Source organism: Martes martes, assembly GCF_963455335.1.
Source record: "Martes martes genome assembly, chromosome: 9".
Lineage (NCBI taxonomy): Eukaryota > Metazoa > Chordata > Mammalia > Carnivora > Mustelidae > Martes > Martes martes.
Window position 1 is genome coordinate 21,713,176 of NC_137896.1, and position 69,662 is coordinate 21,782,837.

At 46.6% G+C, this 69,662-nt stretch overlaps 4 protein-coding genes across 10 annotated transcripts in view; 2 read left to right on the forward strand and 2 right to left on the reverse strand.

Annotated features, from left to right (window-relative positions):
- NDRG3 (NDRG family member 3) overlaps positions 1-11,812 on the forward strand; it is a 75,225-nt gene extending 63,413 nt beyond the window's left edge. For 2 of the 5 annotated variants that reach the window (XM_080813065.1, XM_080813067.1), the window contains 4 exons: positions 3,678-3,725; positions 7,516-7,551; positions 7,661-7,712; positions 10,225-11,806. In XM_080813065.1, coding sequence (XP_080669191.1) covers positions 3,678-3,725; positions 7,516-7,551; positions 7,661-7,712; positions 10,225-10,406 — 318 coding nt within the window. In that variant the 3' untranslated portion in view covers positions 10,407-11,806. Of the gene's footprint in view, positions 1-3,677; positions 3,726-7,515; positions 7,552-7,660; positions 7,713-9,076; positions 9,116-10,224 lie in introns of all 5 variants that reach the window. The other 3 variants (XM_080813068.1, XM_080813064.1, XM_080813066.1) reach the window with 3 other exon arrangements.
- Positions 11,813-14,770: 2,958 nt separating this feature from the next.
- Positions 14,771-39,088, forward strand: SLA2 (Src like adaptor 2). Of its 2 annotated transcripts, XM_080813069.1 has the most exons (8): positions 14,771-15,162; positions 18,006-18,139; positions 22,090-22,189; positions 22,559-22,645; positions 24,852-24,955; positions 36,198-36,347; positions 37,234-37,366; positions 37,780-39,088. In XM_080813069.1, exons 2-8 carry the CDS (start codon positions 18,049-18,051, stop codon positions 37,943-37,945), a joined length of 831 nt encoding a protein of 276 aa, XP_080669195.1. In that variant the 5' UTR covers positions 14,771-15,162; positions 18,006-18,048; the 3' UTR covers positions 37,946-39,088. The 2 variants fall into 2 exon arrangements, with proteins under 2 accessions (XP_080669195.1, XP_080669196.1); XM_080813070.1 differs by lacking the exon at positions 22,090-22,189 and having other exon boundaries at positions 14,808-15,162.
- Positions 38,273-48,336, reverse strand: LOC308348756 (GEL complex subunit OPTI). 2 transcript variants are annotated; one of them, XM_080813073.1, is made up of 4 exons: positions 47,914-48,336; positions 46,242-46,345; positions 40,628-40,757; positions 38,638-39,397 (listed from the first exon to the last, which is right to left on the reverse strand). In XM_080813073.1, exons 1-4 carry the CDS (start codon positions 48,025-48,027, stop codon positions 39,356-39,358), a joined length of 390 nt encoding a protein of 129 aa, XP_080669199.1. In that variant the 5' UTR covers positions 48,028-48,336; the 3' UTR covers positions 38,638-39,355. The 2 variants fall into 2 exon arrangements, with proteins under 2 accessions (XP_080669200.1, XP_080669199.1); XM_080813074.1 differs by lacking the exon at positions 40,628-40,757 and having other exon boundaries at positions 38,273-39,397; positions 47,914-48,258.
- Positions 48,337-61,350: 13,014 nt separating this feature from the next.
- Positions 61,351-69,662, reverse strand: part of TGIF2 (TGFB induced factor homeobox 2) — a 12,724-nt gene continuing 4,412 nt past the window's right edge. Inside the window, exon 3 of the mRNA XM_080813072.1 lies at positions 61,351-63,224. Within this exon, the coding sequence (XP_080669198.1) occupies positions 62,703-63,224 (522 nt within the window). The 3' untranslated portion in view covers positions 61,351-62,702. The remainder of the gene's footprint in view (positions 63,225-69,662) is intronic.

A 69,662-nucleotide genomic window follows, 5' to 3' on the forward strand; every position in this document is an offset into this window, starting at 1 on the left:
TAACATACCCCAGGTGATATTAAACATGAAAGATTTGGGGATCTGATTTTTTTTTTTTAAGATTTTATTTATTTATTTGACACACAGAGATCACAGCAGGCAGAGAGGCAGTCAGAGAGAGAGAGGAGGAATCAGGCTCCCTGCTGAGCAGAGAGCCCGATGTGGGGCTCGATCCCAGGACCCTGAGATCATGACCTGAGCTGAAGGCAGAGGCTTTAACCCACTGAGCCACCCAGGTGCCCTGGGGGATCTGATTATTGATAGCATTTTTGATAACCTTTTTCCGTATTATAAAGTCAGTACCTCTGTATAATATTTTTTAAAAGATTTTATTTATTTATTTGACAGACAGAGATCACAAGTAGGCAGAGAGAGAGAGGAGGAAGCAGGCTCCCCGATGAGCAGAGAGCCCGATGAGAGGCTCAATCCCAGGACCCTGGGATCATGACCTGAGCCGAAGGCAGAGGCTTTAACCCACTGAGCCACCCAGGCACCCCACCTCTGTATAATATTTAGTCTTGTAAACGTACCTTTGTTTAACCTCATTTTCCAGTTGATGATATCAGATTTTGCACCATTAATAATGTTGCTATTGAACATCGATATCGAATTCTTGATCATCTCCCTGGGATAGATTTCTAGAAGTGGAATTAATGTGTCAAAAATCATAAACCTTTGCAAAATTTTTTTATAACATTTGCCATATTCCTTTCCAGAAAGGACATACCAGTGTGTTGGCACCAGCATTGTATGAGAGCGTCTGTTTCACAACATCTTGTTCAACATTGGATTTTTAAATTTTATTAATAATTTAATAGGTTAAAAATGGTGTCCCACTGTTTTAATGTGTATTTTATTACAAATGAAGTTGACAGTTTTTCATACATCTATTAGAGTTTACTTGTTTTCCCCACAGTGTATGTAATATAAATAGGTATCTGTGTGAGATTACCTGGTTTTCTTTGGCAGCCTTCACTTCTGCCCTGTTTAGAGAAAAACATTAGGGAATAAGGCTTTTGGGAAAGGAAGTCTAGTAGCTATTCATGGAGGTAAACATAGGAGAGAAGGTTTATGAGGCAGGGTAAGCGTAGGGTGAAGTAGATGGGATGATATATTCATACCTCCCTGAATCATCCTGTAAAACATTCTGTGTCTGGTATAAAATACATGACATGGCTTTAACACAGAGGGACATGACCCTCGAGTCCAAAAAAAAACAAAACCAAAAAACAAAACAAGCAAAAAAAAACTCCCCAAAGATGATAAAGTTATAGTGATGATCCCAATTCATCATGAAGGAGTTTTACAAAGGTCAGTCTTTTCTGGCTAAAAAGGTGGAGATACATGCTAAAAAAAAAATATCTATCAAAAACATTTCTTCAGGGGCGCCTGGGTGGCTCAGTAGGTTGAGCCTCTGCCTTCTGCTCAGGTCATGATCCCAGGGTCTTGGGATGGAGCCCCACATCAGGCTCTCTGTTCAGCGGGGTCCTTCCTCCTCTCTCTCTGCCTACTTGTGATCTGTCTGTTAAATAAATAAATAAAATCTTTAAAACAAAAACAAAAAAGAAAAAACATTTCTTCAGGGGCACCTGACTGGCTCAGTCGGTAGAGCATATGACCCTTAATCTCAGGGTTGTGAGTTTGAGCCCCACATTGACTGTGGATATTACTTAAATTTTTTTTCTTCATAAACATGTAACATAAAACAAGAAAACAGTGTTGTTTTTAGAAAATACCCTTCCTCAGAATTTTCTAATAATGCTGGGTTATTTTTTTAAACTTGCATGGACTTAAAGTCTTTCAAGACTAGTTAGATTGGCCAGTACAGATAAAGTCTTGTTTTCTGACTTCCTCATCTTCAGCATTTGTAGGTAAGAACCCCAGGAGCCCTGTCTGTATCACAAAGTAGATGCTCTTACAGAGAGATTCTAGCTTGTGAGAGGAGAGCTAGCATTTTATCCCACAAATTGGTACGGATTAGAGGACTCTCCATGCATCGAAGAGCAAGAAGGAGCTTCTCAAATTTTGGTCATTTTTGCTAACTATTTTTGCTTACTTATTCAGCCTCATTTTTTGAGCTGCTTATTTGCTCGATGCTGTGGGGGAATACAAAAATGAATAAGATGATGTATCTGCATTTGGGTAGCTAGAGAGAGAATAGACATGTCAAAAAAACAGTCACTGAGTTTGGTTTACGAGATATGGAGACTTCGTAGAGAGCTAAAGCAATTACAAAGTGGTAAACCAAGGAAAGCATGACTTATTATATTAAATCCAGATGGAGGATTTCATTCTTCGAGAAAATATTTATTATGTATCTACTATGTTCTAAGCGTTGTGCTTAGCAGTTAGGGATCCAGTTTTTAAATTCTACAGTTTAGAGTTAATGATATTCTGTAGTACACTGGTACATTTGCTTACCACTGCCTACGTTGTCATTTGTATAGAGCAAAAACTGGTTTGGTGATCCTGGTTTTTAGATCATCCCCTGATAATAGAAGAGTTTTGTATACCTGCCCATCAGCAATCCCCAGAGTTCAGCTGGATTACTGGTTCTTGCCTAGGTAATTTTAATAACTCCCTAACTGGCTCATTGCCTCTGTAGTCTGTCATATAGCCACTGCTGGTTACTTTACTAAAACAAATCCGTTTACCTCAGAAACTTTCCATGGCTCCTTGGCCTTCCATGGCCAGCTCCAGTCTACCTCCCAGATGTGCCTTGCAGTACACCTTCACACCACACCTCTGTAACCGCACACACGCCCTGTACATCCACTTCACGTCGCCTAGTTCTTTGCTTATGCTTTCCCCCAACTCTGGGAGCCTTCAAACACCCACCCCTTCTGTTTATTGTGTCTCTTGAAATCCTGCTCATCCTTCTCTACTCAGCTCAGTTGTGAAATTTTGAAGTGATCTCATTCAGCTTTGAATTGTGTGTTTTCACCCTAGTGGATACCAGACTCCTAGCAGTGTTTTGTATGTGTATGCTTGACAAGCATGTGTAAAAGGAGAGATTTCGTTGATTAAATTAGCCACAAAACATTGCTGAACCTAAAGATTATCTCCCTAAAAGCTTTTATTTGAAGTCCCTGCCTTCATGGGTATACCACGAAGTATAGGATACCAAACATGTAAACACACAGGTTGTAACTGTTAATTAGGATAATTGCTATGAGAGAAAAAACATAGAGTAATCAATGTTTAGGTGGAATAGTGAAAGACCTTGAGTCAGAAAAGAGGGTGTGCAGAAAGGCAAACCCGGGGTACAGGGAAAGGGTAAGGGGGAGTGGGGATTGGGGATTGGGCTTGGTCAGGACCATTTGTATTGGGAATCCATCAGAATCCCGGCAGGTAAGTGCCATGGTCCAGTTCACATTTTAAAATAGGTACCTAGCCCCCAAGTTACATAGCCAGTAGGAGAAATTAGAGTCAACATAAGGTTCTTTAAATACTCGCAACAGATTCAGGAAATGAAGTTAACCAGACTTTTAGATTTACTAAGAAATAATCAGATACCAAGTACATGATATATCTCTTACTTTGTATTTTGGTAATTTCTTTGGCTGATTCAGCCATCTACAAACTGAGCTGTTGATCTTGGAAGATCATTCTCGTGCCAAGCTATTTCTTATTTTTCTAGTGATCATAATTGTTTTCTCTTTTTTTCTTTTCTTAAGGTTGAATGCAACTCTCGCCTAAACCCTATAAACACAACTTTGCTAAAGGTAAAGTGCTTTCTTTCCTTATTGCCAGTGGATTTGTTAGTAAATTATACATGGCTCAAAATACTCTTATTTCTGCAACAGTTGCCCAGAAAGAAGGAAAGGTTCTCTCTTTGATTCTCTCTCTTTTTTAAATTTTTCCTAACTATATTCTCACTCTAGAAACTTGGGAAATAGAAGGGCGCCTGGGAGGCTCAGTGGGTTAAGCCTCTGCCTTCAGCCCAGGTCATGATCTCAGGGTCCTGGGATCAAGCCCTGCATTGGGCTCTCTGCTCAGCAGGGAGCCTGCTTCCCCTCTCTTTCTGCCTACCTCTCTGCCTACTCGTGATCTCTCTCTCTGTCAAATAAATAAATAAAATCTTTTAAAAAAAGAAAAAGAAAAAGAAAATTGGGAAATAGAGAAAAGTAAAGGATAAAATCATTCAAAATTACTATAATCCTACCACCCAAAGTTCCCCTCTGGTAAAAATACTGATGTCTTGAGGTGCCTGGGTGGCTCAGTTAAGCATCCTACTCTTGATTTCAGTTCAGGTCATGATCTCAGGGTCATGAGATTGAACCCCACTTTGGGCTCTGCGCTGGACATGGAGCCTACTTAAAATTCTCTCTCTCTCCTTCTGCCCCTCTGCCCCTACTCCCAACCCCTGTGCTCACTCTCCAAAAGAAAGAAGAAAAAGTGGGGGTCTTTTTCCTGTATACTTTTTATATCGTTAAGGTCAGGATATTTACAGCCCTGTGTCTGTTTGTTTGTTTTTTTAAGATTTTATTTATTTGTCAGAACAAGCAGGGGGAGTAGCAAGCAGAGGGAGAAGCAGGCTCCTCACTGAGCACAGACCCCATGCAGAACTCGATTCCAGGACACTGGGATCAATGATCTGAGCCAAAGGCAGACATCTACTGAGCCACCCAGGTGTCCCTCCTCAACTTTTTGACATGAGCATCTAACCATGTTATTAAAAACTTCGTAAGCATTATTTAATTTTGTGAGAATTAGGATGAATGGGAATTATTTACAAGCTATGTCCCATTGTATTGGTTAGGAAGCTTCCAATAACAATTCTGATATGAGGGTGGGTGCATTTCCTTTCTCTTAGGGTAAATAGAGAGCAACTCTTATACTGGATTTCTAGTTAATGTCAGGTTTCTCTCCCTTTTCATTGTACCAGGTAAGAGTGTCAACCTTGTTTTTTCTACAGCCTGTCGTAAAGTGTACAGAGGCCTGACACTCTGATTTGAGTATGGATTACTGTATCTAAGTGCTGATCTTACGTTGCTTACTGCTACTTTCTCGGTCTGAAAGACCTCTGCTTTCTTCCCTTTCTCTTTGAAGTGGCTTGAAAGGGAAGTGCTGTCACCAAAAGCAGGCTGTAGTTCCTGGAAATCCGACATGAGGTTAATGCTCTGAGGTGACAGAATGCAGAATGTTCTGAGGTCCAGGTGGTTGACGAACTGGTCCAAAATAGGGATGTTATTTTAAAAGTATGTGGTTTCAAATAGTTTTTCAGTACAGGTTTGAATCGATATTTTGAAAGCACAAAACTGAACTCTGCAGTAGCTGTAGATGTAGTTTTTTCTGGGCAGAAATGCCCAATGCAACAGTATAGTTGAACTGACTCTCCAACTACTTGATAGGCAGCAAGCTTGGAAACAGTCTCTCCTAATATCCTCTCTGCATGTGTTAGTTGTTTTATGTAAGATTTTGACTCCTACACTTCATGAAAATACAGCCTCTGCCAGTTAGGTGTATATGTAATCAGGATAAATGTTTGTTTCTGATATTATTCATAGAATTTTAAGGGACTCTACCATTAACCTTCAATTCCTGTGCCTTCTGTGGCATTCCCATCTGCTAAATAACAGTCTCCACCTCAAAGGAAGTTTTCATGCTAGTGAATAGAAACGATGGTATAGGGGCGCCTGGGTGGCTCAGTGGGTTAAAGCCTCTGCCTCCGGCTCAGGTCATGATCCCGGGGTCCTGGGATCGAGCCCCACATCGGGCTCTCTGCTCAGCAGGGAGCCTGCTTCCCCTTCTCTCACTCTGCCTGCCTCTGCCTACTTGTGATCTCTATCTGTTAAATAAATAAATAAAATCTTTAAAAAAAAAAAAAAAGAAACGATGGTGTATTTTTTTGAGAGAAGGAGAGAGTGTGTGAGTAGGGGAGAAGGAGAGGGAGAATCTTTTTTTTTTTTTTAATGTTTTATTTCTTTTCAGCGTAACAGTATTCATTGATTTTTTCAGGGAGAGGGAGAATCTTGAGCAGACTCCACACCCAGGACAGGGCTCAATCTCCCAACCCTGAGATCATGACCTAAGCCGATACCAAAAGTTGCATATTCAATTGACTAGGCTGCCAGGTGCCCCCCCCTCTTTTTTTTTAAGTTCCAGTCAGCCTGAATAGGATGTTGTCTGAGTACAGAATGCATAACAGCTGGAAAAAAGAAGGTGGGCCTGTGTGGTTGGCCGTAATGCCTTAGAAACAGTGTTTTCTGCAGATTGGCAGATTGATTTCAGCTCAGGCTGTGATCTCAGGGTCATGAGATCGAGCCCTGCCCTGGATGTGGAGTCTGCTTAAGATTATCCCCCTCTGACCCTACCCCCTACACCCTCACCCCAACATACACATGCTCTCTCTTTAAAAAAAAAAAAAAAAAAGAAAGAAAAAAAATGCAAGGTCTCGAGCCCCACCCCAGACCTATTAAATCAGTATTTCTAGAGCAGAAACCCAAAAATCTGAGTTTTAATGAGTCTTCTGGGTAATTCCGGTGTGTGCTAACAAAACCCTACTTAGGTATCCTTGCATGGGGCACCTGGGTGGCTCAGTGGGTTAAGCCTCTGCCTTTGGCTCAGGTCATCGGCTCAGGTCATAATCTCAGGGTCCTGGGATCAAGCCCTGCATTGGGCTCTCTGCTCAGAAGGGAGCCTGCTTCCCCTCCCCCGCCTGCCTCTCTGCCTACTTGTGATCTCTGTCTGTCAAATAAATAAATAAAATCTTTATTAAAAAAAAAAATCCTTGCACATGTGAGGATAATCAGCAATGAATATTTATGAAGTGAGAGACAGCCTCACCAAATCCAGCTTTGAGAGGAAAGTGGCTGACCAAGTGAGTTGACCAGATTCAGTATCACCATCTCATTGGAGAAATCCCCTTAGTTGTAGAATGAAGATAATATCGGGTTGAGTGGGAACTTAGGAAGCATGATACCCTGAGAAGTTAGGGTCATGCTGTTTGAGGACTCTGAAAGTAACATTCTTCAGGTGGAGGCAGAACCATAGTTGAAGACGGTGGTTAACTTCATTGTCACTCCTAAAGATTTATTTATTTATTTATTTGACAGGCAGAGATCACAAGTAGGCAGAGAGACAGCCGGGGTGCGGGGGCGGGGGAAGCAGGCTCCCCGTGGAGCAGAGAGCCCGATGTGGGGCTCGATCCCAGGATCCTGGGATCATGACCTGAGCTGAAGGCAGAGGCTTTAACCCACTGAGCCACCCAGGTGCCCCTTCATTGTCACTCCTAACGGAAAGTTCCCAGCCTAGGCCTGAAGGCCAGGCTCTACATCTTACTGATTAATAAGTATTAAATAAATAATCTTTTCAGATTTATATCCAAGGTTATTGCTAGGATGTAAGTTTTTGTGTAAGAGTGCATTGAGGAAACATACACTTGGTTGCAGTTAAACATTAAGTTAAGGAACCTAAAATTCAATCCTGTCCTATTTGAAAGAACTTGTGGATTTTCAGAGCATGTCCCCTTAGTAGAAGTACCAGCTCACTTCTATATTTTTCCTCTTTTAGATGGCAGACTGTGGTGGACTGCCCCAAGTAGTACAGGTAAGGAGGGGCTTTTTTATTATTGTGTTGTTTTCTTTATTTAAAGCACTCATTTGATTCTGCCTCTCTGCCTATGCAAAGATTAATACCTTCTTATTTTGTCTCCTAGCCTGGAAAGCTCACCGAGGCCTTCAAGTACTTTTTGCAGGGAATGGGCTACAGTGAGTAATATAAAACTTTCTGTCCACCAAAAATTTAATGATAATGGGGTCATTTTGACATCTGGGGAGCCCACATTTCCCAGGGCGTATAACCTCTATGCTAGCCAGCCTGAAGTGAGGTAGAAACCAAAATGTTTATGGAGCATTCATCTGTGCATGTACGTAAGGTGAGCTAACACTTACTAAGCACTTACCTTGTGCTGGGCATTCAGTGTTTATAACCGTAAGAGGTAAGTTCTGTCATTAGTCCCATTTTATAGAAGAAGAAACCGAGGTTCAAAGAGACTAAGTACATTTCCCAGGGTAACAGTTCACCTGCAGAACGCTAGCAGTCTGGCTCCAGAGCCCATGTTTTTAACCATTGAGGCTTAGATTTTGAATCTAATCACTGAGGCTAAGCTTGTGAATCTGAAATGATGATTTGCATCTGAACTTAGCTGGTAATGACTCCTGGCCTAGGGAAACACAATGGAGACTCCAGAGCCCATGTTTTTAACCACTGAGGCTTAGATTTTGAATCTAATCACTGAGGCTAAGCTTGTGAATCTGAAATTATGATTTGCCTTTGAACTTAGCTGGTAATGACTCCTGGCCTAGGGAAACACAATGGAGACTTCAGAAGAAAAGGGTAGTGTCCTCAGTTACATCAGCCCCACCACAGGAAATGAACTTGCACAGTAGTTTAGAGCGAGTCCAAGGATGTTTCCATATCGTGTGCCACTGTCCTGGTCTCTTGTATTGTGAGACCCCTGAGCTTTCTCATTTGTCACAGACTATCCACACTTGCTCCTTTCTTGGAATTTTTAAGAAGAAAAACTCTTCAACCCAGGTACAGAGCTCTTTACCCAGTAGGGTGATTTTTTTTTTCCTGTCTTTAGTATAAGCGTGGAAAATGGTCATTGAACAGCTGCCTGGGCAGCAGCTGACCCCTGGGTATATACAGCCCTGTGCCTGGCAGGCAGACTGTGTATGTCTCGTCTAGAGTGGCTGTGTCATCCCCATCTGTGAGCCACTACCAACCGAGCCCACACCCACATCTGTCTGGCTCACTGGGAGGAGAAGTCCCTCTCCTAGCCAGTTCTCGTCCCTTTCGTAGGAAACAGCTGATCTTCCAGCCCATTTCTGATCCAAAACAGATGGCTGTTTATAGTGGAGAGGAAAACAGTTGCCCTTGACTAGATGAGAGAAGTAACGTCTGAGATGATAATAAAACATCTGTCGGCCTCAACTCCTTTCTGAGACCTTAACATAAAAATTCATCCCCAGCTTAGAGGATTCTGTCAGTGTTTACCGGGCAGCCGAGGTTGCCACTTGGCACTCTTGGGTCACTAACCTGCCTTTTCCTGTGTCCATCCTGCTTCCAGTCCCGTATGTGCAGCTCAGTCACCTGAGCACCGAGTCAGGTACCTTCCTCTGTGCTGGCCCTGCCCCTGCCTCCCAGCCACGCTCTCCTGGCTGCATTGGCTGCCTGCAGCATGTCCGCGGTTTTCCTGTGCAGTGAGAGCCCGATAGAACGTGGCTCGTTGTGCCCTAAGAGGGTTAGACTGCAGGTCCAGCCCTGGTTCCCCAGGAAGAAAGGAGTGGGTTGTAATAGCCAGGTTTCCTCTTATCATCCAAATCAGGGTCACGGTAGTAGCTGAAACTTTGTAGGCAGGACCCCTCTTCTGCCGCCACCTACTCATCCTTGCCTGAATCCCAGACACAGGAAGTGAAGGGCAGCCTTGATTCTAAATAGGGGTACCAGAGCCTCTGCCTGGAAAACTCATCAGGTGATGGCATCTTTTGACCCCAGCATTGAAATGACAGCTGGGCGAGTGGCTGGTGCCTCAGGAAGATAGGGAGGTTATGACAGGTAAGGCCACATCCCAGCCAAGCTGGAAGGACATTAGGATCAAAGCGGTGGAACTGTATTCTGAGTGAAACACCCACCCCCGGAGCCCTTTCCTTGCAGGCATCCTTTACCTTGCTGCCTGCATAGAGGGCATATAGGGCAGGTGCCAGGCCCACCTGCCCTCCCTTAGACCCACACCTTCATACATGTCTCCTCCCCAGGTAGCAAGGGAAGCCTGTGGACACGGATGGTAGTCTTGTTGTATCGGGCTTGCACTGTGTTTGTGAAACACCTTCATACTTGTGTGGTTTGTCTTTCTTTTGGTTTAGTCTTGCATGCACTGCAGGGTTTGGTTACCTGTTTGGGTTCCCAAAACCTCTTTCCTGATCACTGTATGAATGGCGTGGGCATAGCTAAGAGGCTATACTCTGGACTTAGGTTTCCCCATGTTCTTCTGTGGACTAGAATCAGCCAAGATTCCAACCAGATCCAAAGGAGTAAAGCAGCCTTGTGTATAGCCATTCACCTAAGCAAATAATACAAAAGGGAGATGGCTATGTGTTATCCTGGGTCTCACCTTAAATGGGTTGGGAAAGCTAAACAAAGCCTTTAGTGAAATTTCTGGATTAGTTAAGCTTAGCCAGGGTACTATCTTCTAGTCCCCTTGGTTCTTTCTTACAGTACCATCTGCCAGCATGACCCGGCTCGCCCGATCACGAACCCACTCAACCTCAAGTAGCATCGGCTCTGGAGAAAGTGCCTTCAGCCGATCTGTCACCAGCAATCAGTCAGATGGAACTCAAGAATCCTCTGAATCCCCTGATGTTGTGGACAGACACCAGACCATGGAGGTGTCCTGCTAAGCAGATACTCCTCCCCTGGACCATGCAAGTCCACCCTCCTTCAGACAACCACTCCATAATATAACATTTCATCCAGCAAACTGGCATCTATCTTTAACTCCTGCATGGCCAACTGACAGTCTCTGGTATCCTGGATTTATCATTCTCTCTGCCTGCCCGCCCTCCTTTTTGTATGTACCAAGAACCACTTTCTTGCCATCACTGTAACATTCCAGCATCTTTAGCTGATCGAATTTCCATATCTTCTCTTGCCAGCCTTTCCTTGTGCTTTCCCAACTACATATCTGACAAGATTCTTTGATTCTGATGTATGTGTGTGAGCACGCGTGTCTGTGTTTGTGTGTGCATAGTTCTGTGATTTTAGATATGCTTTCTTGTAGAGCTTCTGCAAAAAAAGGGGACCTTTTTTTTCATTTTCAATGGTGTTTTTAAGGGAAATATACAGAACAGGTTTCTAGGTTGGGCAGGCCACTGCATTCTCTTTTGGTTCCAAATTGGTCAACACGATTTGCAGTGACCTCAGGAGCTCTGAGAAATGTGGAAGATCGTGTTTACATTGACTGTGACCAATAGAAGGGAGCCTGTTAACATAGAGAGGCAGGCAGGGTGGCCAGCCATCACCTGTCCAAATTCATTCATATATGTTATTCTGTAAATAAAAGGGAGGGACATATTCTTTTAGAAGCCCATGAATGATGAAGTTCTGATGCAACATGGAGTTTTTCCTAAGAAGTGAATGTGGCATCATTACTGTACTCTCTTAGCACAGGAAGATGGAAAACAAAATACCAGGCCTCTGCTGTGCCAGAGCAGAGCTGCTGTCGCCACAGTGTCTGATACCACTTACGAGATAGCCCCAAGAAGTGCCTACTGGGTCTGTGATGAAGAGTGTTTCTCCACCCTTCAGTCCTCTGAAAAAGGAGAGGTATGGCCTGAAAATTATGCAGATGGTGAGAACCAGCTGGGCGAAGAGGCACAGACCTCAGCGGAATATCATGTGTCTCAGGCACACCCTTGACTTCAGCTGACGTAGTGGAAGTGAAGTGAAATTGGTACAGAACCCATTTCTCAGAAAGATTCTTGACAATTCTTAAAGAAGAGAGGGAAGGGGCCGGTGTGTAAGGGCAGCCTGTGCAGCTACAGTTGTGCTTAGTGGACTGCTGTGCGAGGGGCTGCAGCCAGCCAGAGTATTGCTGGGAGGAGGATGAAACCAGCTGCCACACAGCAAGGTCCCAGCTCTTGAGGGCATCAGATGTAAGCTCAGGGTTACGCAGTTCCGAATCTTAGGAAGGGGCTTTTCAGACATAATGTTCGCTTTCAGCTGAGATAGGGAATGCATCACTCTGCCAGAGTACAACTTTTTACAGATTATTAAATAAAGCTGTATATGTCTCATTGTTAACCCGATTGCTGGTGTTATTTCTCTCAAGCCATGCACTGGGGCTCGGGGTGGAACCAAGTCACTATATATGGGCTTTGTGCTGGGCATTTTCACGTCTTTGATCATTATCTCACCCAAGAAGAATTAAGATTCTGGATAAATAATTTGCCCAAGGTCATACCAGTAAACCCATCTAGGACCCCAAGCTCATCTGACACACCTCTATTGCCCTCAAATCAAAAATTGTGAGAAGCCCAATCATGGGGTTTATGGAGGAGGAAAGCTAAGGTCTCAGAAAGGCGTTCCACATTTCACCCTTGCCATCTGTGTGGGGTTGCTGGGTCCCACCCCAGTGTAGTAATCTGCAACCACTTGCTTGGGTTCCTCAAACAGGCCAGACTGTATTTCTCCAGAAACAGCTGTCTTTGTACTCACCAGTGATAGCAGGAGGCTACCACCTTGAGTTAGTTTTGAATGATCCAGGGGCTGCTGCTACCATGTAGTACATCAAGGTTGCTGTGTCTGTGGGGGATACTTGTAAAATGTCATAGGCCCTGCTCTTTCTGGGAGAGGAGTTGAAGCAAATGCACGAGGACAGATACAGGTCACCAAGCTGAATTCCTGACAATACAGGATATCAGTTCTTGAGCTGGAGGTGGTCTGGTGATCACAGTTGCTCTTAAAACCCCCATCACTCCAGCCTTCATGGATACACCTGACATGGATGGTCACTGGAGTCAGGCCCCAACTGACTACACTTCACTTGTCCATACTATACTTTTCCCTCTCTCCATTTTCATTTCCTTGCTCCCTGTTCAGTCCAGAAACATTTGGGTGCCTGCCTTGTGAGAGTCCAGGAAGTAGCCAGGTAGAGTATACAAGCTCCTCCATATAAATCATCTTACCCAGTTCTCACTGCACTCCTGCAAAGTGGTCAGTTCTTTTTTTTTTTCTTTTTTTTTTTTTTTTTAAAGATTTATTTATTTATTTATTTGACAGATCACAAGTAGGCAGAGAGGCAGGCAGAGAGAGTGGGGGAAGCAGGCTTCCTGCTGAGCAGAGATCCCGATGTGGGGCTGGATACCAGGACCCTGAGATCATGACCTGAGCTGAAGGCAGAGGCTTAACCCACTGAGCCACCCAGGCGCCCCTGGTCAGGTCTTTCTTACAGACAAGAAATGGCTAAGGAGAGTTGAATGTTTTGGTCAAGGTCACCTAGCCTGAAAAATTTCCCAAAAGTGCATTTTCATATTCAGCCTGTTATTGAGCATCTACTGTTGGCTGGGGCCTTTTGCACCTTCCTTTATGTTTCCTAATCGTGGTTCAGTGAGGTACATGCTAGTACCATTTTATGGATGAGAAACCAGCCTAGAGGTAACTACACATGATTACAAAACTAATAAGCAGCAAATCTAGGTGTTTAAACTAATTCTCAGATGGCTTCTTGGACCTCACCTTGAGGCCAGTCTGAAAGTCTTTCCTGTCAGATATGAAGGTAGATGTCAGAGTAGTATGCAGACCAGAGCAGGAGGGTGGGCCTCTGCTCAGGCCCCTTCCTGCCATGGGCCACATCCTAGAATGGCCTCACCCATTCTAACATCTTGATTAGAACTTCCTTACACAGGATGTGCCTCCACTCTGGCTTCTCCAGGTCTTCACACCAAGTGCCCATGGACTTAAGTCTCAAACCAGCCTTCCCTAGGAGAAAGGAGAAGAGGAGAACCTGAGCTGGAATGTGCCCTAGCTGGTAGAGCCCCAGTAAAGTCTTCATAGTCTGAGCTGGAGCCATTTTGTGTTCAAAAGCATGTCTCGGGGGGCCTCAGTCTGTTAAGTGTCTGCCTTGGGCTCAGGTCATGATCCCACAGTCCTGGGATGTAGCCCCGAGTCAGGCTCCTTGCTCAGCAGGGGAGTCTGCTTCTCCCTCTGCCCCTCCCTCTGCTTGTGCTCTCTCTCTCTCTCTCTCATTGACTCACTCTCAGATAAAATCTTTAAGGGCGCCTGGGTGGCTCAGCGGGTTAGAGCCTCTGCCTTCAGCTCTGGTCATGATCCCAGGGTCCTGGGTCCCCCCCCCCCCCACTACTTGTGATCTCTGTCTGGCAAATAAATAAATAAAATCCTTAAAAAATAAATAAATAAAATCTTTAAGGAAAAAAAAAATCATGTCTCCAGGAATACTAAGCCCCTAATGGAAAGGTAGCAGTATGTGTGGTTAGATTTTATCAGATGGGGATTTTATTTAAATTTTAATGACTGAAGGTAACACACAATCACAGGCAATTCTGTCAGAAATTTCTTTATCCTAGCTGAGTGACACTCAAATATACGCTATACATCAGAATACCTGGAGGGCTTGTGGAAAGCAATTGCTGGCCCCACCTATGGAGTTTCTGATCTACTAGATCTGAGATGGGTCTCAAGAATTCGTGTGTCTAACAAACTCTCACATGATGCTGAGGACTGGGACCACACTTGGAGAACCACTATCCGGGTCTTGTTACTCAAAGTGTGGTTCATGGACCAGCTATGTGGGTATTGCCTGGGGGTTGTTAGCAATGCAGAGCCTTCAGTCCCACCCCCTAGATCAACCGAACTAGAATCTGCTATTTAACAAGATCCCCAAGGGATACCTGTATATATTAAAGGTTAGGACACATCACTCCAAGGCAGTGCTTCCCCCAAAGCCAGTTGAGGGCATCTCCTGGAGTATATAAAATTCAGATTCCTAGGCTTTCCTCTGGTGGCTTGGATTCAGAAGATAGAGGAGGAGCCCAGGAATCTGATACCGACAAGAACTTCAGATGATTATAATGGTCAGGTAAGCATGGGAAACTCCTCATTTACATCAGTTCTGTGTTCCTCAGGCAGGACCAAGCCACAAAACCAGAGAAAAACCTCTCCCTCTGGGATCATGACAAGGCAGCTGCTTCTCCTTTAGAAACAGGAACTTGAGGAAGGTGGCTCCTTGATGGTCTGTGATGCCGTCAGAGGAAATGGGTGGTTATGAGAACCACAGAGCCTGCAGGTGTGAGCTGGGAGCCCCAAGGACGCTATGACAAAGCTGAAAGAGCCCTGGGCCTTCTTCCTGGCCTGGCTGTGCTTGGGAGAGCTGTCCAGTGTTGGGGGGTCCCTAAGGAGCACCAGTCTCCTGTCTCATCCCAGGTCTACAAACTGCTGACCACAGCAGATGCAGAGCTACCCAAAGGGTTACCAAGAGCATCTCCCTGAAGAGTCTCCCAGGCTGAGAGGATTCTGGGTGTCCTAGGACTAAGGACTTTGGCAGATGCGCGGAAGGGCCCTCCAAAGTCCTAACCTCTCCAACCAAAGCATGCATCTAAAGCTGAGCCCCCGCCCCAAGCTTTGATGACAGGAAATCAAGTAAGTACATTTGCTTTTGTTTTCTGATGGCCCTGGGACTGTGAGGAATGCGAGTTCCCTCAGAGGCTGGGAGTGGGCTTTACAGTGGGGGGAAAAGTTCCAGGAGAATAAGTTGTTCTGTTGACAATGTAAGGGAGGTAGTTTTGAGGGTACCTGAAGGAACCCAGGCTCCAGCATTCCTTCCGCCTTTGACTGCCCCCCCCACCCCAGCCCCGAGAATTACATTATGCCCTCCAGCTTGTCTTCATGCCCATTCTGGTTTCATCTCGGTCACCAATGTGCTTGTGTGATTTTGGGGCACCCTCTCGGCTACAGCCTCCCAACATCAGTGAATGAAAGAAGTCTGAATTCTAATCTCTGAAGACATTTTGGGATATAGAGTCTACAGTTCGTTGCCAAAGGGTGATGTTTCTCAGTTGAGAGAGAGACAGGTCTCCCTTTAGCTCAATCCAAATTCATCACTTACCCCCACGACTGAAAAATATCTTCAGAAGCACAAAAACACAAAAGATGTGGATTTGTAGACCCAGCTCTGCACTAAGCAGCTGTGTGAGAGTGAGCACGAGGGTGCCCTCTCTGAGCCCCGATCACTGTACGTGAATGGGTTTCAAAGCTGCCAGCCTCTCAAAGGATGAAGTGAAAAGATCAAAAAACAACAGCAGGCAGTGTGCTGGTCTCAGTGGCCTTTACTCTTTCCTTCTACCCACTGGCCCGGGCCCCCAAGAAAGTGCCTGGCACACAGTAAATTGTTCAAATGCTTGTGCAGTTAATAATTAGATTATTTCTAAAGTTTTGACCAATACCACCTCCTGGGCATGTGTACCCCATGGTCTTTATTTCACCTCCAGGAAGCTGCCTGGCCCTGACCAGGCCAGGTGAAGGGAGCTGGCAGAGCTCAGGGAAGGGGATGTTTCCAGCCTGAGTGTGGTTCTCCTACCTCTCTCGCGTCCATCCCCCAGCTCCATCTGCTGTAGGAAGAAGTCTCTGGGTTTAGTGCAGTTGGTGATTGTGGTGACTTTGTCTTGCTGAAGGAGGGGAAAGGAAACTAACCATTACTGAGCACCCACTCTATGTCAGCTCTCCAACTTTTCCCCACAACTCAGTGGAGTTGGTAATATCCCCGATTCAAAGACGAGACAGAGGCTACGTGCTTTGCATGAGGAGGTCACAGAACTGTAGCCTGGTTGGTTTGAATTAATCACTCATGCTACCCAGGAGAGCTCTCTCCCAGAGGTTTTCTGGACTCCCGTCTGCACAGTTAAGCATAGAGCTTGTATCTGGTGCCCAAGGGGAAAGGAAAGGCTGGGGAGCAGCAGGAATGTTGAAAACCTGATGTAAAGGGGAGCCCTAGCAGTGAAGGCATTAGAGACCTCCTCAGGAAGCAGCAGTACTGTCTCGTCCTACTGAGGCTTCAGGATCCCAAAGTCTGAGCAGGAAGTGGCTGCCAGGAGCCATTTCCTAAAGATGGGCCTGTTTTCTATTAAGGAACTTCATCCCCATGAGTACAGAACTCTCCATGATAATGACAGAAACCCATCCTTATCCAGGCATGGTGAGGGGTTCAAAGGCAAGGCCAGAGCCTGCTATGTCACTGCCATTCTGTGAGCTCCTCCAGGGAACCAAGCTGGTCCATGAAAAGGATGACGAGAATGAAAGGATGAAAACATGAAAACAGTTCCCTGAAACACTTTGATAAAATGTTTGAAAAAATTAGCATTACTCTGGAAATTAAAATTATTCTAAGGATAAGACACCTGTCCAAAGAGCTACTAATCACTGTCCATTTAGTTAGTGTGTTGAATGTCTTTTATGGGCCAGGTGCCTTATGAATTGTTGAGGAAATAGGCAAGCAAAAAGAGGTCTTTGTTCTCATTGAGCTGTGGAATAATGGCAAATTAAACAAGTAAACACTCTAATAAATGAATAATTAACACTTGGGAAGGGGGGTTCGTAGCTGGCTCAGTCAGTAGAGCATGTGACTCTGGACCTCAGGGTTATGAGTTTGAGCCCCATGTCGGGTGTAGACATTACTTAAAAATAAAATCTAAAAACAAAACCAAACTTGGGAAGGAATGCAACAGGGAGCTGAGAAAGAGAAAAATGGGGAAAGCTCCCAGGAGTGGCCTCTGGTGAATCGACATTCGGAGCGCAATAAGAGGCGTGCCCTGACCAAGCTTCTCGCATGCCTTATCTTTTGGACCCAAATATTGCGTATTGGTATCCCCGTTTTTTCAGACGAGGAAATGGAGGCAAAGAGCAGGGAAATGGCTTGACAGCCAATCCCTCCAAAGACTTGCAAGTTATCCCTGTGGCATACAGCTTCCCAATCATCTTACTTTGCCCTGTGACACCAATAACTGTGTGCTCAGTGTCACCTTAGCTTGTTGTGACATCAGTTCCCAAGCCACCTCAGATCCCCCCTGCCTACCTCTAACCTTAGTCATGGGTCCTCTCATTGTCCCCTGCCAATGTGATCCCAGGTCAGGAAATGGTTCTGAGTAGGTCATAGGAATGATGGCTGGGGGATTCAGAGAAATCTTCCCAGAGAAGGGTGGGATCCAGACAGGCCCCCAGGGGAAAGAGCAGTCCAGCCAGCGACTGGGGACCCACATAAGTAAAGGCCCAGAAACAGAGAACAGAGCATGGCTGGAGTATGGAAAAGTGGGCCCACGAGAGGAAACAGGGTCCAGCTGCAGAGAAGAGATTTTTCAGAGTCTGTGGAGGGGCTGGAGCCTGGTCCTGCCAGGAGGGGGATCATTTGCTCTTGTCAGCAGGACCGAGCTGGGGAGGGAGAGGGTGTCTGGGGACCAGGGCCTCTGTGTCCAATGCAGCATCTCTTTCAGATTTCTCTTGGCCATGTACTTCCGAGTGTTCTGCTGAGGAACGATGGGAGGTCAACCCAGCAGAGGGAAAACCCTGCCAAGCCCCAGCTCGAGCCCCTCTGTCCAAGAACCGGGCCCTGTGCCCATGCAAGCAGGTAGGCTTCCCAGACACAGTAAGGCTGCACAGCCCCAGACATTGCTGCCTCTGTGAGCCTTCCTGACCAGCCACTCCAGCACGGCTTCCGATGTCAGTGAGCACCTGCTGTATACCAAGACCCTTCCCTGTGAACCATACAGGCAGGGTTCCTACTCTGGGGGAACTTACATTTCAGCAGTCAGAATGCTGAACAACCAGATAAACTAGAAAATGTGGGAGAGTGATAGGTGCTAACCAGGAGGGTTTCCCTCCTCCTCAGTCAGTTTATTAAGAAATTGAGCTGGCCACTCCAAGACCAACCCCAGTTCGTAGCTCTCCAAAGGTACGCTGTTATAATAGCCTCTGGCTGTCTGTGGCCATTTAAATTCAAAATAAAATTCATTAAAATGAAATTAAGTTAAATATGTAGCTACTCAGTCACACCAGCTGCATTTCAAGTGCTCAGTAGCCATATGTGGCTAGTGGCTACCTATTGGACAGCACAGTTACAGAACATTTCCTTCATCACAGAAAGTTCTACAGGATACTGTGACTCCACAGTGTCTTTTTTTTTTTTTAATTTATTTGACAGAAATCACAAGTAGGCAGAGAGGCAGGCAGAGAGAGAGAGAGGGGGAAGCAGGCTCCCTGCTGAGCAGAGAGTCTGATGCAGAGCTGGATCCCAGGACCCTGAGATCATGACCTGAGCCGAAGGCAAAGGCTTAACCCACTGAGCCACCCAGGCGCCCCCACAGTTTCCCTTCTTATCCCATGAAATACTGGAAGCAAAATTAGAGCTATGGTAGTTAGAAAAAATCGGGATCTATAATGCCTAAGCTGAGCCTACGACTGTGGTTTTCAAGATAGTTCTAACTAAAAATGCCAGTTCTTAAGACAATTGGACAATCAAAATATCCTAGAAATTCTATAATTTTTTTAGATTTTATTTATTTATTTGACAGACAGAGATCACAAGTAGGCAGAGAGGCAGGCGGGGTGGGGGAGGGAAGCAGGCTCCCCGCTGAGCATAGAGCCCAATGCGGGGCTCAATCCGAGGACCCTGAGATCATGACCTGAGCTGAAGGCAGAGGCTTTAACCCACTGAGCCACCCAGGTGCCCCGAATTCTGTAATTTTGATATTGAAACTATAGGCCCAGTTTGTTTCTTGTTGCCCCAAATTACCCACAAATCCTTTCTCAAATCACATCCTGATTTGGGGTTTTGATGATGTATTCACGGTTCTCCGGCAAAAGAGAACCAGTAGGGTATGTGTACGTGGGTGTGTGTGTGTGGGTGTGTGTGTGTGTCTGTGTGTGTGTGTGTGTGTAGACATAAAATTTATTTTAAGAAATTGGTTCATGCAACTGTAGAAGCTAGCAAGGCTAAAATCTGCTGGGCAGTCTGGCAGGCCAGAGGCCCAAGGAAGTTAATGCTACAGAATTCCAGAGTCAAGTCTGGAATTCCCTCTTCCTTGGCAGACCTCACTCTTTTTCTCTTAAGATCTTCCACTGACTTGGGGAGCCTGGGTGGCTCAGTAGGTTAAGCCTCTGCCTTTGGCTCAGGCCATGATCTCAGGGTTCTGGGATCAAGCCCTGCATTGAGCCCCGCATTGAGCCCCGCATTGAGCTCTGCTCAGCAGGGAGCCTGCTTCCCCCTCTCTCTCTGTCTGCCTCTCTGCCTACTTGTGATCTCTGTCTGTCTTTATTTATTTATCAGATAAATAAATAAATAAATAAATAAAATAAAATAAAATAAAATCTTTACATTTTATCAGATAAATAAATTTATCAGATAAATAAATAAATAAAATCTTTACATTAAAAAAAAAAGATCTTCCACCTTCCACTGACTGGATGAGACCCATCCACATTATGGAGGGTAATTGCCTTATTCAAAGTCCACTGACTTACATTCTTATCTCATCTTAAAAAAAAACATCTTAGGGACGCCTGGGTGGCTCAGTTGGTTAAGCCGCTGCCTTCGGCTCAGGTCATGATCCTGGGGTCCCGGGATCGAGTCCCGCATCAGGCTCCTTGCTCGGCGGGGAGCCTGCTTCCTCCTCTCTCTCTGCCTGCCTCTCTGCCTGCTTGTGTGTACTGTCTCTCTCTCTGACAAATAAATAAAATCTTTAAAAAAAAAAAAAAATCTTAACAGCAACATCTAGACTTCTAGGCTGCTGTTTGACCTAGTATCTGGGTACTGTGGGCTAGCCACATTGACACACAAAATTAACCATCACAGATTACAAATCACTCTAAACCAAGCAGCACTTTTAGGAGGAAGGACATGGACACACACTTAAGGGGAACCAGGAGCCTGTAGAGCCAGATACCTGCATGTCTGTGTTTGGGCAGAAACTATCCCCAGTCTGGACACTTCCCTATAATGGCTGGGGCCTCCTCCCCCTCCTCAGCCCTGCCCTAAGATATTCCTCTCTCTAATGCCAGCCTCCCACAGACATTAACACCCTGGGTGCTATCCTTCTCCTGGTGGGGAGGCAGGTGCCTCCTTTTAGTCTCTCAGTCTGCAGGGAGCCTGGGGCCCACCAGGCCCTACAGGAAGAGACCTGGAAACCACACAGACCTCCCCCTCATTTCCTCTGAATCTAGCACAGGCCGTGGCCCCAAAGCTGCTCTGAGTCATGGCCAGGCTGCAGAGGGGGCTGACCCCCAGCAGGTGCTCTGGGGGCTTTCCCTGCCGGTGAGACCTGAGGGGAGCTGCGTTTCCTTCTCTGACAGGATTTCCAGCGGGGAAGGAAGGGCCTCTCTCTTGGCATGTCAACCCCTGAGCCCAGCAGGAACACAGATTTGGGACAGCCCCTCCCAGGAATCATTCATCCATCAACCTTGCATCCATCTAGAATCTACCAAGTCTCTACCCCATACCGGGCCTTGTGCCAGGACCAGGGGGTATAGCAATGGACAAGATAGGCACAGTCCCTGCCTTCAGGGACAGTCAAGCCCCAGAGACAGGCTCTAAACCCATAATCCATTACAATTGTGTTCAATTTTGGTAACAGTGCATTTTAAGGGACTCTGATTAAGAGTGTGTGCTGAGAGACTCATCAGGAAGGCTTCACCAAGGAAGGGACATTTTATCCAGGGTGTGAAAGATGAAGACGAGTCAGCCAGGCAGATGGGTCCATCAGGGACAGCATATGCAGCCCAGGGGCAACATGGGGCACAATGCCAGGGCTTCCAGGAGAGGAAGGGGTCAGGTCCTTCCAGGCCACTTGGCTTCACCATTGTTGAAGGAGGCTCTCCACAAGACTTGCTAGCATTGGCCAGGACACTTGACTGGGCTGCACATACCTCTTGGGTATCTACTCTGGGCCAGGCCTGGCAAAGTAGGCCCCTGGCACCCCACCTCTTCTTGGGGCAGCACGGACCTTCACTGGTCATTCTGGACAAAGGCCATGGGAGAGACATGCTACCCACATGCATGGCACTCTAGAGTTACACAAAGCCTGTCCACATCTGTGATTTCACTGGCCCCTCCAGCAGCCCTCTTCCTCCCATGCTTACCCTGGACCTCAGCCCTAAATGTTAGTCCATTCAGTGCTCACATCATTAGAACTTCCAGAAACCACCTTCTAGAAACTGAGCTCCAAGACCTGTGCTGAGACCTGCTTAGAGCTATAGTTTTTAAGTTTGCTGAGCAGCAGAATCCTTCTATCAAGGCCTTCTTGAACATCTCCATATAAAAAGCAATTGTAGCCAGGAGCCCCACTCCTCTTGCCACACCAACCCTTTCCCTGAGTGACCCCAAAAGATGTCTGGGCATCTGGGCTCTTCAGAGGCCACTGAAAAATCTTCAAATACCAGGGTAGTCCTCCTGGGATCCCAGCAGACGTGTTCCCCAGGGTGTTCATGGTGGGGTTGGTTGATGGTAGAAAGCCCAGACTCCAGTAGACTTCACATGGAGAGGGGACTGGTCAAGAGAATGACCACCTCTGTCCCTCCATCCAGAGAGAAGCAGGGCCACAGCTGTGGCCCTGGGCACCTTCCCAGTAGGCGAGCACACGGAGCTGTCACTGAGCCTGGGGGATCCATTGACCATCATCTCTGAGTAAGTCCTGTCTCAGTGGGGGAAGGGAGGGGTGCTCTGCTTCCTTCCCCTGGCACCTGAAGATGCCCTCATGGGAGATGGGACTCCTCCCTCCAGGAGAAAAGAGCATGGCCTTTGGCACTGAGCTCACACTTGGCCCTAATGGCGGGATCTAGGAAGCCTGACACATCTGTAGTGGGGAGCCGTGGGTGGTGGGCAGGGCCTTGCAGGGGGCCCGGAATCATGCTGTTTCCTGCCCAGGAGGTAGCAGCACTGGCCCGTGCAAGAAGACCTGGGAAACAGGTGGGACAGACAGCCAGCTGCAGGAGCCAGCCTGGCAGGTCCTCAGGAATCCTAAATGAGCGGTTCCCCTCTCTTTTCTCTCTCCAGAGATGGAGACTGGTGGACGGTGGTATCAGAAGCTTCAGGCACAGAATACAGCATTCCCAATAGTCATGTGGCCAAAATCTCCCACGGGTGAGTTCACATCCCATGCCCTGCCTTAGCGGAACTTCCTACTTTCTCTTCCCACAAGTGTGATTCTTTTTTTTTTTTAAGATTTTATTTATTTATTTGACAGACAGAGATCACAAGTAGGCAGAGAGGCAGGCAGAGAGAGAGAGAGAGGAGGAAGCAGGCTCCCTGCTCGGCAGGGAGCCTGCTGTGGGGCTCGCTCCTAGGACCCTGGGATCATGACCTGAGCAAAGCAGAGGCTTTAACCCACTGAGCCACCCAGGTGCCTCACAAGTGTGATTCTTTATGGCCAGTCCTGCGCTGAACAAAACTGGGGATGGAAGAATCAGGCCCGGGCCCTGCCCTCAAGAAGAGCGAACTCAAGAAAAGCCTGCAAGGGGCGCCTGGGTGGCTCAGTGGGTTAAAGCCTCTGCCTTCGGCTCAGGTCATGATTCCAGGGTTCAGGGTCCTGGGCCCCACATCAGGCTCTCTGCTCAGCGGGGAGCCTGCTCTTCCTCCTCTCTCTCTGCCTCTCTGCCTACTTGGGATCTCTGTCTGTCAAGTAAATAAATAAAATATTAAAAAAAAAAAAAAAAGAAGAAGAAGAAGAAGAGTCTGCAAGACTCAGGACCCCAGAGGAGGGGGCTCAGGAAGGCCCCATAGAGATGTCCTCTGGGCTTTGGAGGGTGGCTGGGAGTTCAGTGGGGGAGAGTGCTGAAAGGGAGCTTCTGCATATGTGTCCTAAATGTCCTGAGGCAAGAAAATGGAGGGGTGGCACCCTGTATCTTGGCAAGTCTGCCTTTCTAAGAGGGGCCTCACAATGGGCAGGACATGCGGGCTGCCATCGCTCGCCACCAGTGAGTAACAAGAGAAACCAACTTCAGAGCAAATTCTATGCCACGAGAGAGAAAGGAAGGGAACTGCCTTTTAGTGGGATCAACCCGCATAACACAGAGTCAGGCAGGTACTCTGTATGTGCTGTGATGGCCGCTTTTCTGTTCTGAGAGAAAGTACTGCTCTGGCACTGGATGGCCTTCCTTTTCTGAGGCTTGCCAGATGTCTGGCTCTGATGAAAGTAGTGCAGGGCTCCCAAGACATGTGGACACCTCACAGAATCCACTCGTGTGGAGGTCATTGGCACCCGTGTGTTTCCTGCTGGCCTGGCCCCACTGGTCAGAGATTTTGCATCCTCAGTGCGGCACTAAAGTTGCAGCCAAGGAGACACTGGCCACCTCCAAAAGTCCCCTTCCCTTGCCACTCTGTCTACTTCCTCCGTGTTTACAAGTCCTATGAATGACTTGTTTTATTTACTTTAAGACTAGGCTAAGTTTGCTGCTGGCACCAAGTGGGTCACAGCTTCTCTGGTTTATCTCCTTGGAATGGACTCAACCCTGACTCTGGCTTTGACTGTGGAATTTCACAGGATGACAGGGAGACAGCCATTTCCATAGAGCTGGCTTCTGTAGATTTTCCTGGAGACTACAAGACATGACTCTGGGGACATTAGAAGGCTGTTGGACTTGTAAGCAAAAAATTCCTGCAAAACCACCCTGAACTTTCCATTGCAGTCAAGTCCTTCATGGACGTATAGGTGAAGGATTAAGTGAAAGGACAAAGGAAAATAGAGGGTCAGAGGACTCAACAATCCAGCAGTAAAAGAAGCCCCAAGGAGTAGGTCAGGAAGGTCTGTGCTTTGGGAGGCACATATGGTGATCGATATGTTGCATGATTTTTTCCAAGACTTTAGATTGTCTTGAGCATTCTAGTTCCAGCATTTCTACCCACAAATAAGCTCCAGTGGGAGTTACATTTCATTGGTAATGAATGAATACATGTTCACCCGCATGCCTTCTGGCTGCAAAGTTAAATTTTAAAATGTTCAAAGAAAATATTTACTAAAATTAAACACATACACATGGGCAATTCTTGGAAAGGAGAGTTGGCTAGCATAGGGGTACTAGAGGAGCTGGGCAGGGATAGGCGTCTGCGATCATCCCATCTTCTCCCGGCCTCCTGGCCACTTGGGAATGAGGTCTCCAGGCAGAAAAGGCTGGGGCTGACCCCATGAGGTTGTCCTCTGCAGCCTCTAGAGCCGGGACCAAGACAAAGCTGGGGGGCCCTTAGAGACCAAAGTACAGGTAGAATTCTGAGGCCCAGAGAGGGAGGAGAGGTTTGAGTAGAGTCTTGGCCCACCCACGCCCAGGCTGACCTCTCTCTGTCCCTCCTGCAGGTGGCTGTATGAGGGCCTGAGCCGGGAGAAAGCTGAGGAGCTGCTGTTGCTGCCTGGAAACTCTGGAGGCGCCTTCCTCATCCGGGAGAGCCAGACCAGGAGAGGTGGGTGAGCTCAGCCCTGCCTTGTCCTTGAATGCCAAGAGGTAACTTGGCTGTATAAGTAGGAGGTCAAATGTGAAGGGCTGGAGTGCCTGGTCTTAGTGTCAGGCAGTTTAGTTGACCACCATGTTGCTGCCATGAAAGCCCATTTCTAAAAGTAGGTGTGAATGGTCCACTGTGGGGATCCAGGCTCAGCCTACACTTTAGCAACTGGTTCTTGTAATAGAATATGGTCACAGGATTTCCCTGCCCTGACCAGCAATGATTCCTCCCTCCCCAAAACACAACTTCACAAAAAGTTGTCAAGTTCACGAGGTCTCTGTGCCCTCCCTGGGTCACCAGCCAGAAAACTCAAAGTCAGCTCTTGATCTTTCTGCTGTATAGATGGGGAAGATGGGGAAACAAAGGCCTGAAGAGGGGTAGGGACATGTCACATTGCACATTCCTATGTGCCTCTCCCACGTCAGGAACAGTTCTTTTGCAAACAAAACACAAAGCTAATAGAGTCCGTCTCTGATGCCCCTGCCTCCCTCTGAGCTGCTGCCCTGAGACCCTTACAGTGGGGGCAGAGAAGAACGTTAAAAAGAATAGTGATGCTGATTTTTATGGTGGGCCCTTTAAGTGTCTTCCAACAACCCTGTAAGGATTGTAGTTCCACTGTCCCCATTTTACAGATGAGGAAACTGAGGCTTAGGGAGGAGAAATGATTTGCCGGGGTAAATACAGCAATGAAGCTGGGATTCAAACCCAGCTGGGGTCCTCCTCACTTCAGATACCCAAGAAAGGCCCACATATCACAATAATGGTGGAATTGCAAACTCAGTGGTCGACTAGCGGGGAGATACTCAGGAATGAGGACAGATCTTCTGCGATTGCCCTAATTGAACCAGCCATGGTGGGTTGTCAGGGTCCTTTGCTCTTGGTCTCCCTCCTGGGGCCCCCTCCAGCACATCTTTGCCTCTCCTCCTCTTCTTTCAGAAGCTGGGTTGACCTCTCCCCAGCCTCTCCTGCTACTTTACAGACAGCATTACCATCCTCCCTACACCCAAAGGCTGGCTGGGGCTGGGGGCTGGCCTGAGTGCAGGCTACAAACAGGAAACCGCAGCAGTGGAGCTGATTGGGGCAGGGGTGCTGCAAACCAGGACCCAGGGAGCTTGAGAAGCCACAGGAAGTGTTCTGTGCTCAACTGCCCCATACCCCCTGCTTCTTTGGTCTGGTTCAGCCACAACCACATAGTGACCAGCACTTACTGCCCCTTCTTAAGAAGGCACATATACAAGAGGAACTGGCTGGGAAATAAAGGAGAAAGCAAAGAACGATCTTTAAAGATCCATAAACAGGGGCACATGGGCAGCTCAGTGGGTTAAGCATCTGCCTTCAGCTCAGGTCATGATCCCAAAGCCCAGCATTGGGCTCCCTGATCAGCTGTGAGTCTGTTTCTCCTTCTTCCTCTGCCCCTCCACCTGCTTGTGCTCACACACATGTATGTGCACTCTCTCTGTCAAAGAAATAAGTAAAAGCTTTTTTTTTATTTTTTTAAAGATTTTATGTATTTATTTGACAGAGACATAGCAAGAGAGAGAACACAAGCAGGAGGAGGGGGAGAGGGAGAAGCAGGCTCCCCACCGGGCAGGGAGCCGGATGAGGGGCTCGATCCCAGGACCCTGGGATCATGACCTGAGACGAAGGCAGATGCTTAATGACTGAGCCACATAACACCCCACAAATAAGTAAAATCTTTTTAAAAAAATTAAAGATCCATAAACATACACATGATTGCTGGGATTAAGGTTAGATTTGACTCTGAGCTTCCCCATAGCCAACCCCAAAAGGGGGTAGATCAGAATGCAGCTCTCATTATCACAAAAGGAAGAGATTTGTCAGTTCTGCAGGAAAGGAAATGATAGTTTCCCCAGTACTAATTTCTAATCTCTCATCTGAGTCTTCTTTTAGGACAGTATTTGTCAAGCTGCAGGTTAAAACCTGCATCAGTTTATTTAGTTCAGTGGTTATAGAGCAGTGGGTCTCAAATCCAGGTGGCCATCAGAATCACCCAGAGGGCTTAAAACAAAGAACTGGCCACACACCCAGATTTCTTATTTGGTGGGTCTTGGGCAGGGCCTGAGAATTTACGTTTCAAACAAGTTTGCAGGTTATGCTGCTGCTGCTGTGGGGACCACACTTTAAGAACCACTCATCTGGGGGCATCTGGGTGGCTGTCAGTTAAGTGTCTGACTCTCAGTTTTGGCTCAGGTCATGATCTCAGGGTGGTGAGATTGACCCAATGTCCAGCTCTGTGCTCAGCGCAGAGTCAGCTTGAGAGTCTCTCTCTCTCCCTCCCCATCTGCCCCTCCCCCTGCTCTCTCTTTCTCTCAAATAAATAAATAAAATAATAATATAATTAAAGAAAAAGAAGCACTGATCTGGGGGCACCTGGCTGGCTCAGTTGGTAGAGCATGTGACTCCTGATTTTGTGGTTGTCAGTTTGAGTGCCATGTTGGGCAGATTACTTAAAAAAAAAAAAAATATATATATATATATATATATATATATATATATATATATATATATATGTCCATCTAGACCTTGGCTTCAAGTTGGAATCATCTGGGGAGCTTTATAAATTACTAATGCCTGCACCCAACTCCCTGAGTTTCTGGGGCTTGAACCCACAACCCTCATGGGGCTCTAATCCACAACCCAGATCAAGATCAAGACCTGAGCCAAGACCAAGAGTCAGATGCTTGGGCCACGTGGGTGGCTTATTCGGTTGGGCATCTGCCTTTGGTTCAGGTCATGGTCCCTGGGTCCTGGGATTCAGTCCCGCATCATGCTCCTTGTTCAGCGGGGAGCCTGCTTCTCCCTCTCCCTGCCTCTTCCCCTGCTTGTACTCTCTCTGTCAAATGAATAAATAAAATCTTTAAAAAAAATAAGAGTCAGATGCTTAACTGACTGAGCCACCTAGGCACCCCTGAGTTTCCGATTTAATTGGTCAGGACTGTGAGCTTGGCCCTAGAAGATATAAAAGTTCCCTTGGTGATTCTGATATGCAGCCAGGATTGCGACCCCTTCATTTAGTGGATCTGGACCAGGGACCGTTTAAAGTGCAGAACATTCCAGGTGCCTCACTGGGGTTGGGAAGAATATTGTTTCATCCTATTTTTGTTTTAGGTAATTTTTAAAAGATTGTATATATTTTAACAATGAGGTTTTTGGGGTTTTTTAAAAAGATTTTGTGTATTTTAGAAAAAGAGCATGAGCAGGGGGAGGTGCAGAGGGGGAGGGAAAGAATCTCAAGCAAAGCACAACAAGCGGTTCAATCTCACAACCCTGAGATCATGACCTGAACAGAAACCAGGAGTCAGATGCTTAACTGAGCCACCCAGGTGCCCCTAATTATTTTTAAAGATTATTTATTTATTTTAGAGATCGAGCGAGAGTGCGTACCAGAGTGGAGAGGGGCAGAGGGAGAGAGAGAATCCTCAGACTTCCCGCTCAGCACAGAGCCCAATGCAGGTCTTGATCCAGGACGCTGAGATCATGACCTGAGCCAAAATCAAGAGTGGGGCACTTAACTGACTGAATCAGCCAGGTGCACCTGACTTAGGTAATTTTAAGTGTGTCCTAGGTTGCAGTGTAAAATTTCATACTGTGGTTTGTAGCCAAAAAAAGTTTGGTGGTGCCTGGGTGGCTTAGTTTGTTAAGCATCTGAATCTTGATCTCAGCTGAGGTCTTGATCTCAGGGTCATGAGTTCAAGCCTAGTGTTGGACTCCATGCTGGTTGTGGAACCTACATTAAAAAAAAAAAAAATGTTTGGCACTGCAGCTCTATGGGACCTAGGTAACGTCATAGAACACTAGCTCTCAAACTAGTTCTCAGACTCAGAATTGTCAGGGAAAGACTCTTGGGTCCCTTTCAAATCTGACTATTTACTGGGCTCAGAGGTCAGAAATCTGCTTCCTTCACAAGGTCCCTGGATGGTTCTTATGTTCTTTTATGTTTGAAAACACAGTTCCATTCTAGGGAAACCAGAATTAAGTAGTAAGGGACAATGTTTTTTTTTTAAAGTTACATAGTGCACCTTGTTATATGTAATACTAATTAACTAGTGATTGAGTGAATGCTATCAGAATCACCTTTTCTTTTCATTGAAGTCCAAATATACCTCTGGGTAGGGAATTCTGCTGGGGAATTTGAGTCTGTGTGTAGACTGAGGAGGAAGGCCTGGGGCCTGTGAGCTCCCAAGAACCCTACTCAGAGTTGCCAGGGAGGGGAAGACCTCTCTATTTTCCCTAGGGTCCCTCTGGCATACCTATTTATGTCCTAAGCCTGGGGGAAGTCATGGCAGAGCCTGTATCAGGCCCCAAACCTTGGTCTGTAAAGGGACACTGATGACTTTGTGGAGGTCATAGGATTGCTCCAAAGGTCAGCAGCAAGGCCAAGTCCCCACAGCATTACCCCCTCGCCTCCCTGCTGTCCTACTGCGTCTCTGTTCTTTGGTGGGCGCTTTAAGGAAGACTGATGATTAAGCCATGCTTCCCACCATGGAGGGGTTCACTTCTATCCATTCTGTCATCTTGGAAGCACTTGTTGAGCATTTCTTCTGAGTCAGGCCTGCTAAGTCATGGCTCTTGTCCTCAGGCTGCAGATAGTGGAAGGTCCAAGGTGCAGCATCCCTGAGGCTATCAGCTTCTCAGAGGCCTTAGCAAAGGAAGGTCAGGAGGGTCCTGCTAGGCCCATCTCCCACACGCAGCTTCATACCACTGTGGACCCCACCCCACCTCATGGTATCATCATTAGAACACCAGGGAAAACATGGTGCCTGACCCCAGAGGTCCCTGCAGGCCAAGATGTGACATAAGCTATGGAGCTGGAGCTTTCTGGAATCCAGGACATTGTACCTTCCATGCCTTTTCCCCAGTGGGTCTTCCTCCAGCCCCTGTGCCCAGCCATAGCTCCTACCATTCCTTCCCACAGCCTCTCTTCTGGCCACCAGAACATTCTGTGAATAAACCACCTTCTTCTTTCCACTGCTGCATCCTTGCACACACTCCTCCCTCAATCTTGGAAAGACCTATCCTCCATTCTTCCACTTGAACTCACACTCACCCTTCATGACCCATTTCAATGTTATTTCCCCAGACTATTTGCCACCCTTTGCTCTCAGACCACTTTTGTAGCTACTGTAAACTTAGTTCTTAAAAGAAAAAACAAAAACAAAAAAACTGGGGTATGTGGTCTAAGAGCACAAGAGCTAAATATTTGAAATGGGGACCGTAAAGGAAAATTCCAGCTGTGGGAAGTACAGGCAGGACAGAACTTCCTTCCCAGAGTACAAAGATCTAATTATGTCTGTTGGGCCTTGTGCAGGGCATGTAGCCAGTGCTCAAGGGATGTATACTGAATAATGAATGAGTGAATGAGTGCATGAAGAGACAATGGGGGAGGGGAGAGGATGAAAAGCTGGGGAAGACTTTGCCCCAATACCACATGTTCACAGACGGGGGAGGCGTGCAAATAGTAAAACACTCCTCCAAACTGCTTGTAATCACGGCTCTGTCTGGCATTTATCCTAGAGATTCATTCATGCATTCATTCATTCAACAAATGGCTCTTGTGTGGCGACTCTGTGCCTACTATTGTTGTAAGCAGTGGGGATTCAACGATATAAAAAGCAAAATCCTTGCCCACAAACCAATTGGCGAAATGGACAGCGAACACATAAATAAGGACGTGTCTGATCATGGTAAGTGCCACATGGAAACAAGAAAGCCGCCTAAGAGGAGCAGGGTCATGGGACATGTGCAAGTGTACAAAGGCCTGCAGTAGATGCATCCTCAGCAGGGACAGGTGTGCTGGGAGTCAGCAATCCGAGGTCGTTGGGAGTCAGGTTGGGGTGGGGACTTTGGTTCTCAGAAGGGGAGTGACATGAACTGATCCCTCCACTGCTTCAGAGAGAGGATTTGGGGTTGGGGTGATGAGGAGGAAACGGGAAGCCACTTGGGACGTTGTTGCAGGTTCTGCAGAGTGAGAGTGGTCGGATTCTGGATATGTTCTGAATATAGCCAGTAGGGTTTGCTGTCGGGCAGTATGTGAGGTGGGAGAGAAGGGAAGCAGTGAGCCTGACTCCAGGATTAGAGCTTAGTAATAGATGCACAGCGCTGCTGTTTTCTGAGATGGGCAGATGGAGGAAGGATACATCAGAACCATCCTTCAGGAGGCTCACGGGTGGTTATGTGTGTTCTGGGGTGAGGGATAGGGCTGAGGGACAGGCGATGGCAGAGCACGACTCTTGGTGCCACAGAAGCACTGCTGCCTGGGCAAGCTTAGAGCTGGACCTTCCCCCTCGCAGGGAAGGTCTTCTAGAAGGAGGTTGAGCAGAACTGGGTTGTGAAGGGAAGACTGGTGGTTACTCAGGCGGAAGGGTCTTCCCTATGAAAGGAACAGTGTGAGCAAAGGACCCTAGGCCTGATACAGGTTATTGGGTGCTAGCTGCATGCCAGACGTTCCTAAATGCTTTCCCTTGCTTCACCACTTGAATCCTTGTACTGATCTGGTGACATGGTGAGAATTGTTCTCTCCCTTTGCAGATGAAGAAACAGATCCGAGAAGTCAAATAATGTGCCTGGAGACACAGCTAGTAAGCATGGGGCAACAGGGGTGTTCTAGCATGTGGCTGTGTGTGGGATTTGAACCCAGGGAGTCTAAGTTAAAGTGGAGATGTCCTGGCACTGGAAGAGAGCATCGGTATTTGGGACTGGATGGAGCATACAGTGAGAAGGAACTAGGGATACCAGCCCAAGGCTGGTCAAAGATGGCATTGGTAGGTGACCTGTCTCCACAGTGGGGTTGTCAACCCCACATGGGGTTCATGGAGCTTATTATCCCTGAGCCTACCAACTAGATACTCAGTGTGGTACCCTTCCCAGTTTTAGCAACTGTGGAGACAGTGAGCAGCATGGGGTGGCTGCAGAACCACGCAGGGGATATGGGGTCTTAGTCACTTAGTTCAGCTGGGTTGGTTGGCCTTCAGGGCTTATTTTCAGATAAATTGGCTCTTTACCAACCACAGAGCTATTTCAGAGCCACAGCTCAGCTCCAGAAGAGACTTTTTTTTTTTTTAATTAAGATTTTAAATAATCTTTACACCTAATGTGGGGGTCAAACTCACAACCCTGAGACCAAAATTTGTATACTTTACTACTGTCTGAGCTACCCAGGCACCCAAGTAGAGATTCTTTTTTTTTTTTTTTAAGATTTTATTTTATTTATTTGACAGACAGATCATAAGTAGGCAGAGAGGCAGGCAGAGAGAGAGAGGAGGAAGCAGGCTCCCCGCTGAGCAGAGAGCCCGATGCGGGGCTCGATCCCAGGACCCTGGAATCATGACCTGAGCCGAAGGCAGAGGCTTTAACCCACTGTGCCACCCAGGCACCCCAGTAGAGATTCTTCTTAAAGGTACAAAAGTCAAGGGGCCATCAGAGTCAGGGAGAGAACAAGGAAAAGGAAGCAGGAATTCTACTCCAAACTTCCCAGTGTATATTGATTTTATATACTGTAGCCTTGCTAAGTTCACTTATTAATCCTAGTAGGTTTTTAGAGATTACTTAGGATTTTCTACATATGTAATCACATTATCTGTAAATACAATTTGCTTATTTTCCAACCTATATGCCTTTAATCTCTTTTTCTTGCCTTATTGTACTGACTAGGACCTCTAGTACAATGAATAAAGTGGTGAGAATGTTCTTGTTTTTTGTTCCCAACGTTGGGAGAAAAATTCAGTCTTTCTTATTAAGTATGATATTGTTAACTATATTACTATATTAACTATATTAGATATTAACTATAGATGTTTCACAGATACTCTATGTCAGGTTGAAAGTAGTCTTCTGTGGTAGGCAGAATAATAGCCCCCCAACCCCAAGATGTCTAGGTCCTAATCGCTGGAACTGGTGAATATATTACCTTTCGTTGCAAACGGGAGTTTGTAGATGTGACTAAGTTGAGGATTCTGAGATGGGGGGATTGTCATGGATTATTCAGATGAGCCCAATGAAATCCCAAGGGTCTTTATAAGAGAGAGGCAGGAAGATCAGAGTTTGAAAGAGATTGAGATGAATGTTATGCTGTTGGCTTTAAAGATGGAGAAAGGGCCATGAGCTAAGGGATGCAGGTGGCCTCTAGGAATTGGAAAAGCAAAAAGTGGATTATCCTCTAGGGCTCACAGAAGAAACACAAGCTTGCTGACACCTTGATTTTATTTCAGTGAAATCCATTTCAGTTTTATGATCTCCAGAATGATAATATAATAGATTCATGTTATTTTGAGACACTGAATTATTTTGAGACACTGTGGTAATTTGTTATAGCAGCAATAGGAAACTATTACACCTTCTATTTGTAGTTTTGTGGTGGTTGTTTTTTATCAGGATGAGTATTGAATTTTGTCAAATGATTTTTCTATATTTCTTCAGGTGATCATGGTTTTTCCTCCTTTATTCTATTTATATAGTGAATTACATTGATGTTCCTTTTTTTTTTTTTTAAAAGATTTTATTTATTTATTTGACAGAGACACAGTGAAGGAGGGAACACAAGCAGAGGGAGTGGGAGAGGGAGAAAGCAGGCTTCCTGCTGAGCAGGGAGCCTGATGTGGGGCTTGACCCCAGGACCCTGGGAACATGACCTGAGCCAAAGACAGACACTAAACTACTAAGCCACCCAGGTGCCCCTAAAATAAATAAATCTTTTTAAAAAAGTGTGCCTGTCTGGCTCAGTTGGTAGAGCATGGGGCTCTTGATCTCAGAGTACTGAGTTCAAGCTCCATGTTGGGTATAGAGTTTACTTAAAAAAAAAAAAAAGTCAAATATATTTCCTAATTTTTCTTGTGATTTCTTCTTTGATTTCTGGGTTATTTCTAAGTATTTGGGGATTTTCCAGATATTTTGTTATTAATTTATTAATTCTGTTGTGGTCAAATAACATAACTATTTCTTTTAAGATTTCATTTATTTGAGAGAGAGATTGAGGGAGAGAAGGAGCAGGGGCAGAGGGAGAGGAAGAAGCAGATTCCCTGCCAAGCAGGGAGCCCAGTGTGGGGCTTGATCCCAGAACTCCGTGATCACGACCTGAACTGAAGGCACTCAACTGACTGAGCCATCCAGGTGCCTCCATAACTTTTTTCTTTAAAAGATTTATTTATTTATTAGAGAGAGAGAGAGAGGCAGCGCACAGGGAGGGGCAAGGGGAGAGGTAGAGAAGTGGACTCTGCTAGGTGCTGAGCCTGATGCGGGGCTGTATCTTACAACCCTGAGATCATGACCTGTGCTGAAAGAAATCAAGAGTCAGACACTTGGGGCGCCTGGGTGGCTCAGTCATTAAGCATCTGCCTTCAGCTCAGGACATGTTCCCAGGGTCCTGGGATTGAGCCCCGCATCGGGCTCCCTGCTTGGCGGGAAGCCTGCTTCTCCCTCTCCCACTCCCCCTGCTTGTGTTCCCTCTCTAGCTGTGTCTCTCTCTGTCAAATAAATAAAATCTTTAAAAAAAAAAAAAAAGACACTTAACTGACTGAGCCACCCAGGTACCCCAAGAACATATCTATTGATTTCAATCCTTTCAAATTTTTGTGTTTGTGGTCCAATCTGTAGTCTATCTTGAATATTCCATGTGCACTTAAAAGAAAATGTATACTGTTGTTGGTGCCATGTTCTATGTTAATGAAGTCAAATTGGTTGATCGTATTGTTCAAGTCTTCTATATCCCTAATGATTTTTAGTCCCATCAAGTACTGAGAGAGGAGTGTTGAAATTTCCAATTATAATCATGGATATCTATTTCTTCTGTTAATTCTGTCAGTTTTGCTTCATATATTTTGAATCTCTGCATTTGTATGCAATTGAGTGCATACAAATTCAAGGTTTTTAAACATATATATATATACATCTTATCTCTGTTAATACTCTTGGTCTTGCATTTTACTTTGCCTGATTAAAAATTTTTTTTTTAAGATTTTGTTTATTTATTTGGCAGAGAGAGACACAGAGAGAGAGAGGGAACACAAGAAGGGGGAGTGGGAGAGGAAGCAGGCTTCCCGCTGAGCAGGGAGCCCAATGATGCGATGTGATGCGTGGGCTTGATCCCAGGACCCTGGGATCATGACCTGAGCTGAAAACAAATGCTTAATGACTGAGTCACCCAGGCGCCCCTTACTTTGCCTGATATTAATGTAACTACTCGAGCTTTCCTATGATTGTTTCATGATACATCTTTTTCCATCTTTTTACTTTTAGCCTGTTTTATTATTCAAAGTGTGTTTATCAGGTATTTGGGCCTTGCTTTTTTTTTTTTTTAATATTTTATTTATTTATTTGACAGAGAGAGATCACAAGTAGGCAGAGGCAGGAAGAGAGGGAGGGGGAAGCAGGTTCCCTGCCGAGCAGAGAGCCCAACGCAGGGCTCGATCCCAGGACCCTGAGATCATGACCTGAGCTGATGGCAGAGGCTTAACCCACTGAGCCACCCAGGCGCCCCTGGGCCTTGCTTTTTAAAATCCAGTTTGAACTTCAGAGTCATGCTGAATATCTACTTCTCTGACTTGCTGTTTCTGTGCATTTTTAAGATTTTTCTATGCTTAATCTTAAAAATGCACAGAAACAGCAAGTGTGTGGTGGTTATTAACTTATACTGGTCTACAGTATTACCGTTCTGAGGCAGGCATCCAGGCTATTTGTAGTTTCGGACTTTTCCAAACAAAGCTGCGCGGAATATTCTTGCTCTTGTATTTCTAAGGTAACATGCTGGGATGAAACTGCGGGTTGTGAGGTGCATGTTTAACTAGTTAATGCTAACTCTTTCCAAAGTGGCTGGTACTTATTTATCTTAACATCAGCACGGTAAGAGTTCCTCAACTTCAGCACATCCTTGCTGATCTACTGACAAGTTTTCACATTCTAACACTTCTAGCCATTTGAGTCTATAATAATAGCCACCACTTAATATTCAGGTAAACTGTGCCCAGCTCTGTCCTGTGTACTGTGTGAATGATCTCATTTCATCCTCACAAGAGTCTTATCGATTAAGAATGTGTGGGCACTTATGGCCAAGAGAGCAAGTCTTCATCCCTCCCCTATCTACTTCCCTTCTGTCTGGGCCTGGTGGCCATCTCATGTCTTTCTTTTCCAACTTGGGTTGGGGTGGGTCCCAGCAGGGCCTCAGTCCTGCCCCATACCCTTTCCTCCTCAGGTTGTTACTCCCTGTCAGTCCGCCTTAGCCGCCCTGCATCGTGGGACCGGATCAGACACTACAGGATCCAGCGCCTTGATAATGGCTGGCTGTACATCTCACCACGCCTCACCTTCCCATCACTCCAGGCCCTAGTGGATCACTATTCTGGTATGGCCATTTCCTGCTTCCATTAGACTGGGACGTGGGGTTTGGGGGGCAGACAGTTGTACTCTTGGACACTTCCCTTGCTGGAGAATATCCAGACAGGCAGAAGAGGGACCTCTCCATCTCCACACCAATCCATGTGCCAAGAACGTAGGCCAGGACCTCTGTCTTCATCCCATGCCCTGACAGAGCCATAAAGTCCTCCCATGTGAACATGGGCCAGTGCCTCACCTACACTGTGGTTCTGAGTCCAAGACCTCAATGGCAGGCACGGTCCTCTCCACAGGAACTAGGCCCAGAGCTGTTGCTGTTGTGCAATTTAGTTGATTCTCAGCATTTCCTGGTGCTTGTCCTGTTATAGGGACTGGAGCATGTAGCCACGATGGCAGTGTCAAAGGGGCAGAGAGGAAAGACCACTCTTGGGAAAACTGATCAGGGGTTTTCTAGAGGGTGGGTCTGTGCAGTAGATACGGACAGAACACATAGAGATGAAGTATTCTCTAGCTTTCTTCTTCCCAAAGCACTTTTCTAACCAGAAAGTGGTATTCTCAAAGAGTACCATCAACCTACCCAACACCACAGCCATTTCAATCTTCAAAACTTAGCCTAGAATGACTTGATTGCATCTCAGCCCCTAGATCAACAGCTTGAGGCTTATGTCCTGTCACTTTTGAAAAAAAATGTAATCTCTACACCTGGGGCCTGAACTCATGACCCTGAGATCATGAGTCTCTATTGACTGAACCAGCCAGGTGCCCCCCTGTCATTCTTTTTTGAACATGCCTCCACACGCCAAATGCGGAAAGCCGTCAGGGTGAGGATGGGGGTTGTTAGGGAGGAAAGTAGGGCTGGAGTCAGCCATGTCAAGGGTCTGGATCTCTTTCTTCAGAGTTGGCGGATGACATCTGCTGCCTCCTCAAGGAACCCTGTGCCCTGCGGAGGGCTGGCCCACAGCCTGGCAAGTCCATACCCCTACCTGTGACCGTGCAGAGAGCGCCACTCAATTGGAAAGAGCTGGACAGGTAAGGGGACCCCTGGAACATGAAGGCAGAACAAAGGAGATAGAAGGACCCAACTCGGGCACCCACAAACCCAAATGAGCCTGTCACCTTCGGGGGCACTGGCAAGCTGGTGAGTACTGACTGATCTCATAGAGACCAAGCCAGGCTCAGCAGGACTGTACAGGGACTGGCAGGAAGGAGAAAGAGGAAGTGGATAGAGGGCATGCCCAGATGCCAAAGATGGCCAGGATGGAAGTGTCAGACAAGATGGGGTAGAACAGAAAGCACCAGTCCTAAATGGCAAAGTCAAGCTGGGGTTTTAGCTGAGAGAATGGGGAACCACTGGGAGTTTTCAGGTGGTGCGAACTTGAACTGTGTGGTGAGAGCCGGGTAGAAGATGAGGCTCCTTGACCCAACTCTTTCCCTCTCCACAGCTCCCTCCTGTTCTCTGAAGCACCTACCCTAGGGGAGTCCCCTCTCCTCAGTGAGGGGCTCCGGGAGGCCATCAGCTCTTACATCAGCCTAACTGATGACAGCTCCTTGGATGATGCCATGGCCCAAAGCAGAGGCCAAAAGGGAATCCAACGCTGCAACACCTAGACCCCCAGCTCAGTTCAGCTTGAGCACTCTAGAGGCAAATTCAGGGTCCCACTTGCATTCTGTGCTCCCTCTCTCAGCCCTAAGAAGTCACTTAACCCCCTCCCAGTGTCACAAATCCACCTGCAACCTCTAATTCAAGTACAGACCAGCTGAGAACAGGGACAAGGCTCCAAAGAGACTAAACCTCTGGGGTTTGACCCAGTTTGACCTGAGCTGGGATTTCCATCTCCCTCCCCTGCCTACTGAATCCCCTTCAATCCCCCCACAGCTCCACCCACTAGGTAGAAGCCACCATTAGTATCAAGAAGAAAAAAAAAAATCATTTAAAGAAAATTTACAAGTCTCACTCAGAATACCATACCTGAGAAGGTAGGACTATAGCTAGAAAAGACAGCAAAGCAGAAGGGATGGATGTCTTCCCACAGCAACAGAACCCAGAATGTCCAGCCTCTACCTGGACCCCAGAGCAAAGGGGACCCCTGACAGTCCAGGTTCTCAAACAGCCCCATCAGGCCTCTTCTCTGGACAGTCATAGCTCCGAGATCTCTATTTCATTTTGTGGCTTATCATGTGAACCTGCCTAAGCTTTCCTGGCTACAGTGGCCCTGCCACCTTGTGGCCAAACACAAAATGGCACCTTCTGGGTCTAGCACACTGCAGTGAGGTCAGTCAAGTCTCTCAGCACCAGGCAGGGGCATCAGAAGTCACTAAGCTTCTCTCCACAAAGCCAAGGCCACAGCCTACACCAACTCTAGCCCTTGATTTCTCTGCTGCCCATTAAGGAAAGAGAGGCCTAGCTGGAGCTGCTACAGGAGCAGGGAGAAGAGGTAAAGGATGAGGTTGGAGGGCAGGGGTCTGAGGCTAGAGGTGAGGTGGGAAAAGCTTTAACAGGTATCATCAACAGATTTTCAATTAAAGATTTGATTTATTCAAGTACCCGAAAACATTCTACAATGGAAACTGTTATTAGATGATGCTTGTACTGTGCTAATGACCACGCACATACTGCCACACTGTTTTCAGAAAACTTGAAATGCCACTGATAGTTTAAAAACTGTACACCTGATGGAGAAGTGAGGAAGACAATTTAATGTTTCATCCGGATCCAGAGGTGCAACAAATTAAACGACAGCTCCCATCAGCAAACAGGTGTTTCATGATGATATCCAAGAAGAAATGGTTGGTGATGGACAATTCAGAAATGCTTCTCCAAAAGGCGGTTTGTTCTTTAAAAAGTTTCAGATCACAACCCTTGCAGAAAACACTGATGCCCAACACACTGATTCTCGGTCCAGGAAACATGGGTCTTCCAGGTTCCATGTGGCTGGGGTGTCCCTACAATCATGTTTCTGTGCTGTAACTATGACGGTCCTTTGGACCGGACAGAGAGCAGGTAGGGTCTGTACACCATCAGTCATAGTGGATGGCAGTGTAAAAAATGATCCAAATAACCTAGAGAGAAGACAAGCAATGGTCACAGATCACCTGGGTTAACACAGGCCCCTATTCCACAAAAGAAGTATGTCAAATAATGTATGCACGGTGGGCTTTCAAGGGCTATTCAGTGCAACTGGACTGGAGGCCTAAACAATTTCACTGAAATCAAGCTGTGTCTAACAGAGCCCAGGGTCACCCACCAGTGCTCCCAAAGGGACCACAGACAGGCTTCCCTCTCAACCAAATAGTGACTGGAGCACTTGGGGGTAGAGTTATAGATGTGGAAATGCTTTGGGTAAAGTATCAGGATTAACAACAAACGTGGAAAAGAAACCACCAACATATCCTGTCAGCTTGTCAGCTTCACATCAGACAAAGCAGAGGTTCTCAAAACTGGCTATTCATTGCAACCTCCTGGGACCTTTAGTACGTATGTATGCCCAGGCACCCTCACCCTGAGATTTTGATTTTACTGATTTGGGCTAGGGTCTACAATTCTTTAAAAATTAACTTCTGAGATATAATTCACATTTCATAAAGTTCACCTTTTAAAGTATATAATAAATGTGTATACACACACACACACACACACACACAATACAGAGTTTTTAGTATATCACAGACTTGTGCAAAGATCACTAACTGATTCTGGGACATTTGCATCATCTTCGTTTTCTTCCCATTTCCTCTCACACACCCACCCCCACCCCAGCCACTGGCAACCACTAATCGACTTTTTATCTGTGTGGATTTGCCTATTCTGGACATTTTACATGTAAATGGAATCACATAAGGTGTTTTTGTGTCTAGCTTCTTTCACTAAGCATAATGTTTTAAAAATTCAAAGTTGTAATCCCTACCAGTACTTTATTCCTCTTTACGGTTGAAAACCATATGGCTATACAACATCTTATTTATCTACTGACCAGGTAATGGTTGTTTATGCTTTTTCAGCTATTATGAATGCCATAAACCTATTTTTAAATGTTTCCCAATTTCTACTATGCAGCCAGATTTGAGAATCAGATGTAGACGCTGATGACAGGCTCTGGGTGTGTACACCAACAGGGAAACTGCAGTGTACCGTACCACATCCTTTGGGACAATAGGACTTGATGGAGGAAATGCCCTCCAATCCCTGGAGCCTTTTGAAAAATGGTACCCCGATCACACAGTATAACCCAATCAGTGTGCTCCGCTGGAGAAACAAGAGGATTTACTATTATAACTGTCAGCTATACATACCATGAACAAGGCAAAAGATGTCATAAACCCCTCTTTTGTGAGCTCCCATGTGCCACCATATTCTTCCTCATCTATCTGTAGGTAGTTGCTGAAGTAGAGATACAGGACTCCTGCATTGATCAGGCAGAATCTGGAGGGAAGACAAGCACCGAACACAAACTATGAGCTCAGAAGTCTCAGAACTCCCACGACCACAGTCCAGTCTTACCAAGACACTCACGGTTGCAGTTAAGTAGTTGCATTATGGGGGCAAGTGAAAAAATACACGGACCTAGACCCTCAATGGAACTGCCCAGTGGCTGAGCTAGAGACAGAAAGAGCAACTTTTTTTGAAATGCCCAGCAAAAAAATTTCTAAATTTAAAAGCACATAAAGTTCTCCAGGCCCTCTCACAGTAAGACAGCATGGTAGCTGAACCATCCCAAATAGGACTAGTACTGGACATGGGCCTCCAAGTAGCTCCCGCTGGGGTGGGGTGGCCACGGGACAGATACATGCTAGGCTGCTGCTTCCTGGCCTAGTGGAACGAGCAAGCACACTAAAGCAGCTCCTGCATCCATTCCCACTGGGAGACAGGGTCCAGATATGTACTGTTGGCTACGCACCTGATGCCATGGTGAACACTGCTGTCCCTCAGCCATTGGTTAGGAGGAGGCCAAAAACAGAGTGAGCAGTGAGCAAGGAACTGAAACCAAAGGTTTGTGAGCACCTCCAGGAAGGTCTCTGATCCCCCATATTGTATTATTTAACTAATAAACCATTTAGAATGCAGTGAGGTGTAACATTATCATCCTCATCTACATATCTCTTCGTACAGTCACCATGTAAAGGTAATTTTTATGAACAGATCAATACTTTATGATCTTCCAAGTCACAGGATCTAATCTATTGGGGGACTATATGTCTTAGGTCACACTGCTCCTGAAGGCTGGGGTGGAAAAATGCAAAGAACTGGTTCCTCCTAATGGATGAAGTGTGGGCTGGTATGGGGCACGGCCGTACGATGCTGCTGAAGAGTGTCAGTCAGTATTAGGGGGCAGACCCTGAGGCTGTTTGAGCATGAGACAGACTATACATATGTCAGAAGTTCAGTTTTTTTGTTTTCATTTTAAAGATTTTAAGTAGTCTCCACACCCAACAGAGGCTCGAACCCCCAACCCTGAGATCAAGATTCGCATGCTCTTGGGGCGCCTGGGTGGCTCAGTGGGTTAAAGCCTCTGCCTTCGGCTCAGGTCATGGTCCCAGGGTCCTGGGATCGAGCCCCACATCTGGCTCTCTGCTCTGCGGGGAGCCTGCTTCCCCCTCTCTGCCTACTTGTGATCTCTCTGTCAAATGAATAAATAAAATCTTTAAAAAAAAATTTTTAAAAATAAAAAAAATAAAAAAATAAAAAATAAAAAATAAAAAGATTCGCATGCTCTTTTGGCTGTGCCTGCCAGGCACCCAGAAGTCTACTTTGTGAGTAGTTAGAGTATGGGCTTTCTCATGAGTTGGGGGAACAGGAACTGGGAGACTCGTTTAGACTTGTACCATGTTTTAGGACATGAGCAGAAATAAAGCTCGAAGACAGGGACTGGGAAAATGGCTAAATGGAGAGGCAAGAAACCCAAAGGCTTCAAGCCTAAGGGCCTGGGAGTATAATGGTTCCAGTTAACAGGCAGGGAGTCAGGAAGAACAGAAGGTTTTTCTTGGATTTCACACAAAATCCAGTCCTTGGCTTGGCCATATCCTTATCTTCTGCCAGAAACCTTGGGACTCAGCCAATCTGGCTGCCTCTCTCTGTCAGGAGTTCCATTTTGTTTTGTTTTTGAAAGACTGGTTTATTTATTTTAGAGAGAGAGAGAGAGCGTGCATGCACGTGCGAGATGGCGGCGGGGAGGGGGGGGCCAGGAAGGGCAGGAGAGGGAGAGAGAATCCTCAAGCAGACTCCTTGCTGAGCGCAGAGCCCTGTGCAGGGCTCAATCTCACGACCCTGAGATCACAACCTGAGCTGAAATCCAGAGCTGGGGTCTCAGGTGCCCTGTGGAGTTTCATTCTGGACAGGCTGTTAGTGGTTCCAGACAAAGACTACTAGCAGGACTCAGAAGCTGGGACTCAGCTAGTAAGCTAGGGACAGAGAATGGCTGAGACTCATTGAGAGTCTCTGGCTATAAAAGGGGTTGCTTAGTGATAAGAGATCGGGAAGTATAAGGAGAGAGGAGATATGGGATGACAGAGAGAAAAGAGCTAACACAGCTCCTGCCTTCTAAGGGTCACAGAAACACAGGCATTTAAATGTTTGGTGGTCAAGGGGGAGGGCTCAGGAAAGGACTGGAGCTCAAACTGAGCTTTAAGGATGGGCATAAATCCTGTATTATAAATGAGGGAGAGAACTACACAGATGTGTAGACAAAGAAATGAATGTGCTGGATTGGGGTTGAGGGAAAAAAAAACCTTAAAAAGACTCTCCAATCCATTTTTAACTCTATCCTAAAAATTCCAATCAGAATTTTAACAAAATGATGAACCTCTAACAAATACTCTGATTTCAGGGCTGGGAGGCTACACTGATAACAGTAAGGTATGACCCTGCTTTCAAGGATTGGTGGGAATTCATTTTGGGTTTTAAAAAATTTTAACAAGCATTCACTGAACACCTATTAGTCGTGGTGCCAGGCTCTATGAGAGAGAGAGAGGCAAGAAGGGAAGATGCAAAACTTCTGCAGAACAGAACCACCACTCAGTTCTCAAAATATAAATAATGAGAACAGAGAAAATGGTTTTTACCTTAATATGCCCTGACTGTCGCCATACCAGAATGAAGAGAAGCCAAGGTGGAGCCCAGAGAGAGGGCAGTTAGGGCGGAAAGCGGAGAGGGTCACCAGAACTGAGCACCAAAGCAGTCTTGCCCTAAGCCTAGGCAACTGGGTCAGACAGATGGAGGAGAGGGAGTGTGTGTGGAAAAATAAATGTCCTTGGGCCTTTTCCAAGAGCAAGGGGAAAGGTGCCAACCAAAGGAGGGATAGGATTTGTTTGGAGTGGGAGAAACTGGCTCTGGCAGGACAGCCTGGGACTAAACCCCAGGAAACAGGCAGTCCTGAGAAAGTGGTACTATGGGTGAGCCACTCCAAGGCAAATTCACTCCCAAACACCTCATTTACTGCCTTTTTTTTTTTTCGTTTTTAAAAAAGATTTTGTCAGGGGCACCTGGGTGGCTCAGTGGGTTAAAGCCTCTGCCTTCAGCTCAGGTCATGATCCCAGGGTCCTGGGATCGAGCCCCGCATCGGGCTCTCTGCTCAGTGGGGAGCTTGCTTCCCCCCGCCCCTCTGCCTACTTGTGATCTCTGTCTGTCAAATAAATAAATAAATCTTTAAAAAAAAAAGATTTTGTCAGAGAGAGAGAGAGAGAGAGAACAAGCAGGGGGAACAGCAGGCAGAGGGAGAAGCAGACTTCCCTGCTGAGCAGGGAGCCTGATGTGGGACTTGATCCCAGGACCCTGGGATCATGACCTGAGCCAAAGGCAGATGCTTAACCAACTGAACCACCCAGGTGTCCCTTTCTTCTTTTTAAGATTTTATTTATTTGGGGTGCCTGGGGGGCTCAGTCAGTTAAGTGTCTGCCTTCAGCTCAGGTCATGATTCCGGGGTCCTGGGATTGAGCCCCGTGTCAGGCTCCCTGCTTAGCGGGGAGCCTGCTTCTCCCTCTCCTTCTGATGCTCCCTGTCCTTGTGCCCTCTCTGTCAAATAAATAAATAAAAATTAATTAAAAAATTTTATTTATTTATTTGACAGAGGGAGAGACAGCAAGAGAGGGAACATAAGCAGGAGTGTGAGAGGGAGAAGCAGGGAGCCTGATGCGGGGCTTGATCCTAGGACCCTGGGATTGTGACCTGAGCCGAAGGCAGACGCTTAAGGACTGAGCCACTCAGGCGCCCCTCCTGCTTTTTTTTTTTTCCCAATAGCCATTTTTAGCATTCTTTGTAAAGCTAATCATATGACTGCAGTGAACCATTTATGGAGTGCATATGATGTACTAAGCACTACATTTAGGAATTTACTTGGCTTATCTCATTTAGTTCACACATCAGTCTTAGGAGGAGGGCACTTTTAGTGTCCTCCCCTTTCCAGTGATGAGAGAATGAAAGCTCAGAGAGGTGAGCCCAAAATTATGTAGCTTGAAAGTGGCAGAGCTGGAACTTGAATCCGTTCTACAGATAAAAGTAAAAAGAGATCTCTAAATAGCTTAACTCATCTGCCACAGTGGCAAGGATACTAAACTAACTCTGGTCTTTGCTATATTATTCCTAGATTGGGTGACTTCAGAGAAATCTCTTAGGAATCCTGCAAGATGAGATGGGAGCAAGGGGTCTGAACCCCTGTTATTCTCTCCTAGAAAAGTGGTCTTGGGAAGAAGAGGGATTCCCTCTTGTCTTCAGACTGCCTTCCCCCTTTCTCTGACTTTTCTCGTAGGCCTTTTCTTTCACAGAAAGCTCAAATGGGATGACCAACACTCTGAGGAGTTATCTATATACCTCCTCCAACAGGGGAAGACCTATGAACCCCAGGTCCTTTGTCTATTCACCATCACTCAGAACTCATCGCGTGTCCACTCCGTCAAAGTCAGGCAAAGCATAACAAACTCTAACTCCTTCCTTGGACAAATGCTTTGCTCAGTATCATAAATTTAAAAACTTTTTAGTTAGAAGAGGAGATTATACATGCCTTTTGGGTTATCTTCCAAGAAAATAAGAAACTCACAGGGATTTGAAATGTTTCACCCTTTTCACCCTAGGGTGAGGGAATAGGAGATGTGATCACCCCTAAAACAACCAATGTGATATTCCATAGTTAAGGATCACAGTTTATATCCTCGGTGGGGAAAAAAAAGAAAAGTTCACAAGCTTGCCTGTCCATTTCCCACTGTAGCTTACCCACAATTCCTATCTTGAGACTACTCCTACACATCGTTTTAATTCAGTCTGGTGGGCATGTGGACTCATCACTTTCAGTCGCTTGTTAACAAGCTGAGCCAAGACCAGGGGTAGGTGTCAACTGTGCTGCCACCGGCCATGGAAACACAGTAAAAAGTGAGGGCGCAACCTCCTACTTTTTCACTGCTTTTAAAAAGTAGGGATCTGAAATAACTTCTGTCAAAGCCAAGTTCCAAGACATCCAGCACAGTGCCTGTATAAGGTCATCAAGTATAGAAGTTCCTCTACTTTCCAAATTTCCATCAGTACAAAGGTCATGCCAGAAAACTAGATGGCCGCTACCAACAGGCAGTGCAGTAGCCTCTTGCATGAGATCACTTTGGATCCATAAATGAATGGACTGGCCCAGTCCGGTCTCTGGAAAAATAACATGTCTAAACTAAGATGCTCCCAGGCCTGCTGAACTGAGAAATGCTGCACCTAACCCAGAGTGCCACCGTGGGGCTACTTTTCTGCTTTTGTCACTTCACTCTCTCACCCATACAAAGTCATCTCCTGCCCCCTCCCCAAGTCATCTTAAAATGCGTGTGTGTGTGTGTGTGTGTGTATTCCTCCAACTTAGTAATGACCCTTTCCATAAAAAGGAAACAAAATCTCTATGTGAAAAAAACTAATACAAGAAAACGGAACATACCCAAGACTTACCCAGCTATTCCCAAGAAACCTCGCAATGGTAACACTCCCCAAATAACACCTAGGACCACAGCAATGATCTGTCGGAACCAGTAGATCACATCTAAAAACTCATCCTGTAGAAAGAAAGAATGCATGCATTATCTGCAGTGGATGCCACATGAAAGAAAGCCTCTGTAATAGGTGAGGAATAAAAAAGCTTGCTGCTATAAACACATTTTCCATAGAAATGTCTCCAAGAGCAATGGTACGTAGTTTTCTGATCTCCACTTCTTCTTACACTAAAACATGGTTTAAAAGGAAAAAAAAAAAAAGGATATATTTCTCTTAAGTGATGATTTTTGGGCCTGTGTGCTAAGTAAAAATTCTAGGAAAATTATTACTTTTTTTAGAAGCTTCAAAAATGAAATGGCTTGTGATGAAACAGCTGTGAAAGTAACTGTGCTACTGGCCACAGAACACTGACCCTCAGAGGAGAGACCTAGGCACACTACCCATAGGCAGAAGGGCTGACTGTTAACCTACTCAACACCATCTTCCTGCACACTGAATTTTAAGCAACAAAGAAGAAAGGAATTAGAAACAAAAGTGCTGAACGCAGGTGCCAGCGTATCTGATTTTCATACAAGGACGCTGAAGACTCAGGTTTCCGACCTGCCCCAGATTGCAGAAACCAGCCCTTGTACAAGAAGGAAGAAAGAAATGACACAGCAGATCATAAAGGTTTTGCAAGAGCTGGGCAGGGCTGGGGGCAGGACAAGGGGACCTTCAGGAAGTACCTCCCACACCCCCCCCCCCACCCCAAGAGCTCCAGGAAGGAAAACCCACTTCATCAGTCCAGAAAAACAAGGGAAAAACTGCAAATATAACATTCTTTTCAGGCCAACTGGAATCAAGCTGTCTGTGTTGGTCCCTTCCAGATCATGGGGCAGAGCTGGGGAGTGCCTACACTCAGATCTTGTGAAAGCATGTGACCAGTGTAAAAATCTTGAAGCCCCAATAGTCTCTCAACACACAATTTGTGGTTTCCCCCTCTCCCTCCCTCTCTCACACACCTCCAAGAGGTGGCTTCAATCTCCCTTCTTGCAGTTATTAAGGCATTTGGTATTTCTCATCTAATCAAAAGCAATGGCAGCTCACCTTCAGTAAGCCTCATCACGTGCTAAAGGCTTTCCTGCACCACGGTACCCCACTTCAGAGCTGTTCTGAGAACTGAGTGAAACAATGCGTGGAGAGAGCACCTGGCAGAAAGTCTTTGGTAGAAGACTGTTACCGTTACTGTTCGTACTAACAACCGTATTAAGTAATTAATTCGGAGAAGACAAGTCACTTACTGAAGATCCTACTGGGAGCAAAAGGCGGAGGTCGAATTCAGCTCACTCCAGCCGTTCAGGCACACGCCCTGCCCGCGGGTGGCAACTCCTGTGCCCCCTCCTCGCTGCTTCCCGCGTGACCCAGTCGGCTTCACTCCGCGGTGAGCCCCGAGCCCGGCTGTCAGGCCCGGGCCCGCCAAGTTCACCCCGACACCTTAGTGCCACCACCAGCCCGACCCCCCGCCCCGACCCAACACACGCCAAACACTCCGCCGCGCCCGGACCCGGCAGGGGCAGGCTCGGGCCTGTCCATTCGTCCCCGAGTCCCAACCGGCTCCTCGAACCTGCGCCCTCGCCAGGTCCCACCGCACCTTGTCCTCCCAGGCCGCGTCGCTCCGCAGCACCTTGCTCCAGACAGAGACTTTGAGGGCTCCGTTGGCCAGCTGCGGCTGAGGCGGCTCCTCCTTTCGCCGCCCGCCGCTCATCCTCCCGTCGCGCCGCCCGGGCCGGGCGAGGGGCGCGCGGGCCAGGCCAAAAGGAGTCGGGCTCTGGGGTCGCGAATCACGGCGCGCAGGGCGGCGGCGACAGCGACAGAATCACTGGTCAGGCTCCGTGGCGCGCTGCGGCTGCTTTCACTCGGCCAAAACGCCGGCTCGGCTCGCTGGCTCCGCCGAGACCAGGCGCTGCGAAGGGAGGAGCAACGCAGCGCCGCACGTCCTCCCGCCGACGAACCCACGCAGCCAATCGACAGCCGTGCAGCCGTCCGAGGAAAAGCGCAGCCGTCAACTCCGCGCAAGCGCTTTACGCGTGACGGAAGTGACGCCAAGCTTCCGCCAGGGGCATGGTATGGTGAGAGGGAAGGGACAATCTAGGTGGGGATGGTGACGCGAGCGCGGGGAGGCGCTGTGGCGACTGGAGAACGGCATCTGGATAGAGATTCGAGGTTAGACTTGAGCGTCGCCCAGCCCTCCATGGTTTGTCCCCTACAACAGCGGGGCAGAACGCTGCCCTGTTTTTCCGCGTCTTTTGGAGCCCAACACTGGCTCCCCGGAAGTCCCAAGCGTCCCCTTCAGAACTTAGTCCTTGCTCGTTTTCTCCCCTAATTCCGTAGGACCCTCTTCCAGATGTAAACTGTTTTCTGTATTAATTTCGTGTCTCATCTTGGCCCAGCACCCTTTTTTGGCAAATGTGAGACCCGAGATCCAAAAAGCGGAAAAGATTTTCTAAGGCTGCATGGCAAGTTGGAACCAGCTGAGAACTCCGGGGGCAGGGGGCGGGGTGGGGGGAGTGGAGAAAGGACTTCATTAACTATCAGAATATCTGAGTATACATCTACTGTGTCCTCAGCATGTGCTGGGACAGTGGTTCACAACGTGTGTGTCTGGACCACCAGCAGCCACATCACGTAGGAACTTGACTAGACATGAAAATTCTCAGATCCCATCCCAGAACCACCAAATCAGAAATTGTTGGGAGTGCGGCCCATAATCAGCATTTTGGTAAGCCCTCCAGGTGGTGCCCTGTGCATTGTACTGTGAATTAAGTTGAGACCAAGGTACTTCTGTGTGGTGGGCAAACTAATTTGTCTGGAATCACTCAGCTAGTATCTGGGTCTGTCTGACTCCAAAATCTATACTCCTAACCTTAAACTTTTAGTCGTCGTCTTTTTAAAAAAGATTTTATTTATTTATTTGGAAGAGAGAGTGAGCGAGAGAGAGAGAGAGAGAGAGAGAGAGCCTGAGCAGGGGGAGTGGGAAAAGCAGACTCTACTGCTGAGCAGGGAGCCTGACGTGGGGCTTGATCCCAGGACCCCAGGATCATGACTTGAGCCAAAGGCAGTCACCCACCCAACTGAGCCACCCAGGTGACCCTAAGCTTTTAGTCTTAAAGGATATCAGTGAGGTCAGAATATCCTTTGTATACCTGTCAACATTGACCTGTAGTTCTCCCCCTAGCTGAGCAACAGAATCTCCTAGGGAGCTTCTTCTATGGTTGGTGTTTCCAGCCACAACTCAATTCCAAGATCCTCTTCCAACAGGTTGACTGAAGCAGGACCTCAAAGGTGACATACACAGCTATAGACATTACTCTGTCTGGACCTGATGGGAGGGACATACACCTGACATGAATCCATACCTTTTAGTCCCCCAGCTTTCACATGAATCTTGTTCTTCGCAGCCCTGCCTTTTTTCTGAACCTTGTTCTCTCCCATATGCAAAACTGTGGTAAAGCCTAACCAGCTCACTCCAGTTTGGAAGTGTACCTTTGGTATAAAACCTCTTTTACAGATTCCCTGGGGGCATGCAGTGATGGAGACAAACTGATCATTCATTCTGTCATAGAATGTTGGAAGAATACCTAGCCCAAGATCCAAGACAGAATAGGTAAGTTTTCAGTCTGCTGGGCCTGGTAGTAAAAGTTTGTAATGGGAAGTTTGGTGTGGAGGGTTAGGAAAGATAGAGCTCTAAAGGAAAAGTAGGAGTTAAGGGGACGAGGGAGGGGAAGAGAAGAGAGCATTCCAGGAGGTGAAACCGTGTCAGCTATTGGTGGGGAATAAAGACCTTAGTTGGGAAGGAGTGGGAGGGGCATGCTGAAGAATTTTTGTCTTTTCCAATTTCATTGAAAAATAATTGACGGGGTGCCTGGGTGGCTCAGTGGGTTAAAGCCTCTGCCTTCGGCTCAGGTCATAATCTCAGGGTCCTGGGATTGAGCCCTGCATGGGGCTCTCTGCTCAGCAGGGAGCCTGCTTCCCCCTCTCTCTCTGCCTGCCTCTCTGCCCACTTGTGATCTCTCTCTGTCAAACAAACAAATTTAAAAAAAAAAAAAAGAAAAATAATTGACATATATCACTGTATAAGTTTCAGGCCTACCTCTTGATGGTTTGATTTACATATATTGTGAAATGATCACCATAATAGGTTCAGCTAATTCCGTCTTTTCATAGAGATACAATGAAAAGAGAAGAAGAAAAAAATGTTGTGATGAGAAGTCTTAGGATTTATTCTTTTAACAATTTTCCAATGTATCATTACAGCATTGTTAGCTGTCTTCCTCGTGTTGTACCTTACATCCTTACTGTTTATTTATTTATCTCACCTGGAAGTTTGTATCTTTTAACCACCTCCTCCATTTCCTCCTCCCTCCACCACCCACCTCTGGTAACCACAAGTCTGATCTCTTTTTCTGAGTCTGTTTTTTAAGATTCCACATGTGAGATTGTAAAGTATTTGTCTTTCTCCATCTGACTTATTTTTACTCAGCATAAACCTCCAAGGTCTATACATACACAAATGGTAGGATTTCCTAATTTTTTGTGGCTGAATAATATTCCATGGTGTGTATACCCCAACTTCTTTATCCATTCATTTGTTGATGGACACTTACGTTGTTTCCATGCTTTGGTTATTGTAAATAATGCTGCTGTGAACATGGGGGTACAGATATCTTTTCGAGTTAGTGTTTTTATTTCCTTATTTCTTAGTGTTATATATTCCCAGAAGTGGAATTGCTGGATCATAGAGTGTTTCTTTCTTTCTTTTTTTTTTTTTTTTAAAGATTTTATTTATCTGACAGACAGAAATCACAAGTAGGCAGAGAGGCAGGCAGAGAGAGGGGAAGGGAAGCAGGCTCCCCGCCGAACAGAGAGCCCAATGCGGGGCTCGATCCCAGGACCCTGGGATCATGACCTGAGCCGGAGGCAGAGGCATTAACTGACTGAGCCACCCAGGCGCCCCTCATAGAGTGTTTCTATTTTTAATTTTTTGAGGGTCTTCCATATTGTTTTCCATAGTGGCAGCACCAATTTACATTCCCGCCAATAGTGCACAAGGGTTCACTTTTCTCCATATCCATAGATGTGAGGCTGGACCGCCCCCCCCCTTGTCTTTTTGATCATGGCCATGAAGAATTTATTTTTGTCCCAACAGTGGAGGAAGCCACAGAAAGGATTTGAGCAGCGACACTTCACTTTTCAAGTTTGCCTCTTAGCAAGATCACTTTGGCTGCTATTCGGAGGACAGGATCACAGTGGGAGACTAGTTTAAAGACTGTTAAAGTCACTCAGGAGATATTGGCAGGGGCACTGACAATGGAGACAATTGGAATAAAAAAGAAAATTCTTTATTATTTATTTATTGATTTACTTATTTTAGAAAGGTTTTATTTATTTGAAAGAGGGTGAGCGAGAGAGAGAGAGAGAGAGAGAGAGAGCGCGCGCGCGCGCGCGCACATGAGCAGGAGAGAGGGAGAAGCAGACCCCCTGCTGAGCAGGGAGCACAATGTGGGGCTTGATCCCAGGGTTCTGGGATCATGACCTGAGCTGAAGGCAGATGCTTAACCAACTGAGCCATCCAGGTGCCCCTAAATCCTTTTTTAAACTTAAATCTTTTTTTACTTGCTGTAGAATATACATAAAACATTTTACCATTTTTAAGTGTACAGTTTGGTGGTACAGGGAAGTACATGTACTCTGTTGTGTAGACACTACCACCATCCTTTTTTTTTTTTTTTAAAGATTTTATTTATTTGACGGACAGAGATCACAAGTAGGCAGAAAGGCAGGTGGGGGAAGGGGGAGGAAGCAGACTCCCTGCTGAGCAGAGAGCCTGACGCTGGGACAGGACCCTGGGATCATGACCTGAGCCGAAGGCAGAGGCTTTAACCCACTGAGCCACCCAGGCGCCCCTCACCATTCATTTTCAGAACTCTTTCATCTTGCAAAACTGAAAGTTTTGTGCCCTCAAACTAGTAACTCCCCAATCTCTCTTTGTCCCTGCCCCCAACAACTGCCATTCTACTTTCTGTCCCTAAATTTGCCTAAGTACCTCATTAAGAGTGGAATCACACCGTGTTAGTCCTTTTCTGATTTACTTATTTCAATTAGCATACTGTCTGCAGGATTCATCCCTGGTATAGCCAGTGTCAGAATTTCCTTCCTTTTTAAGGCTGAATAATAATTTCCTTAAATGTTCGTTAGGTGTTCATTGTATGTATTGTTAGCCTTAAAAATAAAACTCACTGGGGCGCCTGGGTGGCTCAGTGGGTTAAGCCTCTGCCTTTGGCTTAGGTCATGATCTCCAGGTTCCTGTCCCAGCGTCAGGCTCTCTGCTCAGTGGGGAGCCTCCTTCCCCCTCTCTCTGTCTGCCTCTCTGCCTACTTGGGATCTCTCGCTGTCAAATAAATAAATAAAATCTTTAAAAAAAAAACCAACTCACCTATTTTCCCAGCAAAAATGAGTTTATTTGGGAATAACAGAGTATTGCTATTTGGGATGCCCAAACTACAACAAAATGGTAGGCAAATCTGGAGAACAAAGGAGAGAAACTTGCTTTTATAGAGGAAAGGGAGTGGGGAGGGGCTTTTATAAACAAAAAATCCAAGTTGGATTAATCTAGGAGTTGGAAGTCTGTGGGTTTTCATTGGCTGTAACAGTTGTAATGGTCTTTCATTGACTGGGATGTTGCTGGGCAAGGAGATCTTTCTTCCTTTTGTCAGGGTAGTGAAAAATAGGCTTCTTCCTTTTGGGAGTGCAAGGTATGTTTTTCTGTTGGGGCCTGCAGTTGATGAGGACTTACAGGGTGTGAGAGCTCCTTCTGCTGGCCTCCCAACTCCATTTTATTATTTAATTTTTTAAAAAGATTTTCTAAAGATTTTATTTATTTGACAGAGAGAAAGCCAGAGAGGCAACACAAGCAGGGGGAGTGGGAGAGGGAGAAGCAGGCATCCTGCAGAGCAGGGACCCCGATGGAGGGCTCTATCCCAGGACCCCGGGATCATGACCTGAGCTGAAGACAGATGCTTAACAACTGAGCCACCCAGGTGCCCCTTTAAAAGACTTTAAAAATTTTTTTTATTTATTTTTAAAGATTTTATGTATTTATTTGACAGAGAAAGCACAAGTAGAGTGGCAGGCAGAGAGAGAGGAAGAAGCAGGCTCTCTGCTGAGCAGGGAGTTGGACGTGGGGCTTGAACATGGGGCTGGATCCCAAGACCCTGAGATCATGACTTGAACCAAAGGCAGATGCTTAACCCACTGAGCCACCCTGGTGCCCCTTGATAATCGCCAACCCAGTGTGTGTGAAGTGATATCTCATTGTGATTTTTATTTGCATTTTCCTAATGATTAGTGAGGTTGAGCATCTTTTCATGTGCTTGTTGGTCATTTGGTTATCTTTGAAGACATGTCTGTTCCAGACCATTGCCCATTTTTTTGAGTCTTGTCATTTGTTTTTTGTTATTGTTGAGTTTTAGGAGTTCTATATATATTCTGGATATTAATCCTTTATTATTTATGTAATTTGCAAATATTTTCTCTTGTTCTATGGGTTACCTTTTTACTCTGTTGATAGTATAATCCTTTGATACACAAGAGTTTTTAATTTGGGGGATGCCCTGATGGCTCAGTTGGTAGAGCATGTGACTCTTGATCTCAGGCTCGTGAATTCATGCCCCTTTAATAAGTAGAGATTACTTAACAATTTTTTTAAAAGTTTTTAATTTTCAGGGACGCCTGGGTGGCTCAGTTGGTTAAGCGGCTGCCTTCGGCTCAGGTCATGATCCCAGCATCCTGGGATCAAGTCCCATATCAGGCTCCTTGCTTGGCGGGGAGCCTGCTTCTCCCTCTGCCTCTGCCTGCCACTCTGTCTGCCTGTGCTCGCTCGCTCTCTCTCTCTCTAACAAATAAATAAATTAAAAAATTTTTTTTAAGTTTTTAATTTTCATGAAGTGTAATTTGTCTAATTTTTTGTTTTTGCCTGTGCTTTTGGTATCATATCCAAGAAATCACTACCAGGGTGCCTAGCTGGCTCAGTTGGAAGAGCATGTGACTCTTTGAAAAAAAAAAAAGATTTATTTATTTATTTTAGAGGAGAGGGGAGTGCAGAGGAAGAGAGTCTTAAACAGTTTGCACTGAGGAAGAGCCCAGCATGGGGCTCAGACTCACAACCCTGAGATGAGGACCTGAACCAAAACCAAGAGTCAGACGCTAAGCTGGCTTTGCCACCTAGGTGCCCCAGAGCATGACTCTTGGTCTCAAGGTTGTGAGTTCAAGCCCCCATTGGGTGTAGAGATTACTTTAAAAAACAAAACAACAGGGGCGCCTGGGTGGCTCAGTGGGTTAAAGCCTCTGCCTTCAGCTCAGGTCATGATCTCAGGGTCTTGGGATCGAGCCCTGCATCAGGCTCTCTGCTCAGCAGGGAGCCTGCTTCCTCCTCTCTCTCTGCCTGCCTCTCTGCCTACTTGTGATCTCTCTCTCTCTGTCAAATAAATAAATAAAATCTTTAAAACAAAACAATGGAAAAAAAACCCCTTAAAAATTGCCAAATTAATGTCAACAAGCTTCTCCCCTGATTTCTTTTCTTTTCTTTCTTTTTTTTTTTTTTTAAGATTTTTAATTTATTTATTTGACAGAGATCACAAGTAGGCAGAGAGGCAGATAGAGAGAGAGGAGGAAGCAGGCTCCCCGCTGAGCAGAGAGCCTGATGCAGGGCTCGATGCCAGGACCCTGAGATCATGACCTGAGCCAAAACAGAGGCTTAACGCACTGAGCCACCCACGTGCCCCTCCCCTGATTTCTTATGAGTTTAGTTTAGCATTTATATTTAAGTGTTTGATCCATTTTGAGTTAATTTTTTGTTGTTGTTTAATGTATACTCTATGAAGTTATGACCACAAGATCGAGAGTCATATGCTCCACTGACTGAGCCAGACAGGTGTCCCACTGAGTTAATTTTTTTATATGGTGTTAGGTAAGGGCCTAACTTATTCTTTTACATGTGGATATCCAGTTTTCCCAACACCATTTGTTAAAAAGACAGTCCTTTCTGCATTGAATGGTCTTAGCGCCTTTGGTGAAAATCATTTGCCCACATATGTGAGGGTTTATTGCAAGGCTGTCAAATCCTATTCCTTTAGCCTTTTTTTTGCGGTCTTTGTGCCTATATCACACGGTTTTGATTACTTTAGCTTTGTAGTAAGTTTTGAAATCAGGTGTGAGTCTTCCAACTTTGTTCTTTTTTTTTTTTTTGAAGATTTTATTTATTTATTTGACAGAGAGAGATCACAAGTAGGCAGAGAGAGGGGGGGAGGAGGCTCCCTGCTGAGCAGAGAGCCTGATTCAGGGCTCAATCGCAGGACCCTGAGACCATGACCTGAGCTGAAGGCAGAGGCTTAACCCACTGAGCCACCCAGGCACCCCAACTTTGTTCTTTTTCAAGATTGTTTTGGTTATTGGGGTTCCTTAAGATGCCATATACATTTTAGAACCAAGTTGTTCTATTTCTGTTAAAAAAAAAAAAAAAGTCACTGGAGGGGCGCCTGGCTGCTTCAGTTGGTAGAACATGCATGCAACTCTCCATTTTGGGATCGTGAGTTCAAGCCCCAAGTTGGGTGTGGAGCCTACTAAGAAAAAAAATCAATAGGATTTGGTAGAGATTGCAGTGAAGATCTATAGGTAAGTCTTCCAATCCATGAACACAAGATACTTTTCCATTTATTTTTATCTTCCTTAATTTCATTCAGCAATGTTTTATCATTTCTTTTGTCAATTCTTAACTACTTTATTCTTTGTGATGCTATTCTAAATTGAAATTTTTTTTTTTTTTTTTTAAGATTTTATTTACTTATTTGACAGAGATCACAAGTAGGCAGAGAGGCAGGCAGAGAGAGAGGAGGAAGCAGGCTCCCTGCCGAGCAGAGAGCCCGATGCGGGGCTCAATCCCAGGACCCTGGGATCATGACCTGAGCCGAAGGCAGAGGCTTTAACCCACTGAGCCACCCAGGCGCCCCTCTAAATTGAAATTTTAAAAAAATTTCCTTCTTGGATTGTACATTGTTTGTGTATAGAAACATAACTGATTTTTGTGTGATTTTGTATTCTGCAACTTTGTTGAATTCATTTATCCTTTTTTTTCCTTTTGGTGGAGTCCAAAGGATTTTCTACATATGTGATCATATCATCTGTAAACAGATAACTTTATTTTTGCAAGAAAAGTTTTATATGTAGTATTATATTGTGAAGCTCTTATCTTAACTGAGATTCATTAAGTTTGTGATTACATGGGGGCGGGGTGTCACAGAAAGTTATATTTAGAGGGTCCTTAGATCCAGCCCAGCTCAGTGTCACACAGCAAGTTAGAGGTTCAGTAGGCATCCGAAACCTGATCTGTGTTCCTCCTCTTAGCTTTCTAGGAGCAGACAAAGCCAAGCTGGGAGCTAGCATGGAGAACCCTTGCTTAGAGGGTATTTATGGGGCTGAGACTTGATCCCTTTGTGCTTTCACCCAAGGCTCTCCTTATCTTAGGAAGTGGGGAGTCTGGCTGAATCCCAGTGCATCCATCTGGTTAAAATAAACATGCTGGGTGGTCTAAGATGGAAAAGAACTTGATGAAGAGTCAGATCTGGAAGTGGGAGAGAGATTTGGAAGTAGGACAGATTTTGCCTTTGTGAGGTTGGAACTTTCTAGGCACCAGTTAAACACATGATCTCAGCCTTCGGGCCGGGTATGTCCTCTCAGCTGAATGCCTCTATGCCACTGCCAGCTGCTTGTAGGAGGGTTTGGAGGGGAAAGTGTGCTCAGAGGGGTAAGACTGAGGGCCCTAGACAGACACAGATGGAGTCACAGAAATCAAGAGTCCTGTGGGGAAAAATCCACAAGCCATGGAAAGCGCACTCATTGTGAAGTACAGGTCTGAGTTTGTATCCAGGTCCTCTTTTTGCCTATGATAAATGTTTTACTAGTACTTACGGGGTTCTTACTAGGTACCAGTTTTGCTAAATGTTTTACATGTTTTCCTCCAAAAGTTGGTTGGGCTCTTAACCACTATACTGAACTCCTCTCCTTTATCTTTAAAATTTTCTGCAGTAAATGTGGATTATTTATGTAATTAAAATGACAATCTTAGGAAGGCTACACTTGACCTTCAGGCCACCATAGACTCCTGGGAGCTGAGGGGAAGTCAAATGGTTTGGTAGGGGGTAAATTACTTGGTGGTACCCTTCTTCCTCTCATCTTAAAACTTTGAAAGATAAGGTGTTGTCTTAACCTCGAACCTTCCTTGGGATAAGTCAGTATCCTGATCAGGTCCTTTGAGCAATAGCGTGAGAATCTTTTGTGGCGTAAGTGAAGAGTGCAGATTCCTGGACTCTGGGGGTGAGGTCTGGGAATTTGGATTTTTGGAAGCTCACCTGATGATTCTGATACATATTAAAGCTTGAGAACTACTTCTCAGGGTAATTCCTTCCAGTTCTGCCTCTTAACAGCTGTGTGGTATGGGGCAAGTTATTGTCTAGTTCTGTTTTACTCTCAGCCCTCTACTGAGAGGCCAGGTAATAACAATATATAATAACAGTAACATGGAATATCCTATTTCATCCTCCTAAGAGGTGAATATTACTATGGCCATTTTATTGATGAGGACACTGAAGTTTGGAGTGGTAAATTGACTTGTCTGGGATCATGACAGCTCATTAGGTGGCAGAGCCAGAATCTGAACGCAAGCTTAGATTATAGAGAAGTGCTTTGGAAACCAGTAACATTGAGAGCATTGGTAATTATTATTTCCACATTCCCTGAGTTCCCTTCTCTGCAGCTGCAGTGGCTAACATACCAAGCTTACAGCACACCAAGACAGGCTGAGCCCCTCCCCTCTGGGAGTTTTTCCCATTAGCAGTTTCTAAACTAGAGTGTAGTTTTTATTTCTTTTTTTTTAATTGTTATTATTTTTTTAGTAATCTCTACCCCCAGCATGGGGCTAGAGCTCATGACCCTGAGATCAAGAGTTGCATGCTCCATTGGCTGAGCCAGCCAGGTGCCCCGGAGTGTACTTTTTAAATCCAGAGTCAAGTCCAGCCCTAGAGGGTTGTTTTTTTTTTTTTTTAAAGATTTTATTTTTTTAAGTAATCTCTGCACCCCACATGGGGCTCAGACTCACAACCCTGAGATCAAGAGTTGCATGCTCTACTGACTGAGCCAGCCAGGTGCCTCCAGAAATGCATTTAAATGCTATTTCCTGGGACACCTGGGTGGCTCAGTGGGCTAAGCCTCTGCCTTCAGCTCAGGTCATGATCTCAGGGTCCTGGGATCGAACCCCGCACCAGGCTCTTTGCTCAGCAGAAAGTCTGCTTCCCTCCTCCCCGCTCTCTCTGCCTACTTGTGATTCTCTGTCAAATAAGTAAATAAGTAATCTTTAAAAATAAATAAATAAATAAATAATCATTACGCAAAGTGCTTGCTTACTCAGGGGTTCATCAATTTGAAGCTTGTCACAGAAGATGCTTTTGGTTTCAGTTCTCTAAAAAGTATCTGTAGGAAGCCGTTTCTTCTAAGGCAGTCAGACCATCCAAAAGATTTCCCCCTTTAGGGTAATATTAATATTCATTTTCCAGATGAAAATGAGAATTAAATTTATTTTGAAGAGCCCTTCCACACAATGTCCCTGTTCTGCCAAGCCCTACGGCCAAGTGTACAGTTTGAGGGCTACTGACAGAGGAAGTGGAAAACCAGGACCTTGGATGAATAGCTAAACTCTCTCAAACCGGAGCTCTTTAATCTGGGAAACGTGAATAGGGAGGCACTGACTCCAAATTTCTAAAGGAGAATGACTTGTGGGAGATTGGACATCCTCCATCTAGGTCTGTTGTCATTAAAAGCCGATTTGGGGGGCGCCTGGGTGGCTCAGTGGGTTAAAGCCTCTGCCTTCGACTTAGGTCATGATCTCGGGGTCCTGGGATTGAGCCCCGCATCGGGCTCTCTGCTCAGCGGGGAGCCTGCTTCTCCCTCTCTCTGCCTACTTGTGATCTGTCAAATAAATAAATAAAATCTTAAAAAAAAAAAAAAGGCAATTTGGTTCAGTATTAGAAATTTCTAGTGTTTAGCCCAAAAACCGTATTGGTTAAATGCCAGTAGTCAGTGAACTGCCCATCACTAGTTCAAATAAGATCCAGGCAGATGTCAGGGTGACCTTCAAGTAAGACAGACTTGAATTCATATCCTAGCTCCATTTAATACTGGCTGTACAGTTCAGGCCAATTAATTTAACAAACCCTCAGTTTCTTTACTTATGAGAAGGGCATCTGCCTTCTTTTGTGTGTATACAAAAATTAAAGTAATAACACTGGATAGGCCCAGGCACATAGCAAGGGAGGTTACTGCTTGTAGGCCTTGACTTTGCACTGTTTGGGCTGCAGTGAAATGTATAGTTGCTTCATTATGAAGTAAATGAAACTCACAGCTAGCTACCTTAAGCAAAAAAGGGAAATTTGGGGTGCCTGGGTGGCTCAGTGGGTTAAGCCTCTGTTTTGGCTCAGGTCATGATCTCAGGGTCCTGGAATTGAGCACCACATTGGGCTCTCTGCTCAGAGGGGAGCCTGCTTCCTCCTCTCTCTCTGCCTACTTGTGATCTTGTCAAATAAATAAAAAAAGGGGGGGGGGAATTTACTAGCTTCCGTGATCTTGTGATCTTGTCAAATAAATAAAAAAAAAGGGGGGGGGGAATTTACTAGCTTCCGTAACATGGAAGTCTAGAGGTGGTACCAGTTTCAGACATGACTAAAGCATCCACCTCATCTCTGCTGCTTTCTGTGCCGGCGTCATACTGCAGTCCTAGGCTTTCCTCACTGGTTGAGGGGGAGGATAAAGTTGCTAGCTCCCTAAGTTCCCTCACCACTCAGCAACCCCAAAGCTTGAGTGTTTATCCAGGGAAGACTGGTGCAGCTTGGGAGGCATATGCCCTCTGCCCACTATGGTGAAAGGGTTATGGACCAGGGTTGAGGCCAAAGAATAAGGATGCAGGGTGCCCAACACTGACAGGTGGCTGCTGGGGGGGAACGATTAAGGCCCTGTAAGGACTCAGCAACTGCCCCACCCCTGGACAGGGCCCAGGGTCACTGTGGGTCAGTCTGTTTCTGAAACAAAACCCAAAACAACTTTATTTGACGAAAGACAAAAACAAAAGTTATTTACAGTAGTTTTTTGCTCAAATAATTCAACGGGATAACTGTGCTTCTCCAGGTTTCTCTCACAACCCAACCAAGCAGAGGCTGCCCCACCTCCAGCCTCCCCATCTCGCACGAGGGGGAAATGCCAACCAGAATTCAGCAGCATGGCTCCTCACCCCTCACCACCTCTACTGCTCAGTGCACTGTGGGAAGGAAAAGTCCCACCCCAGCCCAATACACTGCCAGGGGCTCTTGCTATAAGCATCTTCCAACAGTCCTACCAGACCTGGGCTCAGACATGGGTGGGGTGGAACAGGCTGTGTGGAACAGGCAAACAGCAGCTTCAGCTGTCTTGAAGCTGCTGTTCTTTCTTCCCCAGCTGGGCCTCAGGAGGGTGAGGATCCCTGATCCCCCTGGGACATGCAAGGACGGGCTGGGGTGGCAAAAGAGAGAGCCTAGGAAACTTGCTCACTCACAGAGAGCAAAGCTCCCTCTCCTTAAGTAACTAATCCCCATTCCCACAGCAGTGGGTAGGCCATACCACCGAGAAGTCAGGTAGCCTCCCTGAAGCCTTCAGACATCATCCCAGAAAGGACAGAACACACGTTGCTGCCTTTCTCCTGGCCAGGCCCACCCAAGTCAGTCAACCCCCAGGAATCTCCCCCTTGTGCCTACCTGATGGGGCAACTTCAGGAAACTACAGGCTGAGGGCCCCTGACCTGTCTTTCGGCCCAGTAACAACATTATTCAGAACAAAAATATTTTGGCTAATAGTAACCTAGAATTAGTGTTTCTTAGGATATATAAAGATGGGGTGTATTGCTGTCAAACACTGTTAGCAGTGAGACAGCAAAATAAAAAATGGAGAGGAGGGAGAAGAGTAAGATATCTATTTCACTGTGAAGTTCAGAGCAGAGGCCTCTGCAACTCCAATTTAGAGAAAGGTGCAATACAAAGACACAGTGGACAGGCTTCCTAACCGATTTCCAGCCCCAGCCTCCAGAGAAGGCAGCTTCTCAGCAGCTGGGGGCACGTTTCCTGCTTCTTCCAGGAATAGGTTCTTGCCACTGTCATGGGAATAACTGCCCATCGGAGTCAGCTACAAGGACTTCCTGACCAGTAGGTGGCTCACTTCTCTCCAAGTAGGAGCTACTGGCAGCTTTTTACGTTCCGGCCCCACTAATCCAAGTTCTTAAAGGAATTCAAAACTCAGGCTGCTTGGCCAAACTTTCAAGGATAAAGAGGGGAAAACATTAAGGAGAAAAAACAAAACAAAACCAAAAAACCCACTGCCTTGGTCTAGCTTACTTCCCCTGTCCCCCAAAACATAGTAAAAACAAAAATTTAAAAAACAAAACAGAAAAACGAACAAACCAAACCAATAACCACTTCTCCGGTTTTATCATCCTTCTCTGCTCTGCGCTTAGAAGGTTTGGTCAGATTCTGTATTGGACCCTTTCTTTATTCTTAAAGGCTCTGTGCCTGATGCAGAAAAGCCAAAGCTCAAAAAGGGTGTGTGTGTGTGTGTGTGTGTGTCCTTTTTTTTTGGTAAATCAAACCAACAATAAAACAACCATTTGAATTTTGCAGAGATTTAGCTGGTCCCCAAAATAAAGATACTCCTTCCTTGTAAAACACTCACCATTTGCAGTGGTGCCTAATTCCCAGTTTGTCAGACTCCCTCAGGCAACACACACTGACTCCCCACACCTGGGCTAACTATACCCATTAATGCAAACCCCAGCAAAAAAGGAAAAATAAAGTTTAGTGAAAACCTAAACATTCAACTGGAGTCAGTTCTGTTACATCTGCTGGGTTCCTCTTCTCTTTTGTTCATACTTATGAACTTGGACTATCCACACTTCGCTTAACAGAGAGGCCCAGCTCCAGGGTGTAGGTCTGAATGTAGCGGGTTTCCTGTGCCCAGCTAGGAAAGCAGGCTGGAACAGAGGTGTCCTAGGGATTCTCTGGAGAAGCAGCAGCAGCACCATGCCTGTCTCCGATCTCAATCTCATCACTGAGGAGGCCTGGAGAAACGGCAGTTAGCAGAGAGGTCCCCGTCACGGTGCAGTGACACCAGCTGGCATCTTCCTGCTGAAGACCTCTGGACAGAGGAGATGATCCCGATGTTTGGCAGTGATCCAAGAAAACCCTCTGTATGAAAGGGAACCCAAATGGAAACCCAGGACAGCTGGCTCGAGCCTCGAGCACCCCTTTTGGCAGAAGCCTACTTGGGGTTTTCAGAGACTAAGGGGATCGGAGTGTGCAGTAAGGGGGGCGATGGGTCCTGCTGCTTCTGAAGCTCCATCTCAGCAGCCCTCTGTAGCGCCACCTCCACCAGCAGCTGGAAGCTACTGAAGTCCTCCTTGTCCTGCTCTGGGGGTGTGGGCGGTGGCGTGTTGAAGAGTCCACCTGTGGGGCTTCCAGCTTCAGCTCTGGTCAGTAGAGTGAGTGTGTTGCCAGGGGTCACCAGGGGCTTCGGGGGCTCCAGCTCCCCTGGTGGGAAGGGGGCGGCTGGCTTTTCCCCCTGGCTTGAGTGGAGTGGCATGGAGCACACGGACAAGGAGAGCACGTTGGTGGAGGCTGGTACAGACACAGCCAGCACTGAGGGGCTGCTGCCTCGGGGCAGGGCCACATCTGAGGCCTTACCCCCGCGGCGGGAGATGGTGAACTGATTGGGGTCTTTGCCATCCTTCCGGAGCATGTCTGGGAGAAGGCGCCGCCGGGCGTTGATGAACCAGTTACATATCTGGAATGCACAGAAGAGGCTGTGATCGGTTCACTCAGTCAAAACCAGCTATGAAGCACCTACGTTCCTGGCCCCAGAAATACGGCAGCAAACAACACAGACATCATCCCAGCCTTCAGACAAGTTCATATTGGGAAGAGAGAGTTAAAAAAGAAATCCTACAAATGAATATAAAATTACAACCAGTGCTGGAGAATATAATGGGAAGACCCAATCTAGTCTTTGTGGACTTGGGGCAGAACTGACAGAAGCAGGCCAGGACACCATGGCAACCACTGAAGGGCCTCAACAGTGGCCTGTTGACCTATACACCTTGCACACTGTAGCTCCCTCTCCCGGCCCTGTCTCTTCTCCGTTTATCGACCAATATAGAGCATGTACCAGCTGCTGCACAGGGCAGAGACTGGAACCCTCTCCCCCTCACCTGTGTGGTGAGATATTGGGAACTGTGTGGACTGCAGCAATGGCTCACATTCCTCTACGGTTTGGTGAATGGATCAAGGCTCAGCTCTCCTTAAGGCTCCTGTACCAGTTTCTACCCCTGCTTATCACCTCTCCTGGCCCATTTCCAGGGCAAGCTCTTGGCCACCATCTTCCTATGGAGTCTGTCTCTACCTAGCCAAAGGGACAGCCACCTAGGGCAGGGGCTGGTGCCTGGAGTTGTCCTGGCTCCCTGCTCAGCAGGTACAAAAGCTCCTGTTCAGGGAAGAGCCAGAGCCGCCTTGTGGCTTCTCTTCCTTTCCATTCCAGGGGTTCTCATTTATTCCTCCTCATCTCCAGGGTCTTCCCAGTACAAACACACGCGCGCACACACACCAGCAGGCATCAGCAGACGCTGGCTGAGCTGAATGCTGGCTAAGGCTGCAGGGGAGCCCCAGAGAGAGGTAGGGCTGAACAGCTGGGTGAGGCAAAGGAAAGGAATTCAGCACCTCTGATACTAAGTACCATGCCAGGCACCTCACTTGCATTATGTTTCATCTGTACAAGCTAGAAGGTAGTCAGCAGTGTCCTCTAAATACTAAGGAGGGAACTGAACTCATAAAAGATGAAAGAACATGCCCAGAGTCACACAGGCTCCAAGTCTAGAGCTGGGATCCAAACCCAAGTCTCTAGGCTTTAGGGCCTGTGCTCTGCTGTGTCTTAGCAAACAGGTGGAACTGACAACCAAATAATCATGACCACAATCCTGAAAGCAAATACTTGTTGAACACAAAACATACCAGGTGCTGTTCTGAACATTTCCATCTAATTACTCACTTAATCTCCAACTTATGAGATAGGTACTGCGATGACCACTTTATTTGAACCGGGGAAGAAACAGAGGCCCTGATCAGAGCTCGGTAACTTGCTCAAGGTCACCACTTCCAGGCAACCCCTACTGCCAGGTGAAGAGAACAGACTGAAGCCTTTTCTGCTCCTCGGGATGCTTCCCCTCCTGCGTCCTGCCGCTGCCTCAGCAGCTCCCCGTGCCACCACAGAGCACTGCGCCTGCTCCCCGCTGCTCTGCGCGCCGGGGAAGGTGTCAGGTCACCGTGACCTGGTTCAAGTGAAGTAGGGATGAGGATTTCTGTTAAGAAAGCAGGCTTGGGGAGGAGAACTTAGGCGTTTATTAGCAGCTGTGTGGGCACCTAGCCCCTAGCAGCACCTCCCACTTTGGCTTAGAATTCTGGGAAGAGCAGAAACCACTCTCCCACATGCTCAGCCTGGTCCACAGAAACTTGGCAGCCTGCTGTCTGTTTTGTCTTCTCGTCCGCTAGAAATGTGCAACTGAGGGGGGCCGGGCAAGGGCAGGCCTGCATGCACCCGCAGGGCCGGGCTGTGATAACAGGCCAGCAGGAAATTCTGTAGCCCCTTCCAGCTGCTGACCCATGCCCAAGTCAGGGAAAAAGCATGTGATTTGCCCCCACTCAAGGTCCTTGGGGAGGTGGTAGGGAGAATGCCAAGGTGAATTCTGTGATTGATATGGCACAACCCAGGCTGGGTGCCTCAAAGCCTATCTCTACCACAAACCGGCCCTATGCGACCTGGCGGCTGTCCTGCCGGTACTTTGTAGCAGCGGCTGCGATAAAGAATGTGGGAGGAATCCCTGCGGCAAACGGGCGTGGGAGGACACCAGGAAGCTGATGAAGGCCACAAGGATCAGAGGAGGGCCTTTGAAGAAGGCGACACTCGTGCTTTAATTCTATTGTCTTTTCAGCTGTCCAAGACAGAAGCAAAAAAAGGGAGAGAAGTGAAGGCACGGAAGGACCTTTCCCAAATATCACTGGACCCCCACTTGTGTTATGACCACCCATACCTGGGTGCTCTCAAAAGCAGCTGGCTGTATTATAATCACCTTGAAGGTGAGTTTAAAAAAATAGCTACCTCGGGACGCCTGGGTGGCTCAGCTGATTAAGTCGCTGCCTTCAGCTCAGGTCATGATCCTGGGGTCCTGGGATCGAGTCCCACATAGGGCTCCATGTTCGGCAGGGAGCCTGCTTCCTCTCTCTCTGCCTGCCTCTCTGCCTGCTTGTGTGTACTCTCTCTCTCTGACAAATAAAATCTTTAAAAAAAAAAAAAAAGCTATCCCTTGGGGGCACTTGGCTGGCTCAGTCAGTGGAGCCTGCAACACTTGATCTCAGAGTTGTGGGTTCAAAATCGGTGTTGGGTGTGATTACAAATTAAAAAATTAAAAAAAAAAAAAAGGATCCCATGTGCTCTACAGGTCCAGTGGGAGTGGGGTGGGTGGGGGCGGAGTCAGGAATGCGTGTTTTTAAACAAATTCCCTGAGTTCTGCTGCCCAGACTTAGGAACCAGTGGTTTAACCCGCTCACTCCCATCCCCCTGCTGACCCTTAGCCCCTCTCCCGCTTTGCAAAAGCCTCTCAGGTAACTCCATCTGAATGGAGTTCTAATGGACTTGAAAGGAATGGGGAGCTCAGCTGACACCACACTGGCAATTAATTACACTGAATTCTTAGTCCATTAAATATTGTCTTTCCTTCCTCCAGGAGGCTACCCAGGGGGCAGAGATAGTGCCTGTTCTTCCACTGTGTTTTCCAGCACACAGCACTGGGCCTGGCACAGAGCACACCCCCAATCAGTATGAGTGAAAGAATGGGGCCCAAACCCTCCCCGCCACGCTTCCCTTCCCTCCCCAACAGGCAGCCAGCCCCTCAGAACAGTTAGAAACCACAGCAATAAAGTGGGCTCAGAGGGTGTCACAGGGACCTGTGAAAACCCTTCACAAATGACTTTTTTTTTTTGGTCTTACCCTCCCAACTGCCTAGCCCCAGGCAAGTACCAGCAAACCAGTTAGTTAAATGACTCATTGACTTGCTAATGAGATTGCTCTTGGGCCAGTTAAAGGAGACAATCAAAAGACCTGTCCCCAGGGAGAGAGAAAACAAGCTTGGCAAAACGCTGAAGCATGCTGAAGCCAGGTGATTGGTTCTAGGAGTGCATTATAATATTCTCTTTTGTGGATATTTGCAAACGTTCTTAATAAACAGTGAAATTTAAAAATTAAACACAGGAAAAAGAGATGTCTCCAGGGACCTGGGCCAATTTTTCCAGATTGAGAAGCTACACTTCTTTTCTTTTGAGGTCTTGCCTGTTGACATTTCCCCACACTTCCTCATTTTCTATCAATTCAATAATTGTTTACTGAGCACCTACCAGATACCAGGCATTGAGCTAAACTCGGGATATAGTGATATAGTGATAAGTAAGCCTCCTGTTCTAAAAAGCAGCTATACAGTCCATTGTCCAAGTGCTGACCCAGTTATGGTACCGTGGGAGCACACAGTTCCTCTGAGGGTTGAGGGTCTCCCTGGTTAGGAGTGGGAATGAAGCGGTCTGGGGTACTGATTAGTGTGGCGTGAGTACTGGGGGAGGCAGGGGTGAGGCCGGCTATGCAGATAGGGGCAGGTGATACTGTCATTAGGTGGGCAGGAGTCACTGAAGGGCTTTTAATAGTGGAAGAGCAAGTGGTAAGACAATGATAGGCTGGACCAGGGAAGGAAACCCACACTTCAGAAATACTAAAGGGGTGAATGCATAGGAATTGGTGACTGATCAAATGAGCTCAGGAAGGGAAATGAAGGGGCACCCCTTAGAAAAAGAGTCAGTTTGGAGAAGTTATCCATTACCAATCAAGAAATCTGAGGTGCCTGTGAGACCTCCAAGCAGAGGTAAAAGGGTGGAGGCCCTGTGGGATTCATGGTATAGTTCCCCCCAGGGCCACATGGTCCCCACTGCTCTTAAACTCTCAGCCGGACTCTAGAGCAGAGTGGCCAACACCAGAACCCTTCCCATCAGGGCACGCCAGGATCCAGCTGGCCCTTCCTCAGCCCAACATTTCTCTAAGTGGAATCAGGGATATATCATCCTAGGAATCCACTAGTTCTCGGAAGAATGTTTTAGCTTCACATTTCCATTCTGATCTTGAGTAGGAGCACAGTGGCCTCTGGCAATCCAGACTTGCTCAAGTCCAGAGTCAGTGCCTTGGTCATACTACACATCACAGCCAAGTCAGCAAAGCATCATCCCCATCCACCATTTTACATTAAGTTTTACATTGGTTTCACAGTTACATTGGAAAACTGGTTATTTTACAATTTATAAGAGCAAAAGCAAGAAGGGTTTTTTTTTTTAACCCAGTTTTTTATACATGCTTAAGTGACATGACAGCTTAAGTGACATAATAAAAAAAATGTATCAAGTCCACATGTTGCGGGGAGGTGGGTCTATGAAAAATAAATTAGAGAAACTGGCACAGCACTCAGCTGTAAGAAATGGTGTCCCTGACCAAAAGCAATTTCAATACAGTGTGGCAGCACAGGTAGGAGGTGCACCAGAACACAAGAGTAGTGGCCTCAGACCTAGTCCAAGAATGCTCTCATGAGGAAATGCTTACATGGAGTGAGCCAAGTTCAGAAAAGTCACGAAGAAGCCTAGGGAGAAGGCCTGGAGAAACAGAGGTCCGAAGGTTCACAGGTCCTGGGGACAGGAAGAACTGAGAGATGAAGCTGGCAAGCTCCTGAGTTTGGATTCTCTGCAGAGGACAGTGGGGTCCATGGTGTGTGTGACACAATCAGATTTGTACTTTTGTGTTCAGGAGAATGGACTAAGGGAGCAGAGTTAGATGGGATGCTGTCCAATTCATGAACTGCTTAATAAAGCCCATTTAATGAAAAAAAAAAAGAGGAGAGAACGGGCTGAGGGTAAAAGGCTGGAGGCAGAAGACCAGCAAAGGCCCATCGAGGTGATCCTGGTTTTCAGGCTCAAGCCTTTGGCCTGTGTTGTTCTACATCCTGTGAGTTCAAGTCCGCCTCTTCTGGGAGGCCTGCTGACACTCCAGGCTGGCTTAGAAATACTGCTTGGGTCTCTGCTGCCTTCTGTCCCAGCAACACTTTTTACAAACACTAATGGCTAGCTCGTCCCCACTTTCCCATCCTAGACTAGACACCTTGAGGGTGGGAATGTGTCTGGTTTCTCTCTGGGACCTCAGCTCTGGTTGGGAGTGCTTGGTACACTGTGAGATGCTAGGCACTATCAGACACCTGGGGTCAGTCCAAGACCTGTGATCTAGGAGATGAGGATGACAAGAGCAGAAACACCCACTCTGTGCTCACCTCGCCATGAGCCTCGAATCTTTCTTCTCCATTCCTCTTCCTTATATGCTATGCCAAGTACCACAATCATCTCCTTTTTTCAGATGAGGAACGTGAGGCTCAGGGAGAGGCAGTGGACCTGGCCAACATCCAGGCTTCTTCTTGTGGAGAAGATTCTGTAACCCTAGAGCCTTTCTCACAGACAGACTCCCATTAACCACTGCCCAGCAAGTATAAAGTCAGGTGACAGGAGTTCTGAAGGCTGAATACTCAGCGTGAGGCATCATGGAGAAGAGATGGGAACTGGGGAGACAAGGGAGGTTCCAAGGTGGGGGGGTAAGGGAAGAAAGGAGAGTTAGCACCACAGATTCAAGTAAGGAATCTATTAAAGGCTAGGAAAAGACAGAGCTGGAACAGGAGGCTGAGGGCCTTGGGGTAGAGGCTTAGGCGGCTCATGAAAGGAGCACTGGGGGCTCATGGGGCAGGGGATGGGCCTTCGCTAGACTGGGGGCCTGCTGTGTTGCCCAGGTAGATGAGCGCCAAACTGCAGGCAAGTCAGTGATAGTCCAGGGTGTCTACCTCAGCGCTATGAACACAGAACAAAAACACCTATAGGTCAGCAGTCAGGCAGTTCAAAGGAGGTGATACCTTGCGCTCTGACGAAAAGCGGACAAGAGATCTTCAGGTATGCTCATGTGGATGGTTTACAAAGCACTTTCTTTTTTTAATATTTTATTTATTTATTTTTAGAGAGTGTGTGGGGAGTGGGGGAGTGGGAGTGTGGGCATGGGACAGAGGAGGGAGAGGGACAAACAGACTCCATGCTGAGCGTGGAGCCCGATGTG

What these genes read in the sequence shown, in the direction of transcription:
- SLA2 (XM_080813069.1), top strand. Translation starts at nt 18,049, where the DNA reads ATGGGAGGTCAACCCAGCAGAGGGAAAACCCTGCCAAGCCCCAGCTCG. An exon ending in CCCTGTGCCCATGCAAGCAG is followed by an intron (nt 18,140 to 22,089) that starts GTAGGCTTCCCA and finishes CCCTCCATCCAG; the next exon opens with AGAGAAGCAGGGCCACAGCT. An exon ending in AATTGGAAAGAGCTGGACAG is followed by an intron (nt 37,367 to 37,779) that starts GTAAGGGGACCC and finishes CCCTCTCCACAG; the next exon opens with CTCCCTCCTGTTCTCTGAAG.
- LOC308348756 (XM_080813074.1), bottom strand. Translation starts at nt 48,027, where the DNA reads ATGAGCGGCGGGCGGCGAAAGGAGGAGCCGCCTCAGCCGCAGCTGGCC. An exon ending in ACGCGGCCTGGGAGGACAAG is followed by an intron (nt 46,346 to 47,913) that starts GTGCGGTGGGAC and finishes TTCTTTCTACAG; the next exon opens with GATGAGTTTTTAGATGTGAT. An exon ending in GGTTTCTTGGGAATAGCTGG is followed by an intron (nt 39,398 to 46,241) that starts GTAAGTCTTGGG and finishes TCTTCTCTCTAG; the next exon opens with GTTATTTGGATCATTTTTTA.